The sequence below is a fragment of the Pleurodeles waltl genome, chromosome 12 (genome assembly GCF_031143425.1).
Source record: "Pleurodeles waltl isolate 20211129_DDA chromosome 12, aPleWal1.hap1.20221129, whole genome shotgun sequence".
Taxonomy (NCBI): Eukaryota; Metazoa; Chordata; class Amphibia; order Caudata; family Salamandridae; genus Pleurodeles; species Pleurodeles waltl.
The window spans coordinates 579,348,449-579,419,225 of record NC_090451.1 but is presented as its reverse complement, the minus strand read 5'-3'; positions in this window follow the sequence as shown (position 1 = coordinate 579,419,225).

Genomic DNA, 70,777 nt, shown 5'->3' with positions numbered 1-70,777 from the left:
AAATGTGAGGAAAATGTCTTTTTTTAGGCAAATGTTGAGGTTTCCAAAGGATTCTGGGTAACAGAACCTGGTCAGAGCCCCACAAGTCACCCTATCTTGGATTCCCCTAGGTCTCTAGTTTTAAAAAATGCACAGGTTTGGTAGGTTTCCCCAGGTGCAGGCTGAGCTAGAGGCCAAAATCTACAGGTAGGCACTTTGCAAAAAACTCCTCTGTTTTCTTTAAAAAAATGTGATGTGTCCACGTTGCGTTTTGGGGAATTTCCTGTCGCGGGCACTAGGCCTCCCACACAAGTGAGGTATCATTTTTATCGGGAGACTTGGGGTAACGCTGGGTGGAAGGAAATTTGTGGCTCCTCTCTGATTCCAGAACTTTCTGTCACCAAAATGTGAGGAAATTTGTTTTTTTTTAGCCAAATTTTGAGGTTTGCAAAGGATTCTGGGTAACAGAACCTGGTCAGAGCCACACAAGTCACCCCATCTTGGATTCCCCTAGGTCTCTAGTGTTAAAAAATGCACAGGTTTGGTAGGTTTCCCTAGGTGCCGGCTGAGCTAGAGGCCAAAATCTACAGGTAGGCACTTTGCAAAAAACACCTCTGTTTTCTTTAAAAAAATTTGATGTGTCCACGTTGCGTTTTGGGGCGTTTCCTGTCGCGGGCGCTAGGCCTACCCACACAAGTGAGGTATCATTTTTATAGGGAGACTTGGGGGAACGCTGGGTGGAAGGAAATTTGTGGCTCCTCTTTGATTCCAGAACTTTCTGTCACCAAAATGTGAGGAAAAAGTTTTTTTTAGCCACATTTTGAGGTTTGCAAAGGATTCTGGGTAACAGAACCTGGTCAGAGCCCCACAAGTCACCCCATCTTGGATTCCCATAGGTCTCTAGTTTTAAAGAATGCACAGGTTTGGTAGGTTTCCCTAGGTGCCGGCTGAGCTAGAGGCCAAAATCTACACGTAGGCACTTTGCAAAAAACACCTCTGTTTTCTTTCAAAAAATGTGATGTGTCCACGTTGCGTTTTGGGGCATTTCCTGTCGCGGGTGCTAGACCTACCCACACAAGTGAGGTATCATTTTTATCAGGAGATTTGGAGGAAAGCTGGGTGGAAGGAAATTTGTGGCTCCTCTCTGATTTCAGAACTTTCTGTCACCAAAATGTGAGGAAAATTTGTTTTTTTAGCCAAATTTTGAGGTTTGCAAAGGATTCTGGGTAACAGAACTTGGTCAGAGCCCCACAAGCCACCCAGTCTTGGATTCACCTAGGTCTCTAGTTTTCAAAAATGCACAGGTTTGGTAGGTTTCCCCAGGTGCCGGTTGAGCTAGAGGCCAAAATCTACAGGTAGGCACTTTGCAAAAAACACCTCTGTTTTCTTTCAAAAAATGTGATGTGTCCACTTTGCGTTTTGGGGTGTTTCCTGTTGCGGTGCTAGGCCTACCCACACAAGTGAGGTACCATTTTTATCGGGAGACTTGGTGGAACGCTGGGTGCAAGGAATTTTGTGGCTCCTCTCTGATTCCAGAACTTTCTGTCACCAAAATGTGAGGAAAATTTGTATTTTTAGCCAACTTTCTGAGGTTTGCAAAGGATACAGGGTAACAGAACCTGGTCAGAGCCCCACAAGTCACCCCATCTTGGATTCCCCTAGGTCTCTAGTTTTCAAAAATGCACAGGTTTCATAGGTTTCCTTAGGTGCCGGCTGAGCTAGCAGCCAAAATCTAAAGGTAGGCACTTTGCAAAAAACACCTCTGTTTTCTTTAAAAAAATGTGATGTGTCCACATTGCATTTTGGGGGGTTTCCTGTCGCGGGCTCTAGGCCTACCTACACAAGTGAGGTATCATTTTTATCGGGAGACTTGGGGGAACGCTGGGTGGAAGGAAATTTGTGGCTCCTCTCTGATTCCAGAACTTTCTGTCACCAAAATGTGAGGAAAATGTGTTTTTTTTGCCAAATTTTGAGGTTTGCAAAGGATTCTGGGTAACAGAACCTGGTCAGAGCCCCCCAAGTCACCCCATCTTGGATTCCCCTAGGTCTCTAGTTTTAAAAAATGCACATGTTTGGTAGGTTTCCCTAGGTGCCGGCTGAGCTAGAGGCCAAAATCTACAGGTAGGCACTTTGCAAAAAACACCTATGTTTTCTTTAAAAAAATGTGATGTGTCCACATTGCATTTTGGGGGGTTTCCTGTCGCGGGTGCTAGGCCTCCCACACAAGTGAGGTATCATTTTTATCTGGAGACTTGGGGTAACGCTGGGTGGAAGGAAATTTGTGGCTCCTCTCTGATTCCAGAACTTTCTGTCACCAAAATGTGAGGAAAATTTGTTTTGTTAGCCAAAGTTTGAGGTTTCAAAGGATTCTGGGTAACAGAACCTGGTCAGAGCCCCACAAGTCACCCCATCTTGGATTCCCAAGGTCTCTAGTGTTAAAAAATGCACAGGTTTGGTAGGTTTCCCTAGGTGCCGGCTGAGCTAGAGGCCAAAATCTACAGGTAGGCACTTTGCAAAAAACACCTCTGTTTTCTTTAAAAAAATGTGATGTGTCCACGTTGCGTTTTGGGGCGTTTCCTGTCGCGGGCGCTAGGCCTACCCACACAAGTGAGGTATCATTTTTATAGGGAGACTTGGGGGAACGCTGGGTGGAAGGAAATGTGTGGCTCCTCTTTGATTCCAGAACTTTCTGTCACCAAAATGTGAGGAAAAAGTTATTTTTTAGCCACATTTTGAGGTTTGCAAAGGATTCTGGGTAACAGAACCTGGTCAGAGCCCCACAAGTCACCCCATCTTGGATTCCCATAGGTCTCTAGTTTTAAAAAATGCACAGGTTTGGTAGGTTTCCCCAGGTGCCGGCTGAGCTAGAGGCCAAAATCTACAGGTAGGCACTTTGCAAAAAACACCTCTGTTTTCTTTAAAAAAATGTGATGTGTCCACGTTGCGTTTTGGGGCATTTCCTGTCGCGGGCGCTAGGCCTACCCACACAAGTGAGGTATCATTTTTATCGGGAGACTTGGGGGAATGCTGGGTGGAAGGAAATGTGTGGCTCCTCTTTGATTCCAGAACTTTCTGTCACCAAAATGTGAGGAAAAAGGTTTTTTTTAGCCACATTTTGAGGTTTGCAAAGGATTCTGGGTAACAGAACCTGGTCAGAGCCCCCCAAGTCACCCCATCTTGGATTCCCATAGGTCTCTAGTTTTAAAAAATGCACAGGTTTGGTAGGTTTCCCTAGGTGCCGGCTGAGCTAGAGGCCAAAATCTACAGGTAGGTATTTTGCAAAAAACACCTCTGTTTTCTTTAAAAAAATGTGATGTGTCCATGTTGCGTTTTGGGGAATTTCCTGTCGCGGGTGCTAGGCCTACCCACACAAGTGAGGTATCATTTTTATCAGGAGACTTGGAGGAAAGCTGCGTGGAAGGAAATATTTGGCTCCTCTCTGATTCCAGAACTTTCTGTCACCAAAATGTGAGGAAAATTTGTTTTTTTAGCCAAATTTTGAGGTTTGCAAAGGATTCTGGGTAACAGAACTTGGTCAGATCCCCACAAGCCACCCCATCTTGGATTCACCTAGGTCTCTAGTTTTCAAAAATGCACAGGTTTGGTAGGTTTCCCCAGGTGCCGGCTGAGCTAGAGGCCGAAATCTACAGGTAGGCACTTTGCAAAAAACACCTCTGTTTTCTTTCAAAAAATGTGATGTGTCCTCTTTGCGTTTTGGGGTGTTTCCTGTTGCGGCGCTAGGCCTACCCACACAAGTGAGGTATCATTTTTATCGGGAGACTTGAGGTAACGCTGGGTGGAAGGAAATTTGCGTCTCCTCTGATTCCAGAACTTTCTGTCACCAAAATGTGAGGAAAATGTCTTTTTTTAGGCAAATGTTGATGTTTCCAAAGGATTCTGGGTAACAGAAACTGGTCAGAGCCCCACAAGTCACCCTATCTTGGATTCCCCTAGGTCTCTAGTTTTAAAAAATGCACAGGTTTGGTAGGTTTCCCCAGGTGCAGGCTGAGCTAGAGGCCAAAATCTACAGGTAGGCACTTTGCAAAAAACTCCTCTGTTTTCTTTAAAAAAATGTGATGTGTCCACGTTGCGTTTTGGGGCATTTCCTGTCGCGGGCGCTAGGCCTCCCACACAAGTGAGGTATCATTTTTATCGGGAGACTTGGGGTAACGCTGGGTGGAAGGAAATTTGTGGCTCCTCTCTGATTCCAGAACTTTCTGTCACCAAAATGTGAGGAATTATTTTTTTTTTAGCCAAATTTTGAGGTTTGCAAAGGATTCTGGGTAACGGAACCTGGTCAGAGCCCCACAACTCACCCCATCTTGGATTCCCCTAGGTCTCTAGTGTTAAAAAATGCACAGGTTTGGTCGGTTTCCCTAGGTGCCGGCTGAGCTAGAGGCCAAAATCTACAGGTAGGCACTTTGCAAAAAACACCACTGTTTTCTTTAAAAAAATGTGATGTGTCCACATTGCATTTTGGGGGGTTTCCTGTCGCGGGTGCTAGGCCTCCCACACAAGTGAGGTATCATTTTTATCTGGAGACTTGGGGTAACGCTGGGTGGAAGGAAATTTGTGGCTCCTCTCTGATTCCAGAACTTTCTGTCACCAAAATGTGAGGAAAATTTGTTTTGTTAGCCAAAGTTTGAGGTTTGCAAAGGATTCTGGGTAACAGAACCTGGTCAGAGCCCCACAAGTCACCCCATCTTGGATTCCCAAGGTCTCTAGTGTTAAAAAATGCACAGGTTTGGTAGGTTTCCCTAGGTGCCGGCTGAGCTAGAGGCCAAAATCTACAGGTAGGCACTTTGCAAAAAACACCTCTGTTTTCTTTAAAAAAAATGTGATGTGTCCACGTTGCGTTTTGGGGCGTTTCCTGTCGCGGGCGCTAGGCCTACCCACACAAGTGAGGTATCATTTTTATAGGGAGACTTGGGGGAACGCTGGGTGGAAGGAAATGTGTGGCTCCTCTTTGATTCCAGAACTTTCTGTCACCAAAATGTGAGGAAAAAGTTATTTTTTAGCCACATTTTGAGGTTTGCAAAGGATTCTGGGTAACAGAACCTGGTCAGAGCCCCACAAGTCACCCCATCTTGGATTCCCATAGGTCTCTAGTTTTAAAAAATGCACAGGTTTGGTAGGTTTCCCCAGGTGCCGGCTGAGCTAGAGGCCAAAATCTACAGGTAGGCACTTTGCAAAAAACACCTCTGTTTTCTTTAAAAAAATGTGATGTGTCCACGTTGCGTTTTGGGGCATTTCCTGTCGCGGGCGCTAGGCCTACCCACACAAGTGAGGTATCATTTTTATCGGGAGACTTGGGGGAATGCTGGGTGGAAGGAAATGTGTGGCTCCTCTTTGATTCCAGAACTTTCTGTCACCAAAATGTGAGGAAAAAGGTTTTTTTTAGCCACATTTTGAGGTTTGCAAAGGATTCTGGGTAACAGAACCTGGTCAGAGCCCCCCAAGTCACCCCATCTTGGATTCCCATAGGTCTCTAGTTTTAAAAAATGCACAGGTTTGGTAGGTTTCCCTAGGTGCCGGCTGAGCTAGAGGCCAAAATCTACAGGTAGGTATTTTGCAAAAAACACCTCTGTTTTCTTTAAAAAAATGTGATGTGTCCATGTTGCGTTTTGGGGAATTTCCTGTCGCGGGTGCTAGGCCTACCCACACAAGTGAGGTATCATTTTTATCAGGAGACTTGGAGGAAAGCTGCGTGGAAGGAAATATTTGGCTCCTCTCTGATTCCAGAACTTTCTGTCACCAAAATGTGAGGAAAATTTGTTTTTTTAGCCAAATTTTGAGGTTTGCAAAGGATTCTGGGTAACAGAACTTGGTCAGATCCCCACAAGCCACCCCATCTTGGATTCACCTAGGTCTCTAGTTTTCAAAAATGCACAGGTTTGGTAGGTTTCCCCAGGTGCCGGCTGAGCTAGAGGCCAAAATCTACAGGTAGGCACTTTGCAAAAAACACCTCTGTTTTCTTTCAAAAAATGTGATGTGTCCACTTTGCGTTTTGGGGTGTTTCCTGTTGCGGCGCTAGGCCTACCCACACAAGTGAGGTATCATTTTTATCGGGAGACTTGGGGTAACGCTGGGTGGAAGGAAATTTGCATCTCCTCTCTGATTCCAGAACTTTCTGTCACTAAAATGTGAGGAAAATGTCTTTTTTTAGGCAAATGTTGAGGTTTCCAAAGGATTCTGGGTAACAGAACCTGGTCAGAGCCCCACAAGTCACCCTATCTTGGATTCCCCTAGGTCTCTAGTTTTAAAAAATGCACAGGTTTGGTAGGTTTCCCCAGGTGCAGGCTGAGCTAGAGGCCAAAATCTACAGGTAGGCACTTTGCAAAAAACTCCTCTGTTTTCTTTAAAAAAATGTGATGTGTCCACGTTGCGTTTTGGGGAATTTCCTGTCGCAGGCACTAGGCCTCCCACACAAGTGAGGTATCATTTTTATCGGGAGACTTGGGGTAACGCTGGGTGGAAGGAAATTTGTGGCTCCTCTCTGATTCCAGAACTTTCTGTCACCAAAATGTGAGGAAATTTGTTTTTTTTTAGCCAAATTTTGAGGTTTGCAAAGGATTCTGGGTAACAGAACCTGGTCAGAGCCCCACAAGTCACCCCATCTTGGATTCCCCTAGGTCTCTAGTGTTAAAAAATGCACAGGTTTGGTAGGTTTCCCTAGGTGCCGGCTGAGCTAGAGGCCAAAATCTACAGGTAGGCACTTTGCAAAAAACACCTCTGTTTTCTTTAAAAAAATTTGATGTGTCCACGTTGCGTTTTGGGGCGTTTCCTGTCGCGGGCGCTAGGCCTACCCACACAAGTGAGGTATCATTTTTATAGGGAGACTTGGGGGAACGCTGGGTGGAAGGAAATTTGTGTCTCCTCTTTGATTCCAGAACTTTCTGTCACCAAAATGTGAGGAAAAAGTTTTTTTTAGCCACATTTTGAGGTTTGCAAAGGATTCTGGGTAACAGAACCTGGTCAGAGCCCCACAAGTCACCCCATCTTGGATTCCCATAGGTCTCTAGTTTTAAAGAATGCACAGGTTTGGTAGGTTTCCCTAGGTGCCGGCTGAGCTAGAGGCCAAAATCTACACGTAGGCACTTTGCAAAAAACACCTCTGTTTTCTTTCAAAAAATGTGATGTGTCCACGTTGCGTTTTGGGGCATTTCCTGTCGCGGGTGCTAGACCTACCCACACAAGTGAGGTATCATTTTTATCAGGAGATTTGGAGGAAAGCTGGGTGGAAGGAAATTTGTGGCTCCTCTCTGATTTCAGAACTTTCTGTCACCAAAATGTGAGGAAAATTTGTTTTTTTAGCCAAATTTTGAGGTTTGCAAAGGATTCTGGGTAACAGAACTTGGTCAGAGCCCCACAAGCCACCCCATCTTGGATTCACCTAGGTCTCTAGTTTTCAAAAATGCACAGGTTTGGTAGGTTTCCCCAGGTGCCGGTTGAGCTAGAGGCCAAAATCTACAGGTAGGCACTTTGCAAAAAACACCTCTGTTTTCTTTCAAAAAATGTGATGTGTCCACTTTGCGTTTTGGGGTGTTTCCTGTCGCGGTGCTAGGCCTACCCACACAAGTGAGGTACCATTTTTATCGGGAGACTTGGTGGAACGCTGGGTGCAAGGAATTTTGTGGCTCCTCTCTGATTCCAGAACTTTCTGTCACCAAAATGTGAGGAAAATTTGTATTTTTAGCCAACTTTCTGAGGTTTGCAAAGGATACAGGGTAACAGAACCTGGTCAGAGCCCCACAAGTCACCCCATCTTGGATTCCCCTAGGTCTCTAGTTTTCAAAAATGCACAGGTTTCATAGGTTTCCTTAGGTGCCGGCTGAGCTAGCAGCCAAAATCTAAAGGTAGGCACTTTGCAAAAAACACCTCTGTTTTCTTTAAAAAAATGTGATGTGTCCACATTGCATTTTGGGGGGTTTCCTGTCGCGGGCTCTAGGCCTACCTACACAAGTGAGGTATCATTTTTATCGGGAGACTTGGGGGAACGCTGGGTGGAAGGAAATTTGTGGCTCCTCTCTGATTCCAGAACTTTCTGTCACCAAAATGTGAGGAAAATGTGTTTTTTTTGCCAAATTTTGAGGTTTGCAAAGGATTCTGGGTAACAGAACCTGGTCAGAGCCCCCCAAGTCACCCCATCTTGGATTCCCCTAGGTCTCTAGTTTTAAAAAATGCACATGTTTGGTAGGTTTCCCTAGGTGCCGGCTGAGCTAGAGGCCAAAATCTACAGGTAGGCACTTTGCAAAAAACACCTATGTTTTCTTTAAAAAAATGTGATGTGTCCACATTGCATTTTGGGGGGTTTCCTGTCGCGGGTGCTAGGCCTCCCACACAAGTGAGGTATCATTTTTATCTGGAGACTTGGGGTAACGCTGGGTGGAAGGAAATTTGTGGCTCCTCTCTGATTCCAGAACTTTCTGTCACCAAAATGTGAGGAAAATTTGTTTTGTTAGCCAAAGTTTGAGGTTTCAAAGGATTCTGGGTAACAGAACCTGGTCAGAGCCCCACAAGTCACCCCATCTTGGATTCCCAAGGTCTCTAGTGTTAAAAAATGCACAGGTTTGGTAGGTTTCCCTAGGTGCCGGCTGAGCTAGAGGCCAAAATCTACAGGTAGGCACTTTGCAAAAAACACCTCTGTTTTCTTTAAAAAAATGTGATGTGTCCACGTTGCGTTTTGGGGCGTTTCCTGTCGCGGGCGCTAGGCCTACCCACACAAGTGAGGTATCATTTTTATAGGGAGACTTGGGGGAACGCTGGGTGGAAGGAAATGTGTGGCTCCTCTTTGATTCCAGAACTTTCTGTCACCAAAATGTGAGGAAAAAGTTATTTTTTAGCCACATTTTGAGGTTTGCAAAGGATTCTGGGTAACAGAACCTGGTCAGAGCCCCACAAGTCACCCCATCTTGGATTCCCATAGGTCTCTAGTTTTAAAAAATGCACAGGTTTGGTAGGTTTCCCCAGGTGCCGGCTGAGCTAGAGGCCAAAATCTACAGGTAGGCACTTTGCAAAAAACACCTCTGTTTTCTTTAAAAAAATGTGATGTGTCCACGTTGCGTTTTGGGGCATTTCCTGTCGCGGGCGCTAGGCCTACCCACACAAGTGAGGTATCATTTTTATCGGGAGACTTGGGGGAATGCTGGGTGGAAGGAAATGTGTGGCTCCTCTTTGATTCCAGAACTTTCTGTCACCAAAATGTGAGGAAAAAGGTTTTTTTTAGCCACATTTTGAGGTTTGCAAAGGATTCTGGGTAACAGAACCTGGTCAGAGCCCCCCAAGTCACCCCATCTTGGATTCCCATAGGTCTCTAGTTTTAAAAAATGCACAGGTTTGGTAGGTTTCCCTAGGTGCCGGCTGAGCTAGAGGCCAAAATCTACAGGTAGGTATTTTGCAAAAAACACCTCTGTTTTCTTTAAAAAAATGTGATGTGTCCATGTTGCGTTTTGGGGAATTTCCTGTCGCGGGTGCTAGGCCTACCCACACAAGTGAGGTATCATTTTTATCAGGAGACTTGGAGGAAAGCTGCGTGGAAGGAAATATTTGGCTCCTCTCTGATTCCAGAACTTTCTGTCACCAAAATGTGAGGAAAATTTGTTTTTTTAGCCAAATTTTGAGGTTTGCAAAGGATTCTGGGTAACAGAACTTGGTCAGATCCCCACAAGCCACCCCATCTTGGATTCACCTAGGTCTCTAGTTTTCAAAAATGCACAGGTTTGGTAGGTTTCCCCAGGTGCCGGCTGAGCTAGAGGCCGAAATCTACAGGTAGGCACTTTGCAAAAAACACCTCTGTTTTCTTTCAAAAAATGTGATGTGTCCTCTTTGCGTTTTGGGGTGTTTCCTGTTGCGGCGCTAGGCCTACCCACACAAGTGAGGTATCATTTTTATCGGGAGACTTGAGGTAACGCTGGGTGGAAGGAAATTTGCGTCTCCTCTGATTCCAGAACTTTCTGTCACCAAAATGTGAGGAAAATGTCTTTTTTTAGGCAAATGTTGATGTTTCCAAAGGATTCTGGGTAACAGAAACTGGTCAGAGCCCCACAAGTCACCCTATCTTGGATTCCCCTAGGTCTCTAGTTTTAAAAAATGCACAGGTTTGGTAGGTTTCCCCAGGTGCAGGCTGAGCTAGAGGCCAAAATCTACAGGTAGGCACTTTGCAAAAAACTCCTCTGTTTTCTTTAAAAAAATGTGATGTGTCCACGTTGCGTTTTGGGGCATTTCCTGTCGCGGGCGCTAGGCCTCCCACACAAGTGAGGTATCATTTTTATCGGGAGACTTGGGGTAACGCTGGGTGGAAGGAAATTTGTGGCTCCTCTCTGATTCCAGAACTTTCTGTCACCAAAATGTGAGGAATTATTTTTTTTTTAGCCAAATTTTGAGTTTTGCAAAGGATTCTGGGTAACGGAACCTGGTCAGAGCCCCACAACTCACCCCATCTTGGATTCCCCTAGGTCTCTAGTGTTAAAAAATGCACAGGTTTGGTCGGTTTCCCTAGGTGCCGGCTGAGCTAGAGGCCAAAATCTACAGGTAGGCACTTTGCAAAAAACACCACTGTTTTCTTTAAAAAAATGTGATGTGTCCACATTGCATTTTGGGGGGTTTCCTGTCGCGGGTGCTAGGCCTCCCACACAAGTGAGGTATCATTTTTATCTGGAGACTTGGGGTAACGCTGGGTGGAAGGAAATTTGTGACTCCTCTCTGATTCCAGAACTTTCTGTCACCAAAATGTGAGGAAAATTTGTTTTGTTAGCCAAAGTTTGAGGTTTGCAAAGGATTCTGGGTAACAGAACCTGGTCAGAGCCCCACAAGTCACCCCATCTTGGATTCCCAAGGTCTCTAGTGTTAAAAAATGCACAGGTTTGGTAGGTTTCCCTAGGTGCCGGCTGAGCTAGAGGCCAAAATCTACAGGTAGGCACTTTGCAAAAAACACCTCTGTTTTCTTTAAAAAAAATGTGATGTGTCCACGTTGCGTTTTGGGGCGTTTCCTGTCGCGGGCGCTAGGCCTACCCACACAAGTGAGGTATCATTTTTATAGGGAGACTTGGGGGAACGCTGGGTGGAAGGAAATGTGTGGCTCCTCTTTGATTCCAGAACTTTCTGTCACCAAAATGTGAGGAAAAAGTTATTTTTTAGCCACATTTTGAGGTTTGCAAAGGATTCTGGGTAACAGAACCTGGTCAGAGCCCCACAAGTCACCCCATCTTGGATTCCCATAGGTCTCTAGTTTTAAAAAATGCACAGGTTTGGTAGGTTTCCCCAGGTGCCGGCTGAGCTAGAGGCCAAAATCTACAGGTAGGCACTTTGCAAAAAACACCTCTGTTTTCTTTAAAAAAATGTGATGTGTCCACGTTGCGTTTTGGGGCATTTCCTGTCGCGGGCGCTAGGCCTACCCACACAAGTGAGGTATCATTTTTATCGGGAGACTTGGGGGAATGCTGGGTGGAAGGAAATGTGTGGCTCCTCTTTGATTCCAGAACTTTCTGTCACCAAAATGTGAGGAAAAAGGTTTTTTTTAGCCACATTTTGAGGTTTGCAAAGGATTCTGGGTAACAGAACCTGGTCAGAGCCCCCCAAGTCACCCCATCTTGGATTCCCATAGGTCTCTAGTTTTAAAAAATGCACAGGTTTGGTAGGTTTCCCTAGGTGCCGGCTGAGCTAGAGGCCAAAATCTACAGGTAGGTATTTTGCAAAAAACACCTCTGTTTTCTTTAAAAAAATGTGATGTGTCCATGTTGCGTTTTGGGGAATTTCCTGTCGCGGGTGCTAGGCCTACCCACACAAGTGAGGTATCATTTTTATCAGGAGACTTGGAGGAAAGCTGCGTGGAAGGAAATATTTGGCTCCTCTCTGATTCCAGAACTTTCTGTCACCAAAATGTGAGGAAAATTTGTTTTTTTAGCCAAATTTTGAGGTTTGCAAAGGATTCTGGGTAACAGAACTTGGTCAGATCCCCACAAGCCACCCCATCTTGGATTCACCTAGGTCTCTAGTTTTCAAAAATGCACAGGTTTGGTAGGTTTCCCCAGGTGCCGGCTGAGCTAGAGGCCAAAATCTACAGGTAGGCACTTTGCAAAAAACACCTCTGTTTTCTTTAAAAAAATGTGATGTGTCCTCTTTGCGTTTTGGGGTGTTTCCTGTTGCGGCGCTAGGCCTACCCACACAAGTGAGGTATCATTTTTATCGGGAGACTTGAGGTAACGCTGGGTGGAAGGAAATTTGCGTCTCCTCTCTGATTCCAGAACTTTCTGTCACCAAAATGTGAGGAAAATGTCTTTTTTTAGGCAAATGTTGAGGTTTCCAAAGGATTCTGGGTAACAGAAACTGGTCAGAGCCCCACAAGTCACCCTATCTTGGATTCCCCTAGGTCTCTAGTTTTAAAAAATGCACAGGTTTGGTAGGTTTCCCCAGGTGCAGGCTGAGCTAGAGGCCAAAATCTACAGGTAGGCACTTTGCAAAAAACTCCTCTGTTTTCTTTAAAAAAATGTGATGTGTCCACGTTGCGTTTTGGGGCATTTCCTGTCGCGGGCGCTAGGCCTCCCACACAAGTGAGGTATCATTTTTATCGGGAGACTTGGGGTAACGCTGGGTGGAAGGAAATTTGTGGCTCCTCTCTGATTCCAGAACTTTCTGTCACCAAAATGTGAGGAATTTTTTTTTTTTTAGCCAAATTTTGAGGTTTGCAAAGGATTCTGGGTAACGGAACCTGGTCAGAGCCCCACAACTCACCCCATCTTTGATTCCCCTAGGTCTCTAGTGTTAAAAAATGCACAGGTTTGGTCGGTTTCCCTAGGTGCCGGCTGAGCTAGAGGCCAAAATCTACAGGTAGGCACTTTGCAAAAAACACCACTGTTTTCTTTAAAAAAATGTGATGTGTCCACGTTGCGTTTTGGGGCGTTTCCTGTCGCGGGCGCTAGCCCTACCCACACAAGTGAGGTATCATTTTTATAGGGAGACTTGGGGGAATGCTGGGTGGAAGGAAATTTGTGGCTCCTCTTTGATTCCAGAACTTTCTGTCACCAAAATGTGAGGAAAAAGTTATTTTTAGCCACATTTTGAGGTTTGCAAAGGATTCTGGGTAACAGAACCTGGTGAGAGCCCCACAAGTCACCCCATCTTGGATTCCCATAGGTCTCTAGTTTAAAAAAATGCACATGTTTGGTAGGTTTCCCTAGGTGCCGGCTGAGCTAGAGGCCAAAATCTACAGGTAGGCACTTTGCAAAAAACACCTCTGTTTACTTTAAAAAAATGTGATGTGTCCACATTGCATTTTGGGGGGTTTCCTGTCGCGGGCGCTAGCCCTACCCACACAAGTGAGGTATCATTTTTATAGGGAGACTTGGGGGAACGCTGGGTGGAAGGAAATTTGTGGCTCCTCTCTGATTCCAGAACTTCCTGTCACCAAAATGTGAGGAAAATGTTTTTCTTTAGCCAAATTTTGAGGTTTGCAAAGGATTCTGGATAACAGAACCTGGTCAGAGCCCCACAAGTCACCCCATCTTGGATTCCCCTAGGTCTCTAGTTTTCAAAAATTCACAGGTTTGGTAGGTTTCCCAAGGTGCCGGCTGAGCTAGAGGCCAAAATCTACAGGTAGGCACTTTGCAAAAAACACCTCTGTTTTCTTTAAAAAAAAATGTGATGTGTCCACGTTGCGTTTTGGGGCATTTCCTGTCGTGGGCGCTAGGCCTACCCACACAAGTGAGGTATAATTTGTATCGGGAGACTTGGGGGAACGCTGGGTGGAAGGAAATTTGTGGCTCCTCTCTGATTCCAGAACTTTCTGTCACCAAAATGTGAGGAAAATGTGTTTTTTTTGCCAAATTTTGAGGTTTGCAAAGGATTCTGGGTAACAGAACCTGGTCAGAGCCCCACAAGTCACCCCATCTTGGATTCCCATAGGTCTCTAGTTTTAAAGAATGCACAGGTTTGGTAGGTTTCCCTAGGTGCCGGCTGAGCTAGAGGCCAAAATCTACACGTAGGCACTTTGCAAAAAACACCTCTGTTTTCTTTCAAAAAATGTGATGTGTCCACGTTGCGTTTTGGGGCATTTCCTGTCGCGGGTGCTAGACCTACCCACACAAGTGAGGTATCATTTTTATCAGGAGATTTGGAGGAAAGCTGGGTGGAAGGAAATTTGTGGCTCCTCTCTGATTTCAGAACTTTCTGTCACCAAAATGTGAGGAAAATTTGTTTTTTTAGCCAAATTTTGAGGTTTGCAAAGGATTCTGGGTAACAGAACTTGGTCAGAGCCCCACAAGCCACCCCATCTTGGATTCACCTAGGTCTCTAGTTTTCAAAAATGCACAGGTTTGGTAGGTTTCCCCAGGTGCCGGTTGAGCTAGAGGCCAAAATCTACAGGTAGGCACTTTGCAAAAAACACCTCTGTTTTCTTTCAAAAAATGTGATGTGTCCACTTTGCGTTTTGGGGTGTTTCCTGTCGCGGTGCTAGGCCTACCCACACAAGTGAGGTACCATTTTTATCGGGAGACTTGGTGGAACGCTGGGTGCAAGGAATTTTGTGGCTCCTCTCTGATTCCAGAACTTTCTGTCACCAAAATGTGAGGAAAATTTGTATTTTTAGCCAACTTTCTGAGGTTTGCAAAGGATACAGGGTAACAGAACCTGGTCAGAGCCCCACAAGTCACCCCATCTTGGATTCCCCTAGGTCTCTAGTTTTCAAAAATGCACAGGTTTCATAGGTTTCCTTAGGTGCCGGCTGAGCTAGCAGCCAAAATCTAAAGGTAGGCACTTTGCAAAAAACACCTCTGTTTTCTTTAAAAAAATGTGATGTGTCCACATTGCATTTTGGGGGGTTTCCTGTCGCGGGCTCTAGGCCTACCTACACAAGTGAGGTATCATTTTTATCGGGAGACTTGGGGGAACGCTGGGTGGAAGGAAATTTGTGGCTCCTCTCTGATTCCAGAACTTTCTGTCACCAAAATGTGAGGAAAATGTGTTTTTTTTGCCAAATTTTGAGGTTTGCAAAGGATTCTGGGTAACAGAACCTGGTCAGAGCCCCCCAAGTCACCCCATCTTGGATTCCCCTAGGTCTCTAGTTTTAAAAAATGCACATGTTTGGTAGGTTTCCCTAGGTGCCGGCTGAGCTAGAGGCCAAAATCTACAGGTAGGCACTTTGCAAAAAACACCTATGTTTTCTTTAAAAAAATGTGATGTGTCCACATTGCATTTTGGGGGGTTTCCTGTCGCGGGTGCTAGGCCTCCCACACAAGTGAGGTATCATTTTTATCTGGAGACTTGGGGTAACGCTGGGTGGAAGGAAATTTGTGGCTCCTCTCTGATTCCAGAACTTTCTGTCACCAAAATGTGAGGAAAATTTGTTTTGTTAGCCAAAGTTTGAGGTTTCAAAGGATTCTGGGTAACAGAACCTGGTCAGAGCCCCACAAGTCACCCCATCTTGGATTCCCAAGGTCTCTAGTGTTAAAAAATGCACAGGTTTGGTAGGTTTCCCTAGGTGCCGGCTGAGCTAGAGGCCAAAATCTACAGGTAGGCACTTTGCAAAAAACACCTCTGTTTTCTTTAAAAAAATGTGATGTGTCCACGTTGCGTTTTGGGGCGTTTCCTGTCGCGGGCGCTAGGCCTACCCACACAAGTGAGGTATCATTTTTATAGGGAGACTTGGGGGAACGCTGGGTGGAAGGAAATGTGTGGCTCCTCTTTGATTCCAGAACTTTCTGTCACCAAAATGTGAGGAAAAAGTTATTTTTTAGCCACATTTTGAGGTTTGCAAAGGATTCTGGGTAACAGAACCTGGTCAGAGCCCCACAAGTCACCCCATCTTGGATTCCCATAGGTCTCTAGTTTTAAAAAATGCACAGGTTTGGTAGGTTTCCCCAGGTGCCGGCTGAGCTAGAGGCCAAAATCTACAGGTAGGCACTTTGCAAAAAACACCTCTGTTTTCTTTAAAAAAATGTGATGTGTCCACGTTGCGTTTTGGGGCATTTCCTGTCGCGGGCGCTAGGCCTACCCACACAAGTGAGGTATCATTTTTATCGGGAGACTTGGGGGAATGCTGGGTGGAAGGAAATGTGTGGCTCCTCTTTGATTCCAGAACTTTCTGTCACCAAAATGTGAGGAAAAAGGTTTTTTTTAGCCACATTTTGAGGTTTGCAAAGGATTCTGGGTAACAGAACCTGGTCAGAGCCCCCCAAGTCACCCCATCTTGGATTCCCATAGGTCTCTAGTTTTAAAAAATGCACAGGTTTGGTAGGTTTCCCTAGGTGCCGGCTGAGCTAGAGGCCAAAATCTACAGGTAGGTATTTTGCAAAAAACACCTCTGTTTTCTTTAAAAAAATGTGATGTGTCCATGTTGCGTTTTGGGGAATTTCCTGTCGCGGGTGCTAGGCCTACCCACACAAGTGAGGTATCATTTTTATCAGGAGACTTGGAGGAAAGCTGCGTGGAAGGAAATATTTGGCTCCTCTCTGATTCCAGAACTTTCTGTCACCAAAATGTGAGGAAAATTTGTTTTTTTAGCCAAATTTTGAGGTTTGCAAAGGATTCTGGGTAACAGAACTTGGTCAGATCCCCACAAGCCACCCCATCTTGGATTCACCTAGGTCTCTAGTTTTCAAAAATGCACAGGTTTGGTAGGTTTCCCCAGGTGCCGGCTGAGCTAGAGGCCGAAATCTACAGGTAGGCACTTTGCAAAAAACACCTCTGTTTTCTTTCAAAAAATGTGATGTGTCCTCTTTGCGTTTTGGGGTGTTTCCTGTTGCGGCGCTAGGCCTACCCACACAAGTGAGGTATCATTTTTATCGGGAGACTTGAGGTAACGCTGGGTGGAAGGAAATTTGCGTCTCCTCTGATTCCAGAACTTTCTGTCACCAAAATGTGAGGAAAATGTCTTTTTTTAGGCAAATGTTGATGTTTCCAAAGGATTCTGGGTAACAGAAACTGGTCAGAGCCCCACAAGTCACCCTATCTTGGATTCCCCTAGGTCTCTAGTTTTAAAAAATGCACAGGTTTGGTAGGTTTCCCCAGGTGCAGGCTGAGCTAGAGGCCAAAATCTACAGGTAGGCACTTTGCAAAAAACTCCTCTGTTTTCTTTAAAAAAATGTGATGTGTCCACGTTGCGTTTTGGGGCATTTCCTGTCGCGGGCGCTAGGCCTCCCACACAAGTGAGGTATCATTTTTATCGGGAGACTTGGGGTAACGCTGGGTGGAAGGAAATTTGTGGCTCCTCTCTGATTCCAGAACTTTCTGTCACCAAAATGTGAGGAATTATTTTTTTTTTAGCCAAATTTTGAGTTTTGCAAAGGATTCTGGGTAACGGAACCTGGTCAGAGCCCCACAACTCACCCCATCTTGGATTCCCCTAGGTCTCTAGTGTTAAAAAATGCACAGGTTTGGTCGGTTTCCCTAGGTGCCGGCTGAGCTAGAGGCCAAAATCTACAGGTAGGCACTTTGCAAAAAACACCACTGTTTTCTTTAAAAAAATGTGATGTGTCCACATTGCATTTTGGGGGGTTTCCTGTCGCGGGTGCTAGGCCTCCCACACAAGTGAGGTATCATTTTTATCTGGAGACTTGGGGTAACGCTGGGTGGAAGGAAATTTGTGACTCCTCTCTGATTCCAGAACTTTCTGTCACCAAAATGTGAGGAAAATTTGTTTTGTTAGCCAAAGTTTGAGGTTTGCAAAGGATTCTGGGTAACAGAACCTGGTCAGAGCCCCACAAGTCACCCCATCTTGGATTCCCAAGGTCTCTAGTGTTAAAAAATGCACAGGTTTGGTAGGTTTCCCTAGGTGCCGGCTGAGCTAGAGGCCAAAATCTACAGGTAGGCACTTTGCAAAAAACACCTCTGTTTTCTTTAAAAAAAATGTGATGTGTCCACGTTGCGTTTTGGGGCGTTTCCTGTCGCGGGCGCTAGGCCTACCCACACAAGTGAGGTATCATTTTTATAGGGAGACTTGGGGGAACGCTGGGTGGAAGGAAATGTGTGGCTCCTCTTTGATTCCAGAACTTTCTGTCACCAAAATGTGAGGAAAAAGTTATTTTTTAGCCACATTTTGAGGTTTGCAAAGGATTCTGGGTAACAGAACCTGGTCAGAGCCCCACAAGTCACCCCATCTTGGATTCCCATAGGTCTCTAGTTTTAAAAAATGCACAGGTTTGGTAGGTTTCCCCAGGTGCCGGCTGAGCTAGAGGCCAAAATCTACAGGTAGGCACTTTGCAAAAAACACCTCTGTTTTCTTTAAAAAAATGTGATGTGTCCACGTTGCGTTTTGGGGCATTTCCTGTCGCGGGCGCTAGGCCTACCCACACAAGTGAGGTATCATTTTTATCGGGAGACTTGGGGGAATGCTGGGTGGAAGGAAATGTGTGGCTCCTCTTTGATTCCAGAACTTTCTGTCACCAAAATGTGAGGAAAAAGGTTTTTTTTTAGCCACATTTTGAGGTTTGCAAAGGATTCTGGGTAACAGAACCTGGTCAGAGCCCCCCAAGTCACCCCATCTTGGATTCCCATAGGTCTCTAGTTTTAAAAAATGCACAGGTTTGGTAGGTTTCCCTAGGTGCCGGCTGAGCTAGAGGCCAAAATCTACAGGTAGGTATTTTGCAAAAAACACCTCTGTTTTCTTTAAAAAAATGTGATGTGTCCATGTTGCGTTTTGGGGAATTTCCTGTCGCGGGTGCTAGGCCTACCCACACAAGTGAGGTATCATTTTTATCAGGAGACTTGGAGGAAAGCTGCGTGGAAGGAAATATTTGGCTCCTCTCTGATTCCAGAACTTTCTGTCACCAAAATGTGAGGAAAATTTGTTTTTTTAGCCAAATTTTGAGGTTTGCAAAGGATTCTGGGTAACAGAACTTGGTCAGATCCCCACAAGCCACCCCATCTTGGATTCACCTAGGTCTCTAGTTTTCAAAAATGCACAGGTTTGGTAGGTTTCCCCAGGTGCCGGCTGAGCTAGAGGCCAAAATCTACAGGTAGGCACTTTGCAAAAAACACCTCTGTTTTCTTTAAAAAAATGTGATGTGTCCTCTTTGCGTTTTGGGGTGTTTCCTGTTGCGGCGCTAGGCCTACCCACACAAGTGAGGTATCATTTTTATCGGGAGACTTGAGGTAACGCTGGGTGGAAGGAAATTTGCGTCTCCTCTCTGATTCCAGAACTTTCTGTCACCAAAATGTGAGGAAAATGTCTTTTTTTAGGCAAATGTTGAGGTTTCCAAAGGATTCTGGGTAACAGAAACTGGTCAGAGCCCCACAAGTCACCCTATCTTGGATTCCCCTAGGTCTCTAGTTTTAAAAAATGCACAGGTTTGGTAGGTTTCCCCAGGTGCAGGCTGAGCTAGAGGCCAAAATCTACAGGTAGGCACTTTGCAAAAAACTCCTCTGTTTTCTTTAAAAAAATGTGATGTGTCCACGTTGCGTTTTGGGGCATTTCCTGTCGCGGGCGCTAGGCCTCCCACACAAGTGAGGTATCATTTTTATCGGGAGACTTGGGGTAACGCTGGGTGGAAGGAAATTTGTGGCTCCTCTCTGATTCCAGAACTTTCTGTCACCAAAATGTGAGGAATTTTTTTTTTTTTAGCCAAATTTTGAGGTTTGCAAAGGATTCTGGGTAACGGAACCTGGTCAGAGCCCCACAACTCACCCCATCTTTGATTCCCCTAGGTCTCTAGTGTTAAAAAATGCACAGGTTTGGTCGGTTTCCCTAGGTGCCGGCTGAGCTAGAGGCCAAAATCTACAGGTAGGCACTTTGCAAAAAACACCACTGTTTTCTTTAAAAAAATGTGATGTGTCCACGTTGCGTTTTGGGGCGTTTCCTGTCGCGGGCGCTAGCCCTACCCACACAAGTGAGGTATCATTTTTATAGGGAGACTTGGGGGAATGCTGGGTGGAAGGAAATTTGTGGCTCCTCTTTGATTCCAGAACTTTCTGTCACCAAAATGTGAGGAAAAAGTTTTTTTTAGCCACATTTTGAGGTTTGCAAAGGATTCTGGGTAACAGAACCTGGTGAGAGCCCCACAAGTCACCCCATCTTGGATTCCCATAGGTCTCTAGTTTAAAAAAATGCACATGTTTGGTAGGTTTCCCTAGGTGCCGGCTGAGCTAGAGGCCAAAATCTACAGGTAGGCACTTTGCAAAAAACACCTCTGTTTTCTTTAAAAAAATGTGATGTGTCCACATTGCATTTTGGGGGGTTTCCTGTCGCGGGCGCTAGGCCTACCCACACAAGTGAGGTATCATTTTTATCGTGAGACTTGGGGAAAGCTTGGTGGAAGGAAATTTGTGGCTCCTCTCTGATTCCAGAACTTCCTGTCACCAAAATGTGAGGAAAATGTTTTTTTTTTAGCCAAATTTTGAGGTTTGCAAAGGATTCTGTATAACAGAACCTGGTCAGAGCCCTACAAGTCACCCCATCTTGGATTCCCCTAGGTCTCTAGTTTTCAAAAATGCACAGGTTTGGTAGGTTTCCCTAGGTGCCGGCTGAGCTAGAGGCCAAAATCTACAGATAGGCACTTTACAAAAAACACCTCTGTTTTCTTTAAAAAAAAATGTGATGTGTCCACGTTGCGTTTTGGGGCATTTCCTGTCGCGGGCGCTAGGCCTACCCACACAAGTGAGGTATCATTTGTATCAGGAGACTTGGGGGAACGCTGGGTGGAAGGAAATTTGTGGCTCCTCTCTGATTCCAGAACTTCCTGTCACCAAAATGTGAGGAAAATGTTTTTTTTTAGCCAAATTTTGAGGTTTGCAAAGGATTCTGGATAACAGAACCTGGTCAGAGCCCCACAAGTCACCCCATCTTGGATTCCCCTAGGTCTCTAGTTTTCAAAAATTCACAGGTTTGGTAGGTTTCCCAAGGTGCCAGCTGAGCTAGAGGCCAAAATCTACAGGTAGGCACTTTGCAAAAAACACCTCTGTTTTCTTTAAAAAAAAAATGTGATGTGTCCACGTTGCGTTTTGGGGCATTTCCTGTCGCGGGCGCTAGGCCTACCCACACAAGTGAGGTATAATTTGTATCGGGAGACTTGGGGGAACACTGGGTGGAAGGAAATTTGTGGCTCCTCTCTGATTCCAGAACTTTCTGTCACCAAAATGTGAGGAAAATGTGTTTTTTTTTGCCAAATTTTGAGGTTTGCAAAGGATTCTGGGTAACAGAACCTGGTCAGAGCCCCCCAAGTTACCCCATCTTGGATTCCCCTTGGTCTCTAGTTTTAAAAAATTCACATGTTTGGTAGGTTTCCCTAGGTGCCGGCTGAGCTAGAGGCCAAAATCTACAGGTAGGCACTTTGCAAAAAACACCTCTGTTTTCTTTAAAAAAATGTGATGTGTCCACATTGCATTTTGGGGGGTTTCCTGTCACGGGCGCTAGGCCTACCCACACAAGTGAGGTATCATTTGTATCGGGAGACTTGGGGGAACGCTGGGTGGAAGGAAATTTGTGGCTCCTCTCTGATTCCAGAACTTCCTGTCACCAAAAAGTGAGGAAAATGTGTTTTTTTAGTAAAATTTTGAGGTTTGCAAAGGATTCTGGGTAACAGAACCTGGTCAGAGCCCCCCAAGTCACCCCATCTTGGATTCCCCTAGGTCTCTAGTTTTAAAAAATGCACATGTTTGGTAGGTTTCCCTAGGTGACGGCTGAGCTAGAGGCCAAAATCTACAGGTAGGCACTTTGCAAAAAACACCTCTGTTTTCTTTCCAAAAATGTGATGTGTCCACGTTGCATTTTGGGGGGTTTCCTGTCGCCGGCGCTAGGCCTACCCACACAAGTGAGGTATCATTTTTATCCGGAGGCTTGGGGGAACGCTGGGTGGAAGGAAATTTGTGGCTCCTTTCTGATTCCAGAACTTCCTGTCACCAAAATGTGAGGAAAATGTGTTTTTTTAGCCAAATGTTGAGGTTTGCAAAGGATTCTGGGTAACAGAACCTGGTCAGAGCCCCCCAAGTCACCCCATCTTGGATTCCCCTAGGTCTCTAGTTTAAAAAAATACACATGTTTGGTAGGTTTCCCTAGGTGCCGGCTGAGCTAGAGGCCAAAATCTACAGGTAGGCACTTTGCAAAAAACACCTCTGTTTTCTTTAAAAAAATGTGATGTGTCCACATTGCATTTTGGGGGGTTTCCTGTCACGGGCGCTAGGCCTACCCACACAAGTGAGGTATCATTTTTATCGGGAGACTTGGGGGAAAGCTTGGTGGAAGGAAATTTGTGGCTCCTCTCTGATTCCAGAACTTCCTGTCACCAAAATGTGAGGAAAATGTTTTTTTTTTAGCCAAATTTTGAGGTTTGCAAAGGATTCTGGATAACAGAACCTGGTCAGAGCCCCACAAGTCACCCCATCTTGGATTCCCCTAGGTCTCTAGTTTTAAAAAATGCACAGGTTTGGTAGGTTTCCCTAGGTGCCGGCTGAGCTAGAGGCCAAAATCTACAGGTAGGCACTTTACAAAAAACACCTCTGTTTTCTTTTAAAAAAAATGTGATGTGTCCACGTTGCATTTTGGGGCATTTCCTGTCGCGGGCGCTAGGCCTACCCACACAAGTGAGGTATCATTTGTATCGGGAGACTTGGGGGAACGCTGGGTGGAAGGAAATTTGTGGCTCCTCTCTGATTCCAGAACTTCCTGTCACCAAAATGTGAGGAAAATGTTTTTTTTTAGCCAAATTTTGAGGTTTGCAAAGGATTCTGGATAACAGAACCTGGTCAGAGCCCCACAAGTCACCCCATCTTGGATTCCCCTAGGTCTCTAGTTTTCAAAAATTCACAGGTTTGGTAGGTTTCCCAAGGTGCCGGCTGAGCTAGAGGCCAAAATCTACAGGTAGGCACTTTGCAAAAAACACCTCTGTTTTCTTTTTAAAAAAAATGTGATGTGTCCACATTGCGTTTTGGGGCATTTCCTGTCGCGGGCGCTAGGCCTACCCACACAAGTGAGGTATAATTTGTATCGGGAGACTTAGGGGAACGCTGGGTGGAAGGAAATTTGTGGCTCCTCTCTGATTCCAGAACTTTCTGTCACCAAAATGTGAGGAAAATGTGGTTTTTTTTGCCAAATTTTGAGGTTTGCAAAGGATTCTGGGTAACAGAACCTGGTCAGAGCCCCCCAAGTTACCCCATCTTGGATTCCCCTTGGTCTCTAGTTTTAAAAAATGCACATGTTTGGTAGGTTTCCCTAGGTGCCGGCTGAGCTAGAGGCCAAAATCTACAGGTAGGCACTTTGCAAAAAACACCTCTGTTTTCTTTCAAAAAATGTGATGTGTCCACATTGCATTTTGGGGGGTTTCCTGTCGCGGGCGCTAGGCCTACCCACACAAGTGAGGTATCATTTGTATCGGGAGACTTGGGGGAAAGCTTGGTGGAAGGAAATTTGGGGCTCCTCTCTGATTCCAGAACTTCCTGTCACCAAAATGTGAGGGAAATGTTTTTTTTTTAGCCAAATTTTGAGGTTTGCAAAGGATTCTGGATAACAGAACCTGGTCAGAGCCCCCCAAGTCACCCCATCTTGGATTCCCCTAGGTCTCTATTTTAAAAAAATGCACATGTTTGGTAGGTTTCCCTAGGTGCCGGCTGAGCTAGAGGCCAAAATCTACAGGTAGGCACTTTGCAAAAAACACCTCTGTTTTCTTTAAAAAAATGTGATGTGTCCACATTGCATTTTGGGGGGTTTCCTGTCGCGGGCGCTAGGCCTACCCACACAAGTGAGGTATCATTTGTATCGGGAGACTTGGGGGAAAGCTTGGTGGAAGGAAATTTGGGGCTCCTCTCTGATTCCAGAACTTCCTGTCACCAAAATGTGAGGAAAATGTTTTTTTTTAGCCAAATTTTGAGGTTTGCAAAGGATTCTGGATAACAGAACCTGGTCAGAGCCCCCCAAGTCACCCCATCTTGGATTCCCCTAGGTCTCTATTTTAAAAAAATGCACATGTTTGGTAGGTTTCCCTAGGTGCCGGCTGAGCTAGAGGCCAAAATCTACAGGTAGGCACTTTGCAAAAAACACCTCTGTTTTCTTTAAAAAAATGTGATGTGTCCACATTGCATTTTGGGGGGTTTCCTGTCGCGGGCGCTAGGCCTACCCACACAAGTGAGGTATCATTTTTATCGGGAGACTTGGGGGAAAGCTTGGTGGAAGGAAATTTGTGGCTCCTCTCTGATTCCAGAACTTCCTGTCACCAAAATGTGAGGAAAATGTTTTTTTTTTAGCCAAATTTTGAGGTTTGCAAAGGATTCTGGATAACAGAACCTGGTCAGAGCCCCACAAGTCACCCCATCTTGGATTCCCCTAGGTCTCTAGTTTTCAAAAATGCACAGGTTTGGTAGGTTTCCCTAGGTGCCGGCTGAGCTAGAGGCCAAAATCTACAGGTAGGCACTTTACAAAAAACACCTCTGTTTTCTTTAAAAAAAAATGTGATGTGTCCACGTTGCGTTTTGGGGCATTTCCTGTCGCGGGCGCTAGGCCTACCCACACAAGTGAGGTATCATTTGTATCGGGAGACTTGGGGGAACGCTGGGTGGAAGGACATTTGTGGCTCCTCTCTGATTCCAGAACTTCCTGTCACCAAAATGTGAGGAAAATGTGTTTTTTTAGCCAAATTTTGAGGTTTGCAAAGGATTCTGGATAACAGAACCTGGTCAGAGCCCCCCAAGTCACCCCATCTTGGATTCCCCTAGGTCTCTAGTTTTAAAAAATGCACATGTTTGGTAGGTTTCCCTAGGTGACGGCTGAGCTAGAGGCCAAAATCTACAGGTAGGCACTTTGCAAAAAACACCTCTGTTTTCTTTCCAAAAATGTGATGTGTCCACGTTGCATTTTGGGGGGTTTCCTGTCGCCGGCGCTAGGCCTACCCACACAAGTGAGGTATCATTTTTATCCGGAGGCTTGGGGGAACGCTGGGTGGAAGGAAATTTGTGGCTCCTTTCTGATTCCAGAACTTCCTGTCACCAAAATGTGAGGAAAATGTGTTTTTTTAGCCAAATTTTGAGGTTTGCAAAGGATTCTGGGTAACAGAACCTGGTCAGAGCCCCCCAAGTCACCCCATCTTGGATTCCCCTAGGTCTCTAGTTTAAAAAAATGCACATGTTTGGTAGGTTTCCCTAGGTGCCGGCTGAGCTAGAGGCCAAAATCTACAGGTAGGCACTTTGCAAAAAACACCTCTGTTTTCTTTAAAAAAATGTGATGTGTCCACATTGCATTTTGGGGGGTTTCCTGTCGCGGGCGCTAGGCCTACCCACACAAGTGAGGTATCATTTTTATCGGGAGACTTGGGGGAAAGCTTGGTGGAAGGAAATTTGTGGCTCCTCTCTGATTCCAGAACTTCCTGTCACCAAAATGTGAGGAAAATGTTTTTTTTTTAGCCAAATTTTGAGGTTTGCAAAGGATTCTGGATAACAGAACCTGGTCAGAGCCCCACAAGTCACCCCATCTTGGATTCCCCTAGGTCTCTAGTTTTAAAAAATGCACAGGTTTGGTAGGTTTCCCTAGGTGCCGGCTGAGCTAGAGGCCAAAATCTACAGGTAGGCACTTTACAAAAAACACCTCTGTTTTCTTTTAAAAAAAATGTGATGTGTCCACGTTGCATTTTGGGGCATTTCCTGTTGCGGGCGCTAGGCCTACCCACACAAGTGAGGTATCATTTGTATCGGGAGACTTGGGGGAACGCTGGGTGGAAGGAAATTTGTGGCTCCTCTCTGATTCCAGAACTTCCTGTCACCAAAATGTGAGGAAAATGTTTTTTTTTAGCCAAATTTTGAGGTTTGCAAAGGATTCTGGATAACAGAACCTGGTCACAGCCCCACAAGTCACCCCATCTTGGATTCCCCTAGGTCTCTAGTTTTCAAAAATTCACAGGTTTGGTAGGTTTCCCAAGGTGCCGGCTGAGCTAGAGGCCAAAATCTACAGGTAGGCACTTTGCAAAAAACACCTCTGTTTTCTTTTTAAAAAAAATGTGATGTGTCCACATTGCGTTTTGGGGCATTTCCTGTCGCGGGCGCTAGGCCTACCCACACAAGTGAGGTATAATTTGTATCGGGAGACTTAGGGGAACGCTGGGTGGAAGGAAATTTGTGGCTCCTCTCTGATTCCAGAACTTTCTATCACCAAAATGTGAGGAAAATGTGGTTTTTTTGCCAAATTTTGAGGTTTGCAAAGGATTCTGGGTAACAGAACCTGGTCAGAGCCCCCCAAGTTACCCCATCTTGGATTCCCCTTGGTCTCTAGTTTTAAAAAATGCACATGTTTGGTAGGTTTCCCTAGGTGCCGGCTGAGCTAGAGGCCAAAATCTACAGGTAGGCACTTTGCAAAAAACACCTCTGTTTTCTTTCAAAAAATGTGATGTGTCCACATTGCATTTTGGGGGGTTTCCTGTCGCGGGCGCTAGGCCTACCCACACAAGTGAGGTATCATTTGTATCGGGAGACTTGGGGGAAAGCTTGGTGGAAGGAAATTTGGGGCTCCTCTCTGATTCCAGAACTTCCTGTCACCAAAATGTGAGGAAAATGTTTTTTTTTTAGCCAAATTTTGAGGTTTGCAAAGGATTCTGGATAACAGAACCTGGTCAGAGCCCCCCAAGTCACCCCATCTTGGATTCCCCTAGGTCTCTAGTTTAAAAAAATGCACATGTTTGGTAGGTTTCCCTAGGTGCCGGCTGAGCTAGAGGCGAAAATCTACAGGTAGGCACTTTGCAAAAAACACCTCTGTTTTCTTTAAAAAAATGTGATGTGTCCACATTGCATTTTGGGGGGTTTCCTGTCGCGGGCGCTAGGCCTACCCACACAAGTGAGGTATCATTTTTATCGGGAGACTTGAGGTAACGCTGGGTGGAAGGAAATTTGCGTCTCCTCTCTGATTCCAGAACTTTCTGTCACCAAAATGTGAGGAAAATGTCTTTTTTTAGGCAAATGTTGAGGTTTCCAAAGGATTCTGGGTAACAGAAACTGGTCAGAGCCCCACAAGTCACCCTATCTTGGATTCCCCTAGGTCTCTAGTTTTAAAAAATGCACAGGTTTGGTAGGTTTCCCCAGGTGCAGGCTGAGCTAGAGGCCAAAATCTACAGGTAGGCACTTTGCAAAAAACTCCTCTGTTTTCTTTAAAAAAATGTGATGTGTCCACGTTGCGTTTTGGGGCATTTCCTGTCGCGGGCGCTAGGCCTCCCACACAAGTGAGGTATCATTTTTATCGGGAGACTTGGGGTAACGCTGGGTGGAAGGAAATTTGTGGCTCCTCTCTGATTCCAGAACTTTCTGTCACCAAAATGTGAGGAATTTTTTTTTTTTTAGCCAAATTTTGAGGTTTGCAAAGGATTCTGGGTAACGGAACCTGGTCAGAGCCCCACAACTCACCCCATCTTTGATTCCCCTAGGTCTCTAGTGTTAAAAAATGCACAGGTTTGGTCGGTTTCCCTAGGTGCCGGCTGAGCTAGAGGCCAAAATCTACAGGTAGGCACTTTGCAAAAAACACCACTGTTTTCTTTAAAAAAATGTGATGTGTCCACGTTGCGTTTTGGGGCGTTTCCTGTCGCGGGCGCTAGCCCTACCCACACAAGTGAGGTATCATTTTTATAGGGAGACTTGGGGGAATGCTGGGTGGAAGGAAATTTGTGGCTCCTCTTTGATTCCAGAACTTTCTGTCACCAAAATGTGAGGAAAAAGTTTTTTTTAGCCACATTTTGAGGTTTGCAAAGGATTCTGGGTAACAGAACCTGGTGAGAGCCCCACAAGTCACCCCATCTTGGATTCCCATAGGTCTCTAGTTTAAAAAAATGCACATGTTTGGTAGGTTTCCCTAGGTGCCGGCTGAGCTAGAGGCCAAAATCTACAGGTAGGCACTTTGCAAAAAACACCTCTGTTTTCTTTAAAAAAATGTGATGTGTCCACATTGCATTTTGGGGGGTTTCCTGTCGCGGGCGCTAGGCCTACCCACACAAGTGAGGTATCATTTTTATCGTGAGACTTGGGGAAAGCTTGGTGGAAGGAAATTTGTGGCTCCTCTCTGATTCCAGAACTTCCTGTCACCAAAATGTGAGGAAAATGGTTTTTTTTTAGCCAAATTTTGAGGTTTGCAAAGGATTCTGTATAACAGAACCTGGTCAGAGCCCCACAAGTCACCCCATCTTGGATTCCCCTAGGTCTCTAGTTTTCAAAAATGCACAGGTTTGGTAGGTTTCCCTAGGTGCCGGCTGAGCTAGAGGCCAAAATCTACAGGTAGGCACTTTACAAAAAACACCTCTGTTTTCTTTAAAAAAAAATGTGATGTGTCCACGTTGCGTTTTGGGGCATTTCCTGTCGCGGGCGCTAGGCCTACCCACACAAGTGAGGTATCATTTGTATCAGGAGACTTGGGGGAACGCTGGGTGGAAGGAAATTTGTGGCTCCTCTCTGATTCCAGAACTTCCTGTCACCAAAATGTGAGGAAAATGTTTTTTTTTAGCCAAATTTTGAGGTTTGCAAAGGATTCTGGATAACAGAACCTGGTCAGAGCCCCACAAGTCACCCCATCTTGGATTCCCCTAGGTCTCTAGTTTTCAAAAATTCACAGGTTTGGTAGGTTTCCCAAGGTGCCAGCTGAGCTAGAGGCCAAAATCTACAGGTAGGCACTTTGCAAAAAACACCTCTGTTTTCTTTAAAAAAAAAATGTGATGTGTCCACGTTGCGTTTTGGGGCATTTCCTGTCGCGGGCGCTAGGCCTACCCACACAAGTGAGGTATAATTTGTATCGGGAGACTTGGGGGAACACTGGGTGGAAGGAAATTTGTGGCTCCTCTCTGATTCCAGAACTTTCTGTCACCAAAATGTGAGGAAAATGTGTTTTTTTTGCCAAATTTTGAGGTTTGCAAAGGATTCTGGGTAACAGAACCTGGTCAGAGCCCCCCAAGTTACCCCATCTTGGATTCCCCTTGGTCTCTAGTTTTAAAAAATTCACATGTTTGGTAGGTTTCCCTAGGTGCCGGCTGAGCTAGAGGCCAAAATCTACAGGTAGGCACTTTGCAAAAAACACCTCTGTTTTCTTTAAAAAAATGTGATGTGTCCACATTGCATTTTGGGGGGTTTCCTGTCACGGGCGCTAGGCCTACCCACACAAGTGAGGTATCATTTGTATCGGGAGACTTGGGGGAACGCTGGGTGGAAGGAAATTTGTGGCTCCTCTCTGATTCCAGAACTTCCTGTCACCAAAAAGTGAGGAAAATGTGTTTTTTTAGTAAAATTTTGAGGTTTGCAAAGGATTCTGGGTAACAGAACCTGGTCAGAGCCCCCCAAGTCACCCCATCTTGGATTCCCCTAGGTCTCTAGTTTTAAAAAATGCACATGTTTGGTAGGTTTCCCTAGGTGACGGCTGAGCTAGAGGCCAAAATCTACAGGTAGGCACTTTGCAAAAAACACCTCTGTTTTCTTTCCAAAAATGTGATGTGTCCACGTTGCATTTTGGGGGGTTTCCTGGCGCCGGCGCTAGGCCTACCCACACAAGTGAGGTATCATTTTTATCCGGAGGCTTGGGGGAACGCTGGGTGGAAGGAAATTTGTGGCTCCTTTCTGATTCCAGAACTTCCTGTCACCAAAATGTGAGGAAAATGTGTTTTTTTAGCCAAATGTTGAGGTTTGCAAAGGATTCTGGGTAACAGAACCTGGTCAGAGCCCCCCAAGTCACCCCATCTTGGATTCCCCTAGGTCTCTAGTTTAAAAAAATACACATGTTTGGTAGGTTTCCCTAGGTGCCGGCTGAGCTAGAGGCCAAAATCTACAGGTAGGCACTTTGCAAAAAACACCTCTGTTTTCTTTAAAAAAATGTGATGTGTCCACATTGCATTTTGGGGGGTTTCCTGTCACGGGCGCTAGGCCTACCCACACAAGTGAGGTATCATTTTTATCGGGAGACTTGGGGGAAAGCTTGGTGGAAGGAAATTTGTGGCTCCTCTCTGATTCCAGAACTTCCTGTCACCAAAATGTGAGGAAAATGTTTTTTTTTTAGCCAAATTTTGAGGTTTGCAAAGGATTCTGGATAACAGAACCTGGTCAGAGCCCCACAAGTCACCCCATCTTGGATTCCCCTAGGTCTCTAGTTTTAAAAAATGCACAGGTTTGGTAGGTTTCCCTAGGTGCCGGCTGAGCTAGAGGCCAAAATCTACAGGTAGGCACTTTACAAAAAACACCTCTGTTTTCTTTTTAAAAAAATGTGATGTGTCCACGTTGCATTTTGGGGCATTTCCTGTCGCGGGCGCTAGGCCTACCCACACAAGTGAGGTATCATTTGTATCGGGAGACTTGGGGGAACGCTGGGTGGAAGGAAATTTGTGGCTCCTCTCTGATTCCAGAACTTCCTGTCACCAAAATGTGAGGAAAATGTTTTTTTTTAGCCAAATTTTGAGGTTTGCAAAGGATTCTGGATAACAGAACCTGGTCAGAGCCCCACAAGTCACCCCATCTTGGATTCCCCTAGGTCTCTAGTTTTCAAAAATTCACAGGTTTGGTAGGTTTCCCAAGGTGCCGGCTGAGCTAGAGGCCAAAATCTACAGGTAGGCACTTTGCAAAAAACACCTCTGTTTTCTTTTTAAAAAAAATGTGATGTGTCCACATTGCGTTTTGGGGCATTTCCTGTCGCGGGCGCTAGGCCTACCCACACAAGTGAGGTATAATTTGTATCGGGAGACTTAGGGGAACGCTGGGTGGAAGGAAATTTGTGGCTCCTCTCTGATTCCAGAACTTTCTGTCACCAAAATGTGAGGAAAATGTGGTTTTTTTGCCAAATTTTGAGGTTTGCAAAGGATTCTGGGTAACAGAACCTGGTCAGAGCCCCCCAAGTTACCCCATCTTGGATTCCCCTTGGTCTCTAGTTTTAAAAAATGCACATGTTTGGTAGGTTTCCCTAGGTGCCGGCTGAGCTAGAGGCCAAAATCTACAGGTAGGCACTTTGCAAAAAACACCTCTGTTTTCTTTCAAAAAATGTGATGTGTCCACATTGCATTTTGGGGGGTTTCCTGTCGCGGGCGCTAGGCCTACCCACACAAGTGAGGTATCATTTGTATCGGGAGACTTGGGGGAAAGCTTGGTGGAAGGAAATTTGGGGCTCCTCTCTGATTCCAGAACTTCCTGTCACCAAAATGTGAGGGAAATGTTTTTTTTTTAGCCAAATTTTGAGGTTTGCAAAGGATTCTGGATAACAGAACCTGGTCAGAGCCCCCCAAGTCACCCCATCTTGGATTCCCCTAGGTCTCTATTTTAAAAAAATGCACATGTTTGGTAGGTTTCCCTAGGTGCCGGCTGAGCTAGAGGCCAAAATCTACAGGTAGGCACTTTGCAAAAAACACCTCTGTTTTCTTTAAAAAAATGTGATGTGTCCACATTGCATTTTGGGGGGTTTCCTGTCGCGGGCGCTAGGCCTACCCACACAAGTGAGGTATCATTTGTATCGGGAGACTTGGGGGAAAGCTTGGTGGAAGGAAATTTGGGGCTCCTCTCTGATTCCAGAACTTCCTGTCACCAAAATGTGAGGAAAATGTTTTTTTTTTAGCCAAATTTTGAGGTTTGCAAAGGATTCTGGATAACAGAACCTGGTCAGAGCCCCCCAAGTCACCCCATCTTGGATTCCCCTAGGTCTCTATTTTAAAAAAATGCACATGTTTGGTAGGTTTCCCTAGGTGCCGGCTGAGCTAGAGGCCAAAATCTACAGGTAGGCACTTTGCAAAAAACACCTCTGTTTTCTTTAAAAAAATGTGATGTGTCCACATTGCATTTTGGGGGGTTTCCTGTCGCGGGCGCTACGCCTACCCACACAAGTGAGGTATCATTTTTATCGGGAGACTTGGGGGAAAGCTTGGTGGAAGGAAATTTGTGGCTCCTCTCTGATTCCAGAACTTCCTGTCACCAAAATGTGAGGAAAATGTTTTTTTTTTAGCCAAATTTTGAGGTTTGCAAAGGATTCTGGATAACAGAACCTGGTCAGAGCCCCACAAGTCACCCCATCTTGGATTCCCCTAGGTCTCTAGTTTTCAAAAATGCACAGGTTTGGTAGGTTTCCCTAGGTGCCGGCTGAGCTAGAGGCCAAAATCTACAGGTAGGCACTTTACAAAAAACACCTCTGTTTTCTTTAAAAAAAAATGTGATGTGTCCACGTTGCGTTTTGGGGCATTTCCTGTCGCGGGCGCTAGGCCTACCCACACAAGTGAGGTATCATTTGTATCGGGAGACTTGGGGGAACGCTGGGTGGAAGGACATTTGTGGCTCCTCTCTGATTCCAGAACTTCCTGTCACCAAAATGTGAGGAAAATGTGTTTTTTTAGCCAAATTTTGAGGTTTGCAAAGGATTCTGGATAACAGAACCTGGTCAGAGCCCCCCAAGTCACCCCATCTTGGATTCCCCTAGGTCTCTAGTTTTAAAAAATGCACATGTTTGGTAGGTTTCCCTAGGTGCCGGCTGAGCTAGAGGCCAAAATCTACAGGTAGGCACTTTGCAAAAAACACCTCTGTTTTCTTTAAAAAAATGTGATGTGTCCACATTGCATTTTGGGGGGTTTCCTGTCGCGGGCGCTAGGCCTACCCACACAAGTGAGGTATCATTTTTATCGGGAGACTTGGGGGAAAGCTTGGTGGAAGGAAATTTGTGGCTCCTCTCTGATTCCAGAACTTCCTGTCACCAAAATGTGAGGAAAATGTTTTTTTTTTAGCCAAATTTTGAGGTTTGCAAAGGATTCTGGATAACAGAACCTGGTCAGAGCCCCACAAGTCACCCCATCTTGGATTCCCCTAGGTCTCTAGTTTTAAAAAATGCACAGGTTTGGTAGGTTTCCCTAGGTGCCGGCTGAGCTAGAGGCCAAAATCTACAGGTAGGCACTTTACAAAAAACACCTCTGTTTTCTTTTAAAAAAAATGTGATGTGTCCACGTTGCATTTTGGGGCATTTCCTGTTGCGGGCGCTAGGCCTACCCACACAAGTGAGGTATCATTTGTATCGGGAGACTTGGGGGAACGCTGGGTGGAAGGAAATTTGTGGCTCCTCTCTGATTCCAGAACTTCCTGTCACCAAAATGTGAGGAAAATGTTTTTTTTTAGCCAAATTTTGAGGTTTGCAAAGGATTCTGGATAACAGAACCTGGTCACAGCCCCACAAGTCACCCCATCTTGGATTCCCCTAGGTCTCTAGTTTTCAAAAATTCACAGGTTTGGTAGGTTTCCCAAGGTGCCGGCTGAGCTAGAGGCCAAAATCTACAGGTAGGCACTTTGCAAAAAACACCTCTGTTTTCTTTTAAAAAAAAATGTGATGTGTCCACATTGCGTTTTGGGGCATTTCCTGTCGCGGGCGCTAGGCCTACCCACACAAGTGAGGTATAATTTGTATCGGGAGACTTAGGGGAACGCTGGGTGGAAGGAAATTTGTGGCTCCTCTCTGATTCCAGAACTTTCTGTCACCAAAATGTGAGGAAAATGTGGTTTTTTTGCCAAATTTTGAGGTTTGCAAAGGATTCTGGGTAACAGAACCTGGTCAGAGCCCCCCAAGTTACCCCATCTTGGATTCCCCTTGGTCTCTAGTTTTAAAAAATGCACATGTTTGGTAGGTTTCCCTAGGTGCCGGCTGAGCTAGAGGCCAAAATCTACAGGTAGGCACTTTGCAAAAAACACCTCTGTTTTCTTTCAAAAAATGTGATGTGTCCACATTGCATTTTGGGGGGTTTCCTGTCGCGGGCGCTAGGCCTACCCACACAAGTGAGGTATCATTTGTATCGGGAGACTTGGGGGAAAGCTTGGTGGAAGGAAATTTGGGGCTCCTCTCTGATTCCAGAACTTCCTGTCACCAAAATGTGAGGAAAATGTTTTTTTTTTAGCCAAATTTTGAGGTTTGCAAAGGATTCTGGATAACAGAACCTGGTCAGAGCCCCCCAAGTCACCCCATCTTGGATTCCCCTAGGTCTCTAGTTTAAAAAAATGCACATGTTTGGTAGGTTTCCCTAGGTGCCGGCTGAGCTAGAGGCGAAAATCTACAGGTAGGCACTTTGCAAAAAACACCTCTGTTTTCTTTAAAAAAATGTGATGTGTCCACATTGCATTTTGGGGGGTTTCCTGTCGCGGGCGCTAGGCCTACCCACACAAGTGAGGTATCATTTTTATCGGGAGACTTGGGGGAAAGCTTGGTGGAAGGAAATTTGTGGCTCCTCTCTGATTCCAGAACTTCCTGTCACCAAAATGTGAGGAAAATGTTTTTTTTTTAGCCAAATTTTGAGGTTTGCAAAGGATTCTGGATAACAGAACCTGGTCAGAGCCCCACAAGTCACCCCATCTTGGATTCCCCTAGGTCTCTAGTTTTCAAAAATGCACAGGTTTGGTAGGTTTCCCTAGGTGCCGGCTGAGCTAGAGGCCAAAATCTACAGGTAGGCACTTTACAAAAAACACCTCTGTTTTCTTTAAAAAAAAATGTGATGTGTCCACGTTGCGTTTTGGGGCATCTCCTGTCGCGGGCGCTAGGCCTACCCACACAAGTGAGGTATCATTTGTATCGGGAGACTTGGGGGAACGCTGGGTGGAAGGACATTTGTGGCTCCTCTCTGATTCCAGAACTTCCTGTCACCAAAATGTGAGGAAAATGTGTTTTTTTAGCCAAATTTTGAGGTTTGCAAAGGATTCTGGATAACAGAACCTGGTCAGAGCCCCCCAAGTCACCCCATCTTGGATTCCCCTAGGTCTCTAGTTTTCAAAAATTCACAGGTTTGGTAGGTTTCCCAAGGTGCCGGCTGAGCTAGAGGCCAAAATCTACAGGTAGGCACTTTGCAAAAAACACCTCTGTTTTCTTTTAAAAAAAAATGTGATGTGTCCACATTGCGTTTTGGGGCATTTCCTGTCGCGGGCGCTAGGCCTACCCACACAAGTGAGGTATAATTTGTATCGGGAGACTTAGGGGAACGCTGGGTGGAAGGAAATTTGTGGCTCCTCTCTGATTCCAGAACTTTCTGTCACCAAAATGTGAGGAAAATGTGTTTTTTTTGCCAAATTTTGAGGTTTGCAAAGGATTCTGGGTAACAGAACCTGGTCAGAGCCCCACAAGTCACCCCATCTTGGATTCCCCTAGGTCTCTAGTTTTCAAAAATTCACAGGTTTGGTAGGTTTCCCAAGGTGCCGGCTGAGCTAGAGGCCAAAATCTACAGGTAGGCACTTTGCAAAAAACACCTCTGTTTTCTTTAAAAAAATGTGATGTGTCCACATTGCATTTTGGGGGGTTTCCTGTCGCGGGCGCTAGGCCTACCCACACAAGTGAGGTATCATTTTTATCGGGAGACTTGGGGGAAAGCTTGGTGGAAGGAAATTTGTGGCTCCTCTCTGATTCCAGAACTTCCTGTCACCAAAATGTGAGGAAAATGTTTTTTTTTTAGCCAAATTTTGAGGTTTGCAAAGGATTCTGGATAACAGAACCTGGTCAGAGCCCCACAAGTCACCCCATCTTGGATTCCCCTAGGTCTCTAGTTTTCAAAAATGCACAGGTTTGGTAGGTTTCCCTAGGTGCCGGCTGAGCTAGAGGCCAAAATCTACAGGTAGGCACTTTACAAAAAACACCTCTGTTTTCTTTAAAAAAAAATGTGATGTGTCCACGTTGCGTTTTGGGGCATTTCCTGTCGCGGGCGCTAGGCCTACCCACACAAGTGAGGTATCATTTGTATCGGGAGACTAGGGGGAACGCTGGGTGGAAGGACATTTGTGGCTCCTCTCTGATTCCAGAACTTCCTGTCACCAAAATGTGAGGAAAATGTTTTTTTTTAGCCAAATTTTGAGGTTTGCAAAGGATTCTGGATAACAGAACCTGGTCAGAGCCCCACAAGTCACCCCATCTTGGATTCCCCTAGGTCTCTAGTTTTCAAAAATTCACAGGTTTGGTAGGTTTCCCAAGGTGCCGGCTGAGCTAGAGGCCAAAATCTACAGGTAGGCACTTTGCAAAAAACACCTCTGTTTTCTTTAAAAAAAAAAAGTGATGTGTCCACGTTGCGTTTTGGGGCATTTCCTGTCGCGGGCGCTAGGCCTACCCACACAAGTGAGGTATAATTTGTATCGGGAGACTTGGGGGAACGCTGGGTGGAAGGAAATTTGTGGCTCCTCTCTGATTCCAGAACTTTCTGTCACCAAAATGTGAGGAAAATGTGTTTTTTTTGCCAAATTTTGAGGTTTGCAAAGGATTCTGGGTAACAGAACCTGGTCAGAGCCCCCCAAGTTACCCCATCTTGGATTCCCCTAGGTCTCTAGTTTTAAAAAATGCACATGTTTGGTAGGTTTCCCTAGGTGCCGGCTGAGCTAGAGGCCAAAATCTACAGGTAGGTATTTTGCAAAAAACACCTCTGTTTTCTTTAAAAAAATGTGATGTGTCCACGTTGCGTTTTGGGGCATTTCCTGTCGCGGGTGCTAGGCCTACCCACACAAGTGAGGTATCATTTTTATCAGGAGACTTGGAGGAAAGCTGGGTGGAAGGAAATATGTGGCTCCTCTCTGATTCCAGAACTTTCTGTCACCAAAATGTGAGGAAAATTTGTTTTTTTAGCCAAATTTTGAGGTTTGCAAAGGATTCTGGGTAACAGAACTTGGTCAGATCCCCACAAGCCACCCCATCCTGGATTCACCTAGGTCTCTAGTTTTCAAAAATGCACAGGTTTGGTAGGTTTCCCCACGTGCCGGCTGAGCTAGAGGCCAAAATCTACAGGTAGGCACTTTGCAAAAAACACCTCTGTTTTCTTTCAAAAAATGTGATGTGTCCACTTTGCGTTTTGGGGTGTTTCCTGTTGCGGCGCTAGGCCTACCCACACAAGTGAGGTATCATTTTTATCGGGAGACTTGGGGTAACGCTGGGTGGAAGGAAATTTGCATCTCCTCTCTGATTCCAGAACTTTCTGTCACTAAAATGTGAGGAAAATGTCTTTTTTTAGGCAAATGTTGAGGTTTCCAAAGGATTCTGGGTAACAGAACCTGGTCAGAGCCCCACAAGTCACCCTATCTTGGATTCCCCTAGGTCTCTAGTTTTAAAAAATGCACAGGTTTGGTAGGTTTCCCCAGGTGCAGGCTGAGCTAGAGGCCAAAATCTACAGGTAGGCACTTTGCAAAAAACTCCTCTGTTTTCTTTAAAAAAATGTGATGTGTCCACGTTGCGTTTTGGGGCATTTCCTGTCGCGGGCACTAGGCCTCCCACACAAGTGAGGTATCATTTTTATCGGGAGACTTGGGGTAACGCTGGGTGGAAGGAAATTTGTGGCTCCTCTCTGATTCCAGAACTTTCTGTCACCAAAATGTGAGGAAATTTGTTTTTTTTTAGCCAAATTTTGAGGTTTGCAAAGGATTCTGGGTAACAGAACCTGGTCAGAGCCCCACAAGTCACCCCATCTTGGATTCCCCTAGGTCTCTAGTGTTAAAAAATGCACAGGTTTGGTAGGTTTCCCTAGGTGCCGGCTGAGCTAGAGGCCAAAATCTACAGGTAGGCACTTTGCAAAAAACACCTCTGTTTTCTTTAAAAAAATTTGATGTGTCCACGTTGCGTTTTGGGGCGTTTCCTGTCGCGGGCCCTAGGCCTACCCACACAAGTGAGGTATAATTTTTATAGGGAGACTTGGGGGAACGCTGGGTGGAAGGAAATTTGTGGCTCCTCTTTGATTCCAGAACTTTCTGTCACCAAAATGTGAGGAAAAAGTTTTTTTTAGCCACATTTTGAGGTTTGCAAAGGATTCTGGGTAACAGAACCTGGTCAGAGCCCCACAAGTCACCCCATCTTGGATTCCCATAGGTCTCTAGTTTTAAAAAATGCACAGGTTTGGTAGGTTTCCCTAGGTGCCGGCTGAGCTAGAGGCCAAAATCTACACGTAGGCACTTTGCAAAAAACACCTCTGTTTTCTTTAAAAAAATGTGATGTGTCCATGTTGCGTTTTGGGGCATTTCCTGTCGCGGGTGCTAGACCTACCCACACAAGTGAGGTATCATTTTTATCAGGAGATTTGGAGGAAAGCTGGGTGGAAGGAAATTTGTGGCTCCTCTCTGATTTCAGAACTTTCTGTCACCAAAATGTGAGGAAAATTTGTTTTTTTAGCCAAATTTTGAGGTTTGCAAAGGATTCTGGGTAACAGAACTTGGTCAGAGCCCCACAAGCCACCCCATCTTGGATTCACCTAGGTCTCTAGTTTTCAAAAATGCACAGGTTTGGTAGGTTTCCCCAGGTGCCGGTTGAGCTAGAGGCCAAAATCTACAGGTAGGCACTTTGCAAAAAACACCTCTGTTTTCTTTCAAAAAATTTGATGTGTCCACTTTGCGTTTTGGGGTGTTTCCTGTCGCGGTGCTAGGCCTACCCACACAAGTGAGGTACCATTTTTATCGGGAGACTTGGTGGAACGCTGGGTGCAAGGAATTTTGTGGCTCCTCTCTGATTCCAGAACTTTCTGTCACCAAAATGTGAGGAAAATTTGTATTTTTAGCCAACTTTTGAGGTTTGCAAAGGATACAGGGTAACAGAACCTGGTCAGAGCCCCACAAGTCACCCCATCTTGGATTCCCCTAGGTCTCTAGTTTTCAAAAATGCACAGGTTTCATAGGTTTCCTTAGGTGCCGGCTGAGCTAGCAGCCAAAATCTAAAGGTAGGCACTTTGCAAAAAACACCTCTGTTTTCTTTAAAAAAATGTGATGTGTCCACATTGCATTTTGGGGGGTTTCCTGTCGCGGGCTCTAGGCCTACCTACACAAGTGAGGTATCATTTTTATCGGGAGACTTGGGGGAACGCTGGGTGGAAGGAAATTTGTGGCTCCTCTCTGATTCCAGAACTTTCTGTCACCAAAATGTGAGGAAAATGTGTTTTTTTTGCCAAATTTTGAGGTTTGCAAAGGATTCTGGGTAACAGAACCTGGTCAGAGCCCCCCAAGTCACCCCATCTTGGATTCCCCTAGGTCTCTAGTTTTAAAAAATGCACATGTTTGGTAGGTTTCCCTAGGTGCCGGCTGAGCTAGAGGCCAAAATCTACAGGTAGGCACTTTGCAAAAAACACCTATGTTTTCTTTCAAAAAATGTGATGTGTCCACATTGCATTTTGGGGGGTTTCCTGTCGCGGGTGCTAGGCCTCCCACACAAGTGAGGTATCATTTTTATCTGGAGACTTGGGGTAACGCTGGGTGGAAGGAAATTTGTGGCTCCTCTCTGATTCCAGAACTTTCTGTCACCAAAATGTGAGGAAAATTTGTTTTGTTAGCCAAATTTTGAGGTTTGCAAAGGATTCTGGGTAACAGAACCTGGTCAGAGCCCCACAAGTCACCCCATCTTGGATTCCCAAGGTCTCTAGTGTTAAAAAATGCACAGGTTTGGTAGGTTTCCCTAGGTGCCGGCTGAGCTAGAGGCCAAAATCTACAGGTAGGCACTTTGCAAAAAACACCTCTGTTTTCTTTAAAAAAATGTGATGTGTCCACGTTGCGTTTTGGGGCGTTTCCTGTCGCGGGCGCTAGGCCTACCCACACAAGTGAGGTATCATTTTTATAGGGAGACTTGGGGGAACGCTGGGTGGAAGGAAATGTGTGGCTCCTCTTTGATTCCAGAACTTTCTGTCACCAAAATGTGAGGAAAAAGTTATTTTTTAGCCACATTTTGAGGTTTGCAAAGGATTCTGGGTAACAGAACCTGGTCAGAGCCCCACAAGTCACCCCATCTTGGATTCCCATAGGTCTCTAGTTTTAAAAAATGCACAGGTTTGGTAGGTTTCCCCAGGTGCCGGCTGAGCTAGAGGCCAAAATCTACAGGTAGGCACTTTGCAAAAAACACCTCTGTTTTCTTTAAAAAAATGTGATGTGTCCACGTTGCGTTTTGGGGCATTTCCTGTTGAGGGCGCTAGGCCTACCCACACAAGTGAGGTATCATTTTTATCGGGAGACTTGGGGGAATGCTGGGTGGAAGGAAATGTGTGGCTCCTCTTTGATTCCAGAACTTTCTGTCACCAAAATGTGAGGAAAAAGGTTTTTTTTAGCCACATTTTGAGGTTTGCAAAGGATTCTGGGTAACAGAACCTGGTCAGAGCCCCACAAGTCACCCCATCTTGGATTCCCATAGCTCTCTAGTTTTAAAAAATGCACAGGTTTGGTAGGTTTCCCTAGGTGCCGGCTGAGCTAGAGGACAAAATCTACAGGTAGGTATTTTGCAAAAAACACCTCTGTTTTCTTTAAAAAAATGTGATGTGTCCACGTTGCGTTTTGGGGCATTTCCTGTCGCGGGTGCAAGGCCTACCCACACAAGTGAGGTATCATTTTTATCAGGAGACTTGTAGGAAAGCTGTGTGGAAGGAAATATGTGGCTCCTCTCTGATTCCCGAACTTTCTGTCACCAAAATGTGAGGAAAATTTGTTTTTTTAGCCAAATTTTGAGGTTTGCAAAGGATTCTGGGTAACAGAACTTGGTCAGATCCCCACAAGCCACCCCATCTTGGATTCACCTAGGTCTCTAGTTTTCAAAAATGCACAGGTTTGGTAGGTTTCCCCAGGTGCCGGTTGAGCTAGAGGCCAAAATCTACAGGTAGGCACTTTGCAAAAAACACCTCTGTTTTCTTTAAAAAAATGTGATGTGTCCTCTTTGCGTTTTGGGGTGTTTCCTGTTGCGGCGCTAGGCCTACCCACACAAGTGAGGTATCATTTTTGTCAGGAGACTTGAGGTAACGCTGGGTGGAAGGAAATTTGCGTCTCCTCTCTGATTCCAGAACTTTCTGTCACCAAAATGTGAGGAAAATGTATTTTTTTAGGCAAATGTTGAGGTTTCCAAAGGATTCTGGGTAACAGAACCTGGTCAGAGCCCCACAAGTCACCCTATCTTGGATTCCCCTAGGTCTCTAGTTTTAAAAAATGCACAGGTTTGGTAGGTTTCCCCAGGTGCAGGCTGAGCTAGAGGCCAAAATCTACAGGTAGGCACTTTGCAAAAAACTCCTCTGTTTTCTTTAAAAAAATGTGATGTGTCCACGTTGCGTTTTGGGGCATTTCCTGTCGCGGGCGCTAGGCCTCCCACACAAGTGAGGTATCATTTTTATCGGGAGACTTGGGGTAACGCTGGGTGGAAGGAAATTTGTGGCTCCTCTCTGATTCCAGAACTTTCTGTCACCAAAATGTGAGGAATTTTTTTTTTTTAGCCAAATTTTGAGGTTTGCAAAGGATTCTGGGTAACGGAACCTGGTCAGAGCCCCACAACTCACCCCATCTTGGATTCCCCTAGGTCTCTAGTGTTAAAAAATGCACAGGTTTGGTCGGTTTCCCTAGGTGCCGGCTGAGCTAGAGGCCAAAATCTACAGGTAGGCACTTTGCAAAAAACACCACTGTTTTCTTTAAAAAAATGTGATGTGTCCACGTTGTGTTTTGGGGCGTTTCCTGTCGCGGGCGCTAGCCCTACCCACACAAGTGAGGTATCATTTTCATAGGGAGACTTGGGGGAACGCTGGGTGGAAGGAAATTTGTGGCTCCTCTTTGATTCCAGAACTTTCTGTCACCAAAATGTGAGGAAAAAGTTTTTTTTAGCCACATTTTGAGGTTTGCAAAGGATTCTGGGTAACAGAACCTGGTGAGAGCCCCACAAGTCACCCCATCTTGGATTCCCATAGGTCTCTAGTTTAAAAAAATGCACATGTTTGGTAGGTTTCCCTAGGTGCCGGCTGAGCTAGAGGCCAAAATCTACAGGTAGGCACTTTGCAAAAAACACCTCTGTTTTCTTTAAAAAAATGTGATGTGTCCACATTGCATTTTGGGGGGTTTCCTGTCGCGGGCGCTAGGCCTACCCACACAAGTGAGGTATCATTTTTATCGTGAGACTTGGGGGAAAGCTTGGTGGAAGGAAATTTGTGGCTCCTCTCTGATTCCAGAACTTCCTGTCACCAAAATGTGAGGAAAATGTTTTTTTTTTAGCCAAATTTTGAGGTTTGCAAAGGATTCTGGATAACAGAACCTGGTCAGAGCCCCACAAGTCACCCCATCTTGGATTCCCCTAGGTCTCTAGTTTTCAAAAATACACAGGTTTGGTAGGTTTCCCTAGGTGCCGGCTGAGCTAGAGGCCAAAATCTACAGGTAGGCACTTTACAAAAAACACCTCTGTTTTCTTTAAAAAAAAATGTGATGTGTCCACGTTGCGTTTTGGGGCATTTCCTGTCACAGGCGCTAGGCCTACCCACACAAGTGAGGTATCATTTGTATCGGGAGACTTGGGGGAACGCTGGGTGGAAGGAAATTTGTGGCTCCTCTCTGATTCCAGAACTTCCTGTCACCAAAATGTGAGGAAAATGTATTTTTTTAGCCAAATTTTGAGGTTTGCAAAGGATTCTGGATAACAGAACCTGGTCAGAGCCCCACAAGTCACCCCATCTTGGATTCCCCTAGGTCTCTAGTTTTCAAAAATTCACAGGTTTGGTAGGTTTCCCAAGGTGCCGGCTGAGCTAGAGGCCAAAATCTACAGGTAGGCACTTTGCAAAAAACACCTCTGTTTTCTTTTAAAAAAAAATGTGATGTGTCCACATTGCGTTTTGGGGCATTTCCTGTCGCGGGCGCTAGGCCTACCCACACAAGTGAGGTATAATTTGTATCGGGAGACTTGGGGGAACGCTGGGTGGAAGGAAATTTGTGGCTCCTCTCTGATTCCAGAACTTTCTGTCACCAAAATGTGAGGAAAATGTGTTTTTTTTGCCAAATTTTGAGGTTTGCAAAGGATTCTGGGTAACAGAACCTGGTCAGAGCCCCCCAAGTGACCCCATCTTGGATTCCCCTTGGTCTCTAGTTTTAAAAAATTCACATGTTTGGTAGGTTTCCCTAGGTGCCGGCTGAGCTAGAGGCCAAAATCTACAGGTAGGCACTTTGCAAAAAACACCTCTGTTTTCTTTAAAAAAATGTGATGTGTCCACATTGCATTTTGGGGGGTTTCCTGTCACGGGCGCTAGGCCTACCCACACAAGTGAGGTATCATTTGTATCGGGAGACTTGGGGGAACGCTGGGTGGAAGGAAATTTGTGGCTCCTCTCTGATTCCAGAACTTCCTGTCACCAAAATGTGAGGAAAATGTGGTTTTTTAGCAATATTTTGAGGTTTGCAAAGGATTCTGGGTAACAGAACCTGGTCAGAGCCCCCCAAGTCACCCCATCTTGGATTCCCCTAGGTGTCTAGTTTTAAAAAATGCACATGTTTGGTAGGTTTCCCTAGGTGACGGCTGAGCTAGAGGCCAAAATCTACAGGTAGGCACTTTGCAAAAAACACCTCTGTTTTCTTTCCAAAAATGTGATGTGTCCACGTTGCATTTTGGGGGGTTTCCTGTCGCCGGCGCTAGGCCTACCCACACAAGTGAGGTATCATTTTTATCCGGAGGCTTGGGGGAACGCTGGGTGGAAGGAAATTTGTGGCTCCTTTCTGATTCCAGAACTTCCTGTCACCAAAATGTGAGGAAAATGTGTTTTTTTAGCCAAATTTTGAGGTTTGCAAAGGATTCTGGGTAACAGAACCTGGTCAGAGCCCCCCAAGTCACCCCATCTTGGATTCCCCTAGGTCTCTAGTTTAAAAAAATGCACATGTTTGGTAGGTTTCCCTAGGTGCCGGCTGAGCTAGAGGCCAAAATCTACAGGTAGGCACTTTGCAAAAAACACCTCTGTTTTCTTTAAAAAAATGTGATGTGTCCACATTGCATTTTGGGGGGTTTCCTGTCGCGGGCGCTAGGCCTACCCACACAAGTGAGGTATCATTTTTATCGGGAGACTTGAGGGAAAGCTTGGTGGAAGGAAATTTGTGGCTCCTCTCTGATTCCAGAACTTCCTGTCACCAAAATGTGAGGAAAATGTTTTTTTTTTTGCCAAATTTTGAGGTTTGCAAAGGATTCTGGATAACAGAACCTGGTCAGAGCCCCACAAGTCACCCCATCTTGGATTCCCCTAGGTCTCTAGTTTTAAAAAATGCACAGGTTTGGTAGGTTTCCCTAGGTGCCGGCTGAGCTAGAGGCCAAAATCTACAGGTAGGCACTTTACAAAAAACACCTCTGTTTTCTTTTAAAAAAAATGTGATGTGTCCACGTTGCGTTTTGGGGCATTTCCTGTCGCGGGCGCTAGGCCTACCCACACAAGTGAGGTATCATTTGTATCGGGAGACTTGGGGGAATGCTGGGTGGAAGGAAATTTGTGGCTCCTCTCTGATTCCAGAACTTCCTGTCACCAAAATGTGAGGAAAATGTTTTTTTTTTAGCCAAATTTTGAGGTTTGCAAAGGATTCTGAATAACAGAACCTGGTCACAGCCCCACAAGTCACCCCATCTTGGATTCCCCTAGGTCTCTAGTTTTAAAAAATGCACAGGTTTGGTAGGTTTCCCTAGGTGCCGGCTGAGCTAGAGGCCAAAATCTACAGGTAGGCACTTTACAAAAAACACCTCTGTTTTCTTTTTAAAAAAATGTGATGTGTCCACGTTGCGTTTTGGGGCATTTCCTGTCGCGGGCGCTAGGCCTACCCTCACAAGTGAGGTATCATTTGTATCGGGAGACTTGGGGGAACGCTGGGTGGAAGGAAATTTGTGGCTCCTCTCTGATTCCAGAACTTCCTGTCACCAAAATGTGAGGAAAATGTTTTTTTTTAGCCAAATTTTGAGGTTTGCAAAGGATTCTGGATAACAGAACCTGGTCACAGCCCCACAAGTCACCCCATCTTGGATTCCCCTAGGTCTCTAGTTTTCAAAAATTCACAGGTTTGGTAGGTTTCCCAAGGTGCCGGCTGAGCTAGAGGCCAAAATCTACAGGTAGGCACTTTGCAAAAAACACCTCTGTTTTCTTTTTTAAAAAAATGTGATGTGTCCACATTGCATTTTGGGGGGTTTCCTGTCGCGGGCGCTAGGCCTACCCACACAAGTGAGGTATCATTTGTATCGGGAGACTTGGGGGAAAGCTTGGTGGAAGGAAATTTGGGGCTCCTCTCTGATTCCAGAACTTCCTGTCACCAAAATGTGAGGAAAATGTTTTTTTTTTAGCCAAATTTTGAGGTTTGCAAAGGATTCTGGATAACAGAACCTGGTCAGAGCCCCACAAGTCACCCCATCTTGGATTCCCCTAGGTCTCTAGTTTTCAAAAATGCACAGGTTTGGTAGGTTTCCCTAGGTGCCGGCTGAGCTAGAGGCCAAAATCTACAGGTAGGCACTTTACAAAAAACACCTCTGTTTTCTTTAAAAAAAAATGTGATGTGTCCACGTTGCGTTTTGGGGCATTTCCTGTCACGGGCGCTAGGCCTACCCACACAAGTGAGGTATCATTGGTATCGGGAGAATTGGGGGAACGCTGGGTGGAAGGAAATTTGTGGCTCCTCTCTGATTCCAGAACTTCCTGTCACCAAAATGTGAGGAAAATGTTTTTTTTTAGCCAAATTTTGAGGTTTGCAAAGGATTCTGGATAACAGAACCTGGTCAGAGCCCCACAAGTCACCCCATCTTGGATTCCCCTAGGTCTCTAGTTTTAAAAAATTCACAGGTTTGGTAGGTTTCCCAAGGGGCCGGCTGAGCTAGAGGCCAAAATCTACAGGTAGGCACTTTGCAAAAAACACCTCTGTTTTCTTTAAAAAAAAAATGTGATGTGTCCACATTGCGTTTTGGGGCATTTCCTGTCGCGGGCGCTAGGCCTACCCACACAAGTGAGGTATAATTTGTATCGGGAGACTTGGGGGAACGCTGGGTGGAAGGAAATTTGTGGCTCCTCTCTGATTCCAGAACTTTCTGTCACCAAAATGTGAGGAAAATGTGTTTTTTTTGCCAAATTTTGAGGTTTGCAAAGGATTCTGGGTAACAGAACCTGGTCAGAGCCCCCCAAGTTACCCCATCTTGGATTCCCCTTGGTCTCTAGTTTTAAAAAATTCACATGTTTGGTAGGTTTCCCTAGGTGCCGGCTGAGCTAGAGGCCAAAATCTACAGGTAGGCACTTTGCAAAAAACACCTCTGTTTTCTTTAAAAAAAATGTGATGTGTCCACATTGCATTTTGGGGGGTTTCCTGTCACGGGCGCTAGGCCTACCCACACAAGTGAGGTACCATTTGTATCGGGAGACTTGGGGGAACGCTGGGTGGAAGGAAATTTGTGGCTCCTCTCTGATTCCAGAACTTCCTGTCACCAAAATGTGAGGAAAATGGTTTTTTTAGCAAAATTTTGAGGTTTGCAAAGGATTCTGGGTAACAGAACCTGGTCAGAGCCCCCCAAGTCACCCCATCTTGGATTCCCCTAGGTGTCTAGTTTTAAAAAATGCACATGTTTGGTAGGTTTCCCTAGGTGACGGCTGAGCTAGAGGCCAAAATCTACAGGTAGGCACTTTGCAAAAAACACCTCTGTTTTCTTTCCAAAAATGTGATGTGTCCACGTTGCATTTTGGGGGGTTTCCTGTCGCCGGCGCTAGGCCTACCCACACAAGTGAGGTATCATTTTTATCCGGAGGCTTGGGGGAACGCTGGGTGGAAGGAAATTTGTGGCTCCTTTCTGATTCCAGAACTTCCTGTCACCAAAATGTGAGGAAAATGTGTTTTTTTAGCCAAATTTTGAGGTTTGCAAAGGATTCTGGGTAACAGAACCTGGTCAGAGCCCCCAAGTCACCCCATCTTGGATTCCCCTAGGTCTCTAGTTTAAAAAAATGCACATGTTTGGTAGGTTTCCCTAGGTGCCGGCTGAGCTAGAGGCCAAAATCTACAGGTAGGCACTTTGCAAAAAACACCTCTGTTTTCTTTAAAAAAATGTGATGTGTCCACATTGCATTTTGGGGGGTTTCCTGTCGCGGGCGCTAGGCCTACCCACACAAGTGAGGTATCATTTTTATCGGGAGACTTGGGGGAAAGCTTGGTGGAAGGAAATTTGTGGCTCCTCTCTGATTCCAGAACTTCCTGTCACCAAAATGTGAGGAAAATGTTTTTTTTTTAGCCAAATTTTGAGGTTTGCAAAGGATTCTGGATAACAGAACCTGGTCAGAGCCCCACAAGTCACCCCATCTTGGATTCCCCTAGGTCTCTAGTTTTAAAAAATGCACAGGTTTGGTAGGTTTCCCTAGGTGCCGGCTGAGCTAGAGGCCAAAATCTACAGGTAGGCACTTTACAAAAAACACCTCTGTTTTCTTTTTAAAAAAATGTGATGTGTCCACGTTGCGTTTTGGGGCATTTCCTGTCGCGGGCGCTAGGCCTACCCACACAAGTGAGGTATCATTTGTATCGGGAGACTTGGGGGAACGCTGGGTGGAAGGAAATTTGTGGCTCCTCTCTGATTCCAGAACTTCCTGTCACCAAAATGTGAGGAAATGTTTTTTTTTAGCCAAATTTTGAGGTTTGCAAAGGATTCTGGGTAACAGAACCTGGTCAGAGCCCCCCAAGTTACCCCATCTTGGATTCCCCTTGGTCTCTAGTTTTAAAAAATGCACATGTTTGGTAGGTTTCCCTAGGTGCCGGCTGAGCTAGAGGCCAAAATCTACAGGTAGGCACTTTGCAAAAAACACCTCTGTTTTCTTTAAAAAAATGTGATGTGTCCACATTGCATTTTGGGGGGTTTCCTGTCGCGGGCGCTAGGCCTACCCACACAAGTGAGGTATCATTTGTATCGGGAGACTTGGGGGAAAGCTTGGTGGAAGGAAATTTGGGGCTCCTCTCTGATTCCAGAACTTCCTGTTACCAAAATGTGAGGAAAATGTTTTTTTTTTAGCCAAATTTTGAGGTTTGCAAAGGATTCTGGATAACAGAACCTGGTCAGAGGCCCCCAAGTCACCCCATCTTGGATTCCCCTAGGTCTCTAGTTTAAAAAAATGCACATGTTTGGTAGGTTTCCCTAGGTGCCGGCTGAGCTAGAGGCCAAAATCTACAGGTAGGCACTTTGCAAAAAACACCTCTGTTTTCTTTAAAAAAATGTGATGTGTCCACATTGCATTTTGGGGGGTTTCCTGTCGCGGGCGCTAGGCCTACCCACACAAGTGAGGTATCATTTTTATCGGGAGACTTGGGGGAAAGCTTGGTGGAAGGAAATTTGTGGCTCCTCTCTGATTCCAGAACTTCCTGTCACCAAAATGTGAGGAAAATGTTTTTTTTAGCCAAATTTTGAGGTTTGCAAAGGATTCTGGATAACAGAACCTGGTCAGAGCCCCACAAGTCACCCCATCTTGGATTCCCATAGGTCTCTAGTTTTAAAAAATGCACAGGTTTGGTAGGTTTCCCTAGGTGCCGGCTGAGCTAGAGGCCAAAATCTACAGGTAGGTATTTTGCAAAAAACACCTCTGTTTTCTTTAAAAAAATGTGATGTGTCCACGTTGCGTTTTGGGGCATTTCCTGTCGCGGGTGCTAGGCCTACCCACACAAGTGAGGTATCATTTTTATCAGGAGACTTGGAGGAAAGCTGCGTGGAAGGGAATATGTGGCTCCTCTCTGATTCCAGAACTTTCTGTCACCAAAATGTGAGGAAAATTTGTTTTTTTAGCCAAATTTTGAGGTTTGCAAAGGATTCTGGGTAACAGAACTTGGTCAGATCCCCACAAGCCACCCCATCTTGGATTCACCTAGGTCTCTAGTTTTCAAAAATGCACAGGTTTGGTAGGTTTCCCCAGGTGCCGGCTGAGCTAGAGGCCAAAATCTACAGGTAGGCACTTTGCAAAAAACACCTCTGTTTTCTTTCAAAAAATGTGATGTGTCCTCTTTGCGTTTTGGGGTGTTTCCTGTTGCGGCGCTAGGCCTACCCACACAAGTGAGGTATCATTTTTATCGGGAGACTTGAGGTAACGCTGGGTGGAAGGAAATTTGCGTCTCCTCTCTGATTCCAGAACTTTCTGTCACCAAAATGTGAGGAAAATGTCTTTTTTTAGGCAAATGTTGAGGTTTCCAAAGGATTCTGGGTAACAGAACCTGGTCAGAGCCCCACAAGTCACCCTATCTTGGATTCCCCTAGGTCTCTAGTTTTAAAAAATGCACAGGTTTGGTAGGTTTCCCCAGGTGCAGGCTGAGCTAGAGGCCAAAATCTACAGGTAGGCACTTTGCAAAAACTCCTCTGTTTTCTTTAAAAAAATGTGATGTGTCCACGTTGCGTTTTGGGGCATTTCCTGTTGCGGGCGCTAGGCCTCCCACACAAGTGAGGTATCATTTTTATCGGGAGACTTGGGGTAACGCTGGGTGGAAGGACATTTGTGGCTCCTCTCTGATTCCAGAACTTTCTGTCACCAAAATGTGAGGAAATTTGTTTTTTTTAGCCAAATTTTGAGGTTTGCAAAGGATTCTGGGTAACAGAACCTGGTCAGAGCCCCACAAGTCACCCCATCTTGGATTCCCCTAGGTCTCTAGTGTTAAAAAATGCACAGGTTTGGTAGGTTTCCCTAGGTGCCGGCTGAGCTAGAGGCCAAAATCTACAGGTAGGCACTTTGCAAAAAACACCTCTGTTTTCTTTAAAAAAATTTGATGTGTCCACGTTGCGTTTTGGGGCGTTTCCTGTCGCGGGCGCTAGGCCTACCCACACAAGTGAGGTATAATTTTTATCAGGAGATTTGGAGGAAAGCTGGGTGGAAGGAAATTTGTGGCTCCTCTCTGATTTCAGAACTTTCTGTCACCAAAATGTGAGGAAAATTTGTTTTTTTAGCCAAATTTTGAGGTTTGCAAAGGATTCTGGGTAACAGAACTTGGTCAGAGCCCCACAAGCCACCCCATCTTGGATTCACCTAGGTCTCTAGTTTTCAAAAATGCACAGGTTTGGTAGGTTTCCCCAGGTGCCGGTTGAGCTAGAGGCCAAAATCTACAGGTAGGCACTTTGCAAAAAACACCTCTGTTTTCTTTCAAAAAATTTGATGTGTCCACTTTGCGTTTTGGGGTGTTTCCTGTCGCGGTGCTAGGCCTACCCACACAAGTGAGGTACCATTTTTATCGGGAGACTTGGTGGAACGCTGGGTGCAAGGAATTTTGTGGCTCCTCTCTGATTCCAGAACTTTCTGTCACCAAAATGTGAGGAAAATTTGTATTTTTAGCCAACTTTTGAGGTTTGCAAAGGATACAGGGTAACAGAACCTGGTCAGAGCCCCACAAGTCACCCCATCTTGGATTCCCCTAGGTCTCTAGTTTTCAAAAATGCACAGGTTTCATAGGTTTCCTTAGGTGCCGGCTGAGCTAGTAGCCAAAATCTAAAGGTAGGCACTTTGCAAAAAACACCTCTGTTTTCTTTAAAAAAATGTGATGTGTCCACATTGCATTTTGGGGGGTTTCCTGTCGCGGGCTCTAGGCCTACCTACACAAGTGAGGTATCATTTTTATCGGGAGACTTGGGGGAACGCTGGGTGGAAGGAAATTTGTGGCTCCTCTCTGATTCCAGAACTTTCTGTCACCAAAATGTGAGGAAAATGTGTTTTTTTTTGCCAAATTTTGAGGTTTGCAAAGGATTCTGGGTAACAGAACCTGGTCAGAGCCCCACAAGTCACCCCATCTTGGATTCCCCTAGGTCTCTAGTTTTCAAAAATGCACAGGTTTGGTAGGTTTCCCTAGGTGCCGGCTGAGCTAGAGGCCAAAATCTACAGGTAGGCACTTTACAAAAAACACCTCTGTTTTCTTTAAAAAAAAATGTGATGTGTCCACGTTGCGTTTTGGGGCATTTCCTGTCACGGGCGCTAGGCCTACCCACACAAGTGAGGTATCATTGGTATCGGGAGAATTGGGGGAACGCTGGGTGGAAGGAAATTTGTGGCTCCTCTCTGATTCCAGAACTTCCTGTCACCAAAATGTGAGGAAAATGTTTTTTTTTAGCCAAATTTTGAGGTTTGCAAAGGATTCTGGATAACAGAACCTGGTCAGAGCCCCACAAGTCACCCCATCTTGGATTCCCCTAGGTCTCTAGTTTTAAAAAATTCACAGGTTTGGTAGGTTTCCCAAGGTGCCGGCTGAGCTAGAGGCCAAAATCTACAGGTAGGCACTTTGCAAAAAACACCTCTGTTTTCTTTAAAAAAAAAATGTGATGTGTCCACATTGCGTTTTGGGGCATTTCCTGTCGCGGGCGCTAGGCCTACCCACACAAGTGAGGTATAATTTGTATCGGGAGACTTGGGGGAACGCTGGGTGGAAGGAAATTTGTGGCTCCTCTCTGATTCCAGAACTTTCTGTCACCAAAATGTGAGGAAAATGTGTTTTTTTTGCCAAATTTTGAGGTTTGCAAAGGATTCTGGGTAACAGAACCTGGTCAGAGCCCCCCAAGTTACCCCATCTTGGATTCCCCTTGGTCTCTAGTTTTAAAAAATTCACATGTTTGGTAGGTTTCCCTAGGTGCCGGCTGAGCTAGAGGCCAAAATCTACAGGTAGGCACTTTGCAAAAAACACCTCTGTTTTCTTTAAAAAAAATGTGATGTGTCCACATTGCATTTTGGGGGGTTTCCTGTCACGGGCGCTAGGCCTACCCACACAAGTGAGGTACCATTTGTATCGGGAGACTTGGGGGAACGCTGGGTGGAAGGAAATTTGTGGCTCCTCTCTGATTCCAGAACTTCCTGTCACCAAAATGTGAGGAAAATGGTTTTTTTAGCAAAATTTTGAGGTTTGCAAAGGATTCTGGGTAACAGAACCTGGTCAGAGCCCCCCAAGTCACCCCATCTTGGATTCCCCTAGGTGTCTAGTTTTAAAAAATGCACATGTTTGGTAGGTTTCCCTAGGTGACGGCTGAGCTAGAGGCCAAAATCTACAGGTAGGCACTTTGCAAAAAACACCTCTGTTTTCTTTCCAAAAATGTGATGTGTCCACGTTGCATTTTGGGGGGTTTCCTGTCGCCGGCGCTAGGCCTACCCACACAAGTGAGGTATCATTTTTATCCGGAGGCTTGGGGGAACGCTGGGTGGAAGGAAATTTGTGGCTCCTTTCTGATTCCAGAACTTCCTGTCACCAAAATGTGAGGAAAATGTGTTTTTTTAGCCAAATTTTGAGGTTTGCAAAGGATTCTGGGTAACAGAACCTGGTCAGAGCCCCCAAGTCACCCCATCTTGGATTCCCCTAGGTCTCTAGTTTAAAAAAATGCACATGTTTGGTAGGTTTCCCTAGGTGCCGGCTGAGCTAGAGGCCAAAATCTACAGGTAGGCACTTTGCAAAAAACACCTCTGTTTTCTTTAAAAAAATGTGATGTGTCCACATTGCATTTTGGGGGGTTTCCTGTCGCGGGCGCTAGGCCTACCCACACAAGTGAGGTATCATTTTTATCGGGAGACTTGGGGGAAAGCTTGGTGGAAGGAAATTTGTGGCTCCTCTCTGATTCCAGAACTTCCTGTCACCAAAATGTGAGGAAAATGTTTTTTTTTTAGCCAAATTTTGAGGTTTGCAAAGGATTCTGGATAACAGAACCTGGTCAGAGCCCCACAAGTCACCCCATCTTGGATTCCCCTAGGTCTCTAGTTTTAAAAAATGCACAGGTTTGGTAGGTTTCCCTAGGTGCCGGCTGAGCTAGAGGCCAAAATCTACAGGTAGGCACTTTACAAAAAACACCTCTGTTTTCTTTAAAAAAAAATGTGATGTGTCCACGTTGCGTTTTGGGGCATTTCCTGTCACGGGCGCTAGGCCTACCCACACAAGTGAGGTATAATTTGTATCGGGAGACTTGGGGGAACGCTGGGTGGAAGGAAATTTGTGGCTCCTCTCTGATTCCAGAACTTTCTGTCACCAAAAAGTGAGGAAAATTTGTTTTTTTAGCCAAATTTTGAGGTTTGCAAAGGATTCTGGGTAACAGAACTTGGTCAGATCCCCACAAGCCACCCCATCTTGGATTCACCTAGGTCTCTAGTTTTCAAAAATGCACAGGTTTGGTAGGTTTCCCCAGGTGCCGGCTGAGCTAGAGGCCAAAATCTACAGGTAGGCACTTTGCAAAAAACACCTCTGTTTTCTTTCAAAAAATGTGATGTGTCCTCTTTGCGTTTTGGGGTGTTTCCTGTTGCGGCGCTAGGCCTACCCACACAAGTGAGGTATCATTTTTATCGGGAGACTTGAGGTAACGCTGGGTGGAAGGAAATTTGCGTCTCCTCTCTGATTCCAGAACTTTCTGTCACCAAAATGTGAGGAAAATGTCTTTTTTTAGGCAAATGTTGAGGTTTCCAAAGGATTCTGGGTAACAGAACCTGGTCAGAGCCCCACAAGTCACCCTATCTTGGATTCCCCTAGGTCTCTAGTTTTAAAAAATGCACAGGTTTGGTAGGTTTCCCCAGGTGCAGGCTGAGCTAGAGGCCAAAATCTACAGGTAGGCACTTTGCAAAAACTCCTCTGTTTTCTTTAAAAAAATGTGATGTGTCCACGTTGCGTTTTGGGGCATTTCCTGTTGCGGGCGCTAGGCCTCCCACACAAGTGAGGTATCATTTTTATCGGGAGACTTGGGGTAACGCTGGGTGGAAGGACATTTGTGGCTCCTCTCTGATTCCAGAACTTTCTGTCACCAAAATGTGAGGAAATTTGTTTTTTTTAGCCAAATTTTGAGGTTTGCAAAGGATTCTGGGTAACAGAACCTGGTCAGAGCCCCACAAGTCACCCCATCTTGGATTCCCCTAGGTCTCTAGTGTTAAAAAATGCACAGGTTTGGTAGGTTTCCCTAGGTGCCGGCTGAGCTAGAGGCCAAAATCTACAGGTAGGCACTTTGCAAAAAACACCTCTGTTTTCTTTAAAAAAATTTGATGTGTCCACGTTGCGTTTTGGGGCGTTTCCTGTCGCGGGCGCTAGGCCTACCCACACAAGTGAGGTATAATTTTTATCAGGAGATTTGGAGGAAAGCTGGGTGGAAGGAAATTTGTGGCTCCTCTCTGATTTCAGAACTTTCTGTCACCAAAATGTGAGGAAAATTTGTTTTTTTAGCCAAATTTTGAGGTTTGCAAAGGATTCTGGGTAACAGAACTTGGTCAGAGCCCCACAAGCCACCCCATCTTGGATTCACCTAGGTCTCTAGTTTTCAAAAATGCACAGGTTTGGTAGGTTTCCCCAGGTGCCGGTTGAGCTAGAGGCCAAAATCTACAGGTAGGCACTTTGCAAAAAACACCTCTGTTTTCTTTCAAAAAATTTGATGTGTCCACTTTGCGTTTTGGGGTGTTTCCTGTCGCGGTGCTAGGCCTACCCACACAAGTGAGGTACCATTTTTATCGGGAGACTTGGTGGAACGCTGGGTGCAAGGAATTTTGTGGCTCCTCTCTGATTCCAGAACTTTCTGTCACCAAAATGTGAGGAAAATTTGTATTTTTAGCCAACTTTTGAGGTTTGCAAAGGATACAGGGTAACAGAACCTGGTCAGAGCCCCACAAGTCACCCCATCTTGGATTCCCCTAGGTCTCTAGTTTTCAAAAATGCACAGGTTTCATAGGTTTCCTTAGGTGCCGGCTGAGCTAGCAGCCAAAATCTAAAGGTAGGCACTTTGCAAAAAACACCTCTGTTTTCTTTAAAAAAATGTGATGTGTCCACATTGAATTTTGGGGGGTTTCCTGTCGCGGGCTCTAGGCCTACCTACACAAGTGAGGTATCATTTTTATCGGGAGACTTGGGGGAACGCTGGGTGGAAGGAAATTTGTGGCTCCTCTCTGATTCCAGAACTTTCTGTCACCAAAATGTGAGGAAAATGTGTTTTTTTTGCCAAATTTTGAGGTTTGCAAAGGATTCTGGGTAACAGAACCTGGTCAGAGCCCCCCAAGTCACCCCATCTTGGATTCCCCTAGGTCTCTAGTTTTAAAAAATGCACATGTTTGGTAGGTTTCCCTAGGTGCCGGCTGAGCTAGAGGCCAAAATCTACAGGTAGGCACTTTGCAAAAAACACCTATGTTTTCTTTCAAAAAATGTGATGTGTCCACATTGCATTTTGGGGGGTTTCCTGTCGCGGGTGCTAGGCCTCCCACACAAGTGAGGTATCATTTTTATCTGGAGACTTGGGGTAACGCTGGGTGGAAGGAAATTTGTGGCTCCTCTCTGATTCCAGAACTTTCTGTCACCAAAATGTGAGGAAAATTTGTTTTGTTAGCCAAATTTTGAGGTTTGCAAAGGATTCTGGGTAACAGAACTTGGTCAGAGCCCCACAAGTCACCCCATCTTGGATTCCCAAGGTCTCTAGTGTTAAAAAATGCACAGGTTTGGTAGGTTTCCCTAGGTGCCGGCTGAGCTAGAGGCCAAAATCTACAGGTAGGCACTTTGCAAAAAACACCTCTGTTTTCTTTAAAAAAATGTGATGTGTCCACGTTGCATTTTGGGGCGTTTCCTGTCGCGGGCGCTAGGCCTACCCACACAAGTGAGGTATCATTTTTATAGGGAGACTTGGGGGAACGCTGGGTGGAAGGAAATGTGTGGCTCCTCTCTGATTCCAGAACTTTCTGTCACCAAAATGTGAGGAAAAAGTTATTTTTTAGCCACATTTTGAGGTTTGCAAAGGATTCTGGGTAACAGAACCTGGTCAGAGCCCCACAAGTTACCCCATCTTGGATTCCCATAGGTCTCTAGTTTTAAAAAATGCACAGGTTTGGTAGGTTTCCCCAGGTGCCGGCTGAGCTAGAGGCCAAAATCTACAGGTAGGCACTTTGCAAAAAACACCTCTGTTTTCTTTAAAAAAATGTGATGTGTCCACGTTGCGTTTTGGGGCATTTCCTGTTGAGGGCGCTAGGCCTACCCACACAAGTGAGGTATCATTTTTATCGGGAGACTTGGGGGAATGCTGGGTGGAAGGAAATGTGTGGCTCCTCTTTGATTCCAGAACTTTCTGTCACCAAAATGTGAGGAAAAAGGTTTTTTTTAGCCACATTTTGAGGTTTGCAAAGGATTCTGGGTAACAGAACCTGGTCAGAGCCCCACAAGTCACCCCATCTTGGATTCCCATAGCTCTCTAGTTTTAAAAAATGCACAGGTTTGGTAGGTTTCCCTAGGTGCCGGCTGAGCTAGAGGACAAAATCTACAGGTAGGTATTTTGCAAAAAACACCTCTGTTTTCTTTAAAAAAATGTGATGTGTCCACGTTGCGTTTTGGGGCATTTCCTGTCGCGGGTGCTAGGCCTACCCACACAAGTGAGGTATCATTTTTATCAGGAGACTTGTAGGAAAGCTGCGTGGAAGGAAATATGTGGCTCCTCTCTGATTCCAGAACTTTCTGTCACCAAAATGTGAGGAAAATTTGTTTTTTTAGCCAAATTTTGAGGTTTGCAAAGGATTCTGGGTAACAGAACTTGGTCAGATCCCCACAAGCCACCCCATCTTGGATTCACCTAGGTCTCTAGTTTTCAAAAATGCACAGGTTTGGTAGGTTTCCCCAGGTGCCGGCTGAGCTAGAGGCCAAAATCTACAGGTAGGCACTTTGCAAAAAACACCTCTGTTTTCTTTAAAAAAATGTGATGTGTCCTCTTTGCGTTTTGGGGTGTTTCCTGTTGCGGCGCTAGGCCTACCCACACAAGTGAGGTATCATTTTTGTCAGGAGACTTGAGGTAACGCTGGGTGGAAGGAAATTTGCGTCTCCTCTCTGATTCCAGAACTTTCTGTCACCAAAATGTGAGGAAAATGTATTTTTTTAGGCAAATGTTGAGGTTTCCAAAGGATTCTGGGTAACAGAACCTGGTCAGAGCCCCACAAGTCACCCTATCTTGGATTCCCCTAGGTCTCTAGTTTTAAAAAATGCACAGGTTTGGTAGGTTTCCCCAGGTGCAGGCTGAGCTAGAGGCCAAAATCTACAGGTAGGCACTTTGCAAAAAACTCCTCTGTTTTCTTTAAAAAAATGTGATGTGTCCACGTTGCGTTTTGGGGCATTTCCTGTCGCGGGCGCTAGGCCTCCCACACAAGTGAGGTATCATTTTTATCGGGAGACTTGGGGTAACGCTGGGTGGAAGGAAATTTGTGGCTCCTCTCTGATTCCAGAACTTTCTGTCACCAAAATGTGAGGAATTTTTTTTTTTTTAGCCAAATTTTGAGGTTTGCAAAGGATTCTGGGTCACGGAACCTGGTCAGAGCCCCACAACTCACCCCATCTTGGATTCCCCTAGGTCTCTAGTGTTAAAAAATGCACAGGTTTGGTCGGTTTCCCTAGGTGCCGGCTGAGCTAGAGGCCAAAATCTACAGGTAGGCACTTTGCAAAAAACACCACTGTTTTCTTTAAAAAAATGTGATGTGTCCACGTTGTGTTTTGGGGCGTTTCCTGTCGCGAGCGCTAGCCCTACCCACACAAGTGAGGTATCATTTTCATAGGGAGACTTGGGGGAACGCTGGGTGGAAGGAAATTTGTGGCTCCTCTTTGATTCCAGAACTTTCTGTCACCAAAATGTGAGGAAAAAGTTTTTTTTAGCCACATTTTGAGGTTTGCAAAGGATTCTGGGTAACAGAACCTGGTGAGAGCCCCACAAGTCACCCCATCTTGGATTCCCATAGGTCTCTAGTTTAAAAAAATGCACATGTTTGGTAGGTTTCCCTAGGTGCCGGCTGAGCTAGAGGCCAAAATCTACAGGTAGGCACTTTGCAAAAAACACCTCTGTTTTCTTTAAAAAAATGTGATGTGTCCACATTGCATTTTGGGGGGTTTCCTGTCGCGGGCGCTAGGCCTACCCACACAAGTGAGGTATCATTTTTATCGTGAGACTTGGGGGAAAGCTTGGTGGAAGGAAATTTGTGGCTCCTCTCTGATTCCAGAACTTCCTGTCACCAAAATGTGAGGAAAATGTTTTTTTTTTAGCCAAATTTTGAGGTTTGCAAAGGATTCTGGATAACAGAACCTGGTCAGAGCCCCACAAGTCACCCCATCTTGGATTCCCCTAGGTCTCTAGTTTTCAAAAATACACAGGTTTGGTAGGTTTCCCTAGGTGCCGGCTGAGCTAGAGGCCAAAATCTACAGGTAGGCACTTTACAAAAAACACCTCTGTTTTCTTTAAAAAAAAATGTGATGTGTCCACGTTGCGTTTTGGGGCATTTCCTGTCACAGGCGCTAGGCCTACCCACACAAGTGAGGTATCATTTGTATCGGGAGACTTGGGGGAACGCTGGGTGGAAGGAAATTTGTGGCTCCTCTCTGATTCCAGAACTTCCTGTCACCAAAATGTGAGGAAAATGTATTTTTTTAGCCAAATTTTGAGGTTTGCAAAGGATTCTGGATAACAGAACCTGGTCAGAGCCCCACAAGTCACCCCATCTTGGATTCCCCTAGGTCTCTAGTTTTCAAAAATTCACAGGTTTGGTAGGTTTCCCAAGGTGCCGGCTGAGCTAGAGGCCAAAATCTACAGGTAGGCACTTTGCAAAAAACACCTCTGTTTTCTTTAAAAAAATGTGATGTGTCCACATTGCATTTTGGGGGGTTTCCTGTCACGGGCGCTAGGCCTACCCACACAAGTGAGGTATCATTTGTATCGGGAGACTTGGGGGAACGCTGGGTGGAAGGAAATTTGTGGCTCCTCTCTGATTCCAGAACTTCCTGTCACCAAAATGTGAGGAAAATGTGTTTTTTTAGCAATATTTTGAGGTTTGCAAAGGATTCTGGGTAACAGAACCTGGTCAGAGCCCCCCAAGTCACCCCATCTTGGATTCCCCTAGGTGTCTAGTTTTAAAAAATGCACATGTTTGGTAGGTTTCCCTAGGTGACGGCTGAGCTAGAGGCCAAAATCTACAGGTAGGCACTTTGCAAAAAACACCTCTGTTTTCTTTCCAAAAATGTGATGTGTCCACGTTGCATTTTGGGGGGTTTCCTGTCGCCGGCGCTAGGCCTACCCACACAAGTGAGGTATCATTTTTATCCGGAGGCTTGGGGGAACGCTGGGTGGAAGGAAATTTGTGGCTCCTTTCTGATTCCAGAACTTCCTGTCACCAAAATGTGAGGAAAATGTGTTTTTTTAGCCAAATTTTGAGGTTTGCAAAGGATTCTGGGTAACAGAACCTGGTCAGAGCCCCCCAAGTCACCCCATCTTGGATTCCCCTAGGTCTCTAGTTTAAAAAAATGCACATGTTTGGTAGGTTTCCCTAGGTGCCGGCTGAGCTAGAGGCCAAAATCTACAGGTAGGCACTTTGCAAAAAACACCTCTGTTTTCTTTAAAAAAATGTGATGTGTCCACATTGCATTTTGGGGGGTTTCCTGTCGCGGGCGCTAGGCCTACCCACACAAGTGAGGTATCATTTTTATCGGGAGACTTGAGGGAAAGCTTGGTGGAAGGAAATTTGTGGCTCCTCTCTGATTCCAGAACTTCCTGTCACCAAAATGTGAGGAAAATGTTTTTTTTTTTGCCAAATTTTGAGGTTTGCAAAGGATTCTGGATAACAGAACCTGGTCAGAGCCCCACAAGTCACCCCATCTTGGATTCCCCTAGGTCTCTAGTTTTAAAAAATGCACAGGTTTGGTAGGTTTCCCTAGGTGCCGGCTGAGCTAGAGGCCAAAATCTACAGGTAGGCACTTTACAAAAAACACCTCTGTTTTCTTTTAAAAAAAATGTGATGTGTCCACGTTGCGTTTTGGGGCATTTCCTGTCGCGGGCGCTAGGCCTACCCACACAAGTGAGGTATCATTTGTATCGGGAGACTTGGGGGAATGCTGGGTGGAAGGAAATTTGTGGCTCCTCTCTGATTCCAGAACTTCCTGTCACCAAAATGTGAGGAAAATGTTTTTTTTTTAGCCAAATTTTGAGGTTTGCAAAGGATTCTGGATAACAGAACCTGGTCACAGCCCCACAAGTCACCCCATCTTGGATTCCCTAGGTCTCTAGTTTTAAAAAATGCACAGGTTTGGTAGGTTTCCCTAGGTGCCGGCTGAGCTAGAGGCCAAAATCTACAGGTAGGCACTTTACAAAAAACACCTCTGTTTTCTTTTAAAAAAAATGTGATGTGTCCACGTTGCGTTTTGGGGCATTCCCTGTCGCGGGCGCTAGGCCTACCCTCACAAGTGAGGTATCATTTGTATCGGGAGACTTGGGGGAACGCTGGGTGGAAGGAAATTTGTGGCTCCTCTCTGATTCCAGAACTTCCTGTCACCAAAATGTGAGGAAAATGTTTTTTTTTAGCCAAATTTTGAGGTTTGCAAAGGATTCTGGATAACAGAACCTGGTCACAGCCCCACAAGTCACCCCATCTTGGATTCCCCTAGGTCTCTAGTTTTCAAAAATTCACAGGTTTGGTAGGTTTCCCAAGGTGCCGGCTGAGCTAGAGGCCAAAATCTACAGGTAGGCACTTTGCAAAAAACACCTCTGTTTTCTTTTAAAAAAAAATGTGATGTGTCCACATTGCATTTTGGGGGGTTTCCTGTCGCGGGCGCTAGGCCTACCCACACAAGTGAGGTATCATTTGTATCGGGAGACTTGGGGGAAAGCTTGGTGGAAGGAAATTTGGGGCTCCTCTCTGATTCCAGAACTTCCTGTCACCAAAATGTGAGGAAAATGTTTTTTTTTTAGCCAAATTTTGAGGTTTGCAAAGGATTCTGGATAACAGAACCTGGTCAGAGCCCCACAAGTCACCCCATCTTGGATTCCCCTAGGTCTCTAGTTTTCAAAAATGCACAGGTTTGGTAGGTTTCCCTAGGTGCCGGCTGAGCTAGAGGCCAAAATCTACAGGTAGGCACTTTACAAAAAACACCTCTGTTTTCTTTAAAAAAAAATGTGATGTGTCCACGTTGCGTTTTGGGGCATTTCCTGTCACGGGCGCTAGGCCTACCCACACAAGTGAGGTATAATTTGTATCGGGAGACTTGGGGGAACGCTGGGTGGAAGGAAATTTGTGGCTCCTCTCTGATTCCAGAACTTTCTGTCACCAAAAAGTGAGGAAAATTTGTTTTTTTTGCCAAATTTTGAGGTTTGCAAAGGATTCTGGGTAATAGAACCTGGTCAGAGCCCCCCAAGTTACCCCATCTTGGATTCCCCTTGGTCTCTAGTTTTAAAAAATTCACAAGTTTGGTAGGTTTCCCTAGGTGCCGGCTGAGCTAGAGGCCAAAATCTACAGGTAGGCACTTTGCAAAAAACACCTCTGTTTTCTTTAAAAAAATGTGATGTGTCCACATTGCATTTTGGGGGGTTTCCTGTCACGGGCGCTAGGCCTACCCACACAAGTGAGGTATCATTTGTATCGGGAGACTTGGGGGAATGCTGGGTGGAAGGAAATTTGTGGCTCCTCTCTGATTCCAGAACTTCCTGTCACCAAAATGTGAGGAAAATGGTTTTTTTAGCAAAATTTTGAGGTTTGCAAAGGATTCTGGGTAACAGAACCTGGTCAGAGCCCCCCAAGTCACCCCATCTTGGATTCCCCTAGGTGTCTAGTTTTAAAAAATGCACATGTTTGGTAGGTTTCCCTAGGTGACGGCTGAGCTAGAGGCCAAAATCTACAGGTAGGCACTTTGCAAAAAACACCTCTGTTTTCTTTCCAAAAATGTGATGTGTCCACGTTGCATTTTGGGGGGTTTCCTGTCGCCGGCGCTAGGCCTACCCACACAAGTGAGGTATCATTTTTATCCGGAGGCTTGGGGGAACGCTGGGTGGAAGGAAATTTGTGGCTCCTTTCTGATTCCAGAACTTCCTGTCACCAAAATGTGAGGAAAATGTGTTTTTTTAGCCAAATTTTGAGGTTTGCAAAGGATTCTGGGTAACAGAACCTGGTCAGAGCCCCCAAGTCACCCCATCTTGGATTCCCCTAGGTCTCTAGTTTAAAAAAATGCACATGTTTGGTAGGTTTCCCTAGGTGCCGGCTGAGCTAGAGGCCAAAATCTACAGGTAGGCACTTTGCAAAAAACACCTCTGTTTTCTTTAAAAAAATGTGATGTGTCCACATTGCATTTTGGGGGGTTTCCTGTCGCGGGCGCTAGGCCTACCCACACAAGTGAGGTATCATTTTTATCGGGAGACTTGGGGGAAAGCTTGGTGGAAGGAAATTTGTGGCTCCTCTCTGATTCCAGAACTTCCTGTCACCAAAATGTGAGGAAAATGTTTGTTTTTTAGCCAAATTTTGAGGTTTGCAAAGGATTCTGGATAAGAGAACCTGGTCAGAGCCCCACAAGTCACCCCATCTTGGATTCCCCTAGGTCTCTAGTTTTAAAAAATGCACAGGTTTGGTAGGTTTCCCTAGGTGCCGGCTGAGCTAGAGGCCAAAATCTACAGGTAGGCACTTTACAAAAAACACCTCTGTTTTCTTTAAAAAAATGTGATGTGTCCACGTTGCGTTTTGGGGCATTTCCTGTTGCGGGCGCTAGGCCTCCCACACAAGTGAGGTATCATTTTTATCGGGAGACTTGGGGTAACGCTGGGTGGAAGGACATTTGTGGCTCCTCTCTGATTCCAGAACTTTCTGTCACCAAAATGTGAGGAATTTTTTTTTTTTTTAGCCAAATTTTGAGGTTTGCAAAGGATTCTGGGTAACGGAACCTGGTCAGAGCCCCACAACTCACCCCATCTTGGATTCCCCTAGGTCTCTAGTGTTAAAAAATGCACAGGTTTGGTAGGTTTCCCTAGGTGCCGGCTGAGCTAGAGGCCAAAATCTACAGGTAGGCACTTTGCAAAAAACACCACTGTTTTCTTTAAAAAAAATGTGATGTGTCCACGTTGCGTTTTGGGGCGTATCCTGTCGCGGGCGCTAGCCCTACCCACACAAGTGAGGTATCATTTTTATAGGGAGACTTGGGGGAACGCTGGGTGGAAGGAAATTTGTGGCTCCTCTTTGATTCCAGAACTTTCTGTCACCAAAATGTGAGGAAAAAGTTTTTTTTTAGCCACATTTTGAGGTTTGCAAAGGATTCTGGGTAACAGAACCTGGTGAGAGCCCCACAAGTCACCCCATCTTGGATTCCCATAGGTCTCTAGTTTAAAAAAATGCACATGTTTGGTAGGTTTCCCTAGGTGCCGGCTGAGCTAGAGGCCAAAATCTACAGGTAGGCACTTTGCAAAAAACACCTCTGTTTTCTTGAAAAAAATGTGATGTGTCCACATTGCATTTTGGGGGGTTTCCTGTCGCGGGCGCTAGGCCTACCCACACAAGTGAGGTATCATTTTTATCGGGAGACTTGGGGGAAAGCTTGGTGGAAGGAAATTTGTGGCTCCTCTCTGATTCCAGAACTTCCTGTCACCAAAATATGAGGAAAATGTTTTTTTTTTAGCCAAATTTTGAGGTTTGCAAAGGATTCTGGATAACAGAACCTGGTCAGAGCCCCACAAGTCACCCCATCTTGGATTCCCCTAGGTCTCTAGTTTTCAAAAATGCACAGGTTTGGTAGGTTTCCCTAGGTGCCGGCTGAGCTAGAGGCCAAAATCTACAGGTAGGCACTTTACAAAAAACACCTCTGTTTTCTTTTAAAAAAAATGTGATGTGTCCACGTTGCGTTTTGGGGCATTTCCTGTCGCGGGCGCTAGGCCTACCCACACAAGTGAGGTATCATTTGTATCGGGAGACTTGGGGGAACGCTGGGTGGAAGGACATTTGTGGCTCCTCTCTGATTCCAGAACTTCCTGTCACCAAAATGTGAGGAAAATGTTTTTTTTTAGCCAAATTTTGAGGTTTGCAAAGGATTCTGGATAACAGAACCTGGTCAGAGCCCCACAAGTCACCCCATCTTGGATTCCCCTAGGTCTCTAGTTTTAAAAAATTCACAGGTTTGGTAGGTTTCCCAAGGTGCCGGCTGAGCTAGAGGCCAAAATCTACAGGTAGGCACTTTGCAAAAAACACCTCTGTTTTCTTTAAAAAAAAAATGTGATGTGTCCACGTTGCGTTTTGGGGCATTTCCTGTCGCGGGTGCTAGGCCTACCCACACAAGTGAGGTATCATTTTTATCAGGAGACTTGGAGGAAAGCTTGGTGGAAGGAAATATGTGGCTCCTCTCTGATTCCAGAACTTTCTGTCACCAAAATGTGAGGAAAATGTGTTTTTTTAGCCAAATTTTGAGGTTTGCAAAGGATTCTGGGTAACAGAACTTGGTCAGATCCCCACAAGCCACCCCATCCTGGATTCACCTAGGTCTCTAGATTTCAAAAATGCACAGGTTTGGTAGGTTTCCCCACGTGCCGGCTGAGCTAGAGGCCAAAATCTACAGGTAGGCACTTTTCAAAAAACACCTCTGTTTTCTTTCAAAAAATGTGATGTGTCCACTTTGCGTTTTGGGGTGTTTCCTGTTGCGTCGCTAGGCCTACCCACACAAGTGAGGTATCATTTTTATCGGGAGACTTGGGGTAACGCTGGGTGGAAGGAAATTTGCATCTCCTCTCTGATTCCAGAACTTTCTGTCACTAAAATGTGAGGAAAATGTCTTTTTTTAGGCAAATGTTGAGGTTTCCAAAGGATTCTGGGTAACAGAACCTGGTCAGAGCCCCACAAGTCACCCTATCTTGGATTCCCCTAGGTCTCTAGTTTTAAAAAATGCACAGGTTTGGTAGGTTTCCCCAGGTGCAGGCTGAGCTAGAGGCCAAAATCTACAGGTAGGCACTTTGCAAAAAACTCCTCTGTTTTCTTTAAAAAAATGTGATGTGTCCACGTTGCGTTTTGGGGCATTTCCTGTCGCGGGCGCTAGGCCTCCCACACAAGTGAAGTATCATTTTTATCGGGAGACTTGGGGTAACGCTGGGTGGAAGGAAATTTGTGGCTCCTCTCTGATTCCAGAACTTTCTGTCACCAAAATGTGAGGAAATTTGTTTTTTTTTAGCCAAATTTTGAGGTTTGCAAAGGATTCTGGGTAACAGAACCTGGTCAGAGCCCCACAAGTCACCCCATCTTGGATTCCCCTAGGTCTCTAGTGTTAAAAAATGCACAGGTTTGGTAGGTTTCCCTAGGTGCCGGCTGAGCTAGAGGCCAAAATCTACAGGTAGGCACTTTGCAAAAAACACCTCTGTTTTCTTTTAAAAAAAAATGTGATGTGTCCACATTGCATTTTGGGGGGTTTCCTGTCGCGGGCGCTAGGCCTACCCACACAAGTGAGGTATCATTTGTATCGGGAGACTTGGGGGAAAGCTTGGTGGAAGGAAATTTGGGGCTCCTCTCTGATTCCAGAACTTCCTGTCACCAAAATGTGAGGAAAATGTTTTTTTTTTTGCCAAATTTTGAGGTTTGCAAAGGATTCTGGATAACAGAACCTGGTCAGAGCCCCACAAGTCACCCCATCTTGGATTCCCCTAGGTCTCTAGTTTTCAAAAATGCACAGGTTTGGTAGGTTTCCCTAGGTGCCGGCTGAGCTAGAGGCCAAAATCTACAGGTAGGCACTTTACAAAAAACACCTCTGTTTTCTTTAAAAAAAAATGTGATGTGTCCACGTTGCGTTTTGGGGCATTTCCTGTCACGGGCGCTAGGCCTACCCACACAAGTGAGGTATCATTGGTATCGGGAGAATTGGGGGAACGCTGGGTGGAAGGAAATTTGTGGCTCCTCTCTGATTCCAGAACTTCCTATCACCAAAATGTGAGGAAAATGTTTTTTTTTAGCCAAATTTTGAGGTTTGCAAAGGATTCTGGATAACAGAACCTGGTCAGAGCCCCACAAGTCACCCCATCTTGGATTCCCCTAGGTCTCTAGTTTTAAAAAATTCACAGGTTTGGTAGGTTTCCCAAGGTGCCGGCTGAGCTAGAGGCCAAAATCTACAGGTAGGCACTTTGCAAAAAACACCTCTGTTTTCTTTAAAAAAAAAATGTGATGTGTCCACATTGCGTTTTGGGGGGTTTCCTGTCACGGGCGCTAGGCCTACCCACACAAGTGAGGTATCATTTGTATCGGGAGACTTGGGGGAACGCTGGGTGGAAGGAAATTTGTGGCTCCTCTCTGATTCCAGAACTTCCTGTCACCAAAATGTGAGGAAAATGGTTTTTTTAGCAAAATTTTGAGGTTTGCAAAGGATTCTGGGTAACAGAACCTGGTCAGAGCCCCCCAAGTCACCCCATCTTGGATTCCCCTAGGTGTCTAGTTTTAAAAAATGCACATGTTTGGTAGGTTTCCCTAGGTGACGGCTGAGCTAGAGGCCAAAATCTACAGGTAGGCACTTTGCAAAAAACACCTCTGTTTTCTTTCCAAAAATGTGATGTGTCCACGTTGCATTTTGGGGGGTTTCCTGTCGCCGGCGCTAGGCCTACCCACACAAGTGAGGTATCATTTTTATCCGGAGGCTTGGGGGAACGCTGGGTGGAAGGAAATTTGTGGCTCCTTTCTGATTCCAGAACTTCCTGTCACCAAAATGTGAGGAAAATGTGTTTTTTTAGCCAAATTTTGAGGTTTGCAAAGGATTCTGGGTAACAGAACCTGGTCAGAGCCCCCAAGTCACCCCATCTTGGATTCCCCTAGGTCTCTAGTTTAAAAAAATGCACATGTTTGGTAGGTTTCCCTAGGTGCCGGCTGAGCTAGAGGCCAAAATCTACAGGTAGGCACTTTGCAAAAAACACCTCTGTTTTCTTTAAAAAAATGTGATGTGTCCACATTGCATTTTGGGGGGTTTCCTGTCGCGGGCGCTAGGCCTACCCACACAAGTGAGGTATCATTTTTATCGGGAGACTTGGGGGAAAGCTTGGTGGAAGGAAATTTGTGGCTCCTCTCTGATTCCAGAACTTCCTGTCACCAAAATGTGAGGAAAATGTTTTTTTTTTAGCCAAATTTTGAGGTTTGCAAAGGATTCTGGATAACAGAACCTGGTCAGAGCCCCACAAGTCACCCCATCTTGGATACCCCTAGGTCTCTAGTTTTAAAAAATGCACAGGTTTGGTAGGTTTCCCTAGGTGCCGGCTGAGCTAGAGGCCAAAATCTACAGGTAGGCACTTTACAAAAAACACCTCTGTTTTCTTTTAAAAAAAATGTGATGTGTCCACGTTGCGTTTTGGGGCATTTCCTGTCGCGGGCGCTAGGCCTACCCACACAAGTGAGGTATCATTTGTATCGGGAGACTTGGGGGAACGCTGGGTGGAAGGAAATTTGTGGCTCCTCTCTGATTCCAGAACTTCCTGTCACCAAAATGTGAGGAAAATGTTTTTTTTTAGCCAAATTTTGAGGTTTGCAAAGGATTCTGGGTAACAGAACCTGGTCAGAGCCCCCCAAGTTACCCCATCTTGGATTCCCCTTGGTCTCTAGTTTTAAAAAATGCACATGTTTGGTAGGTTTCCCTAGGTGCCGGCTGAGCTAGAGGCCAAAATCTACAGGTAGGCACTTTGCAAAAAACACCTCTGTTTTCTTTCAAAAAATGTGATGTGTCCACATTGCATTTTGGGGGGTTTCCTGTCGCGGGCGCTAGGCCTACCCACACAAGTGAGGTATCATTTGTATCGGAAGACTTGGGGGAAAGCTTGGTGGAAGGAAATTTGGGGCTCCTCTCTGATTCCAGAACTTCCTGTCACCAAAATGTGAGGAAAATGTTTTTTTTTTTGCCAAATTTTGAGGTTTGCAAAGGATTCTGGATAACAGAACCTGGTCAGAGCCCCACAAGTCACCCCATCTTGGATTCCCATAGGTCTCTAGTTTTAAAAAATGCACAGGTTTGGTAGGTTTCCCTAGGTGCCGGCTGAGCTAGAGGCCAAAATCTACAGGTAGGTATTTTGCAAAAAACACCTCTGTTTTCTTTAAAAAAATGTGATGTGTCCACGTTGCGTTTTGGGGCATTTCCTGTCGCGGGTGCTAGGCCTAACCACACAAGTGAGGTATCATTTTTATCAGGAGACTTGGAGGAAAGCTGCGTGGAAGGAAATATGTGGCTCCTCTCTGATTCCAGAACTTTCTGTCACCAAAATGTGAGGAAAATTTGTTTTTTTAGCCAAATTTTGAGGTTTGCAAAGGATTCTGGGTAACAGAACTTGGTCAGATCCCCACAAGCCACCCCATCTTGGATTCACCTAGGTCTCTAGTTTTCAAAAATGCACAGGTTTGGTAGGTTTCCCCAGGTGCCGGCTGAGCTAGAGGCCAAAATCTACAGGTAGGCACTTTGCAAAAAACACCTCTGTTTTCTTTCAAAAAATGTGATGTGTCCTCTTTGCGTTTTGGGGTGTTTCCTGTTGCGGCGCTAGGCCTACCCACACAAGTGAGGTATCATTTTTATCGGGAGACTTGAGGTAACGCTGGGTGGAAGGAAATTTGCGTCTCCTCTCTCATTCCAGAACTTTCTGTCACCAAAATGTGAGGAAAATGTCTTTTTTTAGGCAAATGTTGAGGTTTCCAAAGGATTCTGGGTAACAGAACCTGGTCAGAGCCCCACAAGTCACCCTATCTTGGATTCCCCTAGGTCTCTAGTTTTAAAAAATGCACAGGTTTGGTAGGTTTCCCCAGGTGCAGGCTGAGCTAGAGGCCAAAATCTACAGGTAGGCACTTTGCAAAAACTCCTCTGTTTTCTTTAAAAAAATGTGATGTGTCCACGTTGCGTTTTGGGGCATTTCCTGTTGCGGGCGCTAGGCCTCCCACACAAGTGAGGTATCATTTTTATCGGGAGACTTGGGGTAACGCTGGGTGGAAGGACATTTGTGGCTCCTCTCTGATTCCAGAACTTTCTGTCACCAAAATGTGAGGATTTTTTTTTTTTTTTAGCCAAATTTTGAGGTTTGCAAAGGATTCTGGGTAACGGAACCTGGTCAGAGCCCCACAACTCACCCCATCTTGGATTCCCCTAGGTCTCTAGTGTTAAAAAATGCACAGGTTTGGTAGGTTTCCCTAGGTGCCGGCTGAGCTAGAGGCCAAAATCTACAGGTAGGCACTTTGCAAAAAACACCACTGTTTTCTTTAAAAAAAATGTGATGTGTCCACGTTGCGTTTTGGGGCGTTTCCTGTCGCGGGCGCTAGCCCTACCCACACAAGTGAGGTATCATTTTTATAGGGAGACTTGGGGGAACGCTGGGTGGAAGGAAATTTGTGGCTCCTCTTTGATTCCAGAACTTTCTGTCACCAAAATGTGAGGAAAAAGTTTTTTTTTAGCCACATTTTGAGGTTTGCAAAGGATTCTGGGTAACAGAACCTGGTGAGAGCCCCACAAGTCACCCCATCTTGGATTCCCATAGGTCTCTAGTTTAAAAAAATGCACATGTTTGGTAGGTTTCCCTAGGTGCCGGCTGAGCTAGAGGCCAAAATCTACAGGTAGGCACTTTGCAAAAAACACCTCTGTTTTCTTGAAAAAAATGTGATGTGTCCACATTGCATTTTGGGGGGTTTCCTGTCGCGGGCGCTAGGCCTACCCACACAAGTGAGGTATCATTTTTATCGGGAGACTTGGGGGAAAGCTTGGTGGAAGGAAATTTGTGGCTCCTCTCTGATTCCAGAACTTCCTGTCACCAAAATGTGAGGAAAATGTTTTTTTTTTAGCCAAATTTTGAGGTTTGCAAAGGATTCTGGATAACAGAACCTGGTCAGAGCCCCACAAGTCACCCCATCTTGGATTCCCCTAGGTCTCTAGTTTTCAAAAATGCACAGGTTTGGTAGGTTTCCCTAGGTGCCGGCTGAGCTAGAGGCCAAAATCTACAGGTAGGCACTTTACAAAAAACACCTCTGTTTTCTTTTAAAAAAAATGTGATGTGTCCACGTTGCGTTTTGGGGCATTTCCTGTCGCGGGCGCCAGGCCTACCCACACAAGTGAGGTATCATTTGTATCGGGAGACTTGGGGGAACGCTGGGTGGAAGGACATTTGTGGCTCCTCTCTGATTCCAGAACTTCCTGTCACCAAAATGTGAGGAAAATGTTTTTTTTTAGCCAAATTTTGAGGTTTGCAAAGGATTCTGGATAACAGAACCTGGTCAGAGCCCCACAAGTCACCCCATCTTGGATACCCCTAGGTCTCTAGTTTTAAAAAATGCACAGGTTTGGTAGGTTTCCCTAGGTGCCGGCTGAGCTAGAGGCCAAAATCTACAGGTAGGCACTTTACAAAAAACACCTCTGTTTTCTTTTAAAAAAAATGTGATGTGTCCACGTTGCGTTTTGGGGCATTTCCTGTCGCGGGCGCTAGGCCTACCCACACAAGTGAGGTATCATTTGTATCGGGAGACTTGGGGGAACGCTGGGTGGAAGGAAATTTGTGGCTCCTCTCTGATTCCAGAACTTCCTGTCACCAAAATGTGAGGAAAATGTTTTTTTTTAGCCAAATTTTGAGGTTTGCAAAGGATTCTGGGTAACAGAACCTGGTCAGAGCCCCCCAAGTTACCCCATCTTGGATTCCCCTTGGTCTCTAGTTTTAAAAAATGCACATGTTTGGTAGGTTTCCCTAGGTGCCGGCTGAGCTAGAGGCCAAAATCTACAGGTAGGCACTTTGCAAAAAACACCTCTGTTTTCTTTCAAAAAATGTGATGTGTCCACATTGCATTTTGGGGGGTTTCCTGTCGCGGGCGCTAGGCCTACCCACACAAGTGAGGTATCATTTGTATCGGAAGACTTGGGGGAAAGCTTGGTGGAAGGAAATTTGGGGCTCCTCTCTGATTCCAGAACTTCCTGTCACCAAAATGTGAGGAAAATGTTTTTTTTTTTGCCAAATTTTGAGGTTTGCAAAGGATTCTGGATAACAGAACCTGGTCAGAGCCCCACAAGTCACCCCATCTTGGATTCCCATAGGTCTCTAGTTTTAAAAAATGCACAGGTTTGGTAGGTTTCCCTAGGTGCCGGCTGAGCTAGAGGCCAAAATCTACAGGTAGGTATTTTGCAAAAAACACCTCTGTTTTCTTTAAAAAAATGTGATGTGTCCACGTTGCGTTTTGGGGCATTTCCTGTCGCGGGTGCTAGGCCTAACCACACAAGTGAGGTATCATTTTTATCAGGAGACTTGGAGGAAAGCTGCGTGGAAGGAAATATGTGGCTCCTCTCTGATTCCAGAACTTTCTGTCACCAAAATGTGAGGAAAATTTGTTTTTTTAGCCAAATTTTGAGGTTTGCAAAGGATTCTGGGTAACAGAACTTGGTCAGATCCCCACAAGCCACCCCATCTTGGATTCACCTAGGTCTCTAGTTTTCAAAAATGCACAGGTTTGGTAGGTTTCCCCAGGTGCCGGCTGAGCTAGAGGCCAAAATCTACAGGTAGGCACTTTGCAAAAAACACCTCTGTTTTCTTTCAAAAAATGTGATG